A 72,089-nucleotide genomic window follows, 5' to 3' on the forward strand; every position below is an offset into this window, starting at 1 on the left:
TTACACCGCTGCATAGAGGGGGAGAAAGTTGGTGTTGACAGTAGCAAGATTGTTGATGTAGATCGTCGTCCCAATCGTTGCCCCGGCGGCACTCCGGTGCCACCGGGAGCGAGGGGGGAGAGCCCTCCTACTTCTTCTTCTTCCTTGGCCTCCCCCCTAGATGGGGAGGAGAATTCCCCCTCTGGTCCATGGTCTCCTATGGTGGCGGAGGGGCGGGAGCCCCACCGAGATTGGATCTCCCTCTCTGTTCTCTTCTGTTTTTGCGTTCCCCAGATCTGGCCGAAAACCGTTTCTTATATTCCGGGAGATTTGTAACTCCGATTGCGCTGAGATTTTAACACCTTTTTTCTGGATATAAGCTTCCTTGCGCCCGAAGTAGAGCTGCAACCGACGTTCGAGGAGGGCACAACCCACCACCACGTGCCAGGGGCCTCTGGTGCGCCCTGGTGTCTTGTGGGCTGTGTGGGCCTCTGTTTGCGGTGATTCCAACTCCCAAAAATCACACATATTCCAAAATAATTCTCCGTGAAATTTTATTGCATTTGGACTTCGTTTGATATGGATAATCTGCGATACAAAAAACATGCAGAAAACAGGAATTGACACTGGGCACTGGATCAATAGGTTAGTCCAATAAATCATATAAAAAGTTGCCAACAGTATGTAAAAGTTGTATAATATTGGCATGAAACAATCAAAAATTATAGATATGACGGAGACGTATCAATGGTCCTTGAGTAATTTGACACCCTCGATGCCAATGACGTGCTTCTTCTTCGCGAGTGTGTGTAAGTTCCTCATGCCAGCATGACCTAGTCATCGATGCCATAACCAGCCTTCTGAAGCTTTTGCAAATAGACATGTGGCAGGCTGTGGTCCTGCAGAGAAATCAACAACATACAAGTCTCCTCTCATAAAGCCTTCGAAGACTTTGGAATTGTCAGATTCCATGAGCACAATGCAACAATATTTGCCAAAGACGACAACCATATCAAGATCACAAAGCATTGAGAAAGACATGAGGTTGAAGCCTAAGGACTCGACAAGCATGACTTTGTCCATGTGTCGATACTTTGAGATCGCAACCCTACCTAGACCCACTACCTTGCTTTTGCCTTTGTCAGCATAGGTGATATGCTTCAGATGCGACGAAGATAAAATAGTGTCCATCAATAAGATCTTGTCATCGGTCATGTGATTTGTACATCCACTATCGAGGACCCACTCAGTAGCTTTGGGTTGATCATCCTACAGATAAATTAGTGCATCTTACAAACTCACATACTTCATCAGTGAAGAATATGTCATCAAATTCATCATATTGAATTTCATCAAGCAGTACAACAGAAATAGCAGTATAAGGACGTGAAAATGAGTAATTTATTTCTTCATGATTAGCTTGCGTCCTTTCAAGCATATTCGGGTCTCCAGCAAATTCATCAGACGTTCAAGTTCGTCTGGAGACCTGACCCTGCATAAGAGATTAGTGCTTTTTCTTCACCACCCACATCTGGAGGGGTGGCAAAGAGTTCACCATTCTGCGAGCTCCATAAGAGAAAGGTGGCATTGAAGCCAGTGCACTTTGTTTCATAGAAGATGGGTTAGAGTAAGCATATGAATAAGCAAAGAAATTCTTCGAGGACTTATGAACATAATGATTTGAAGAATAATGCACATATTCATAGCTCTTAGGTTTTCCCTGCGAAACAGAAGCATTAGCACGATAATGATCATATGAGGATTTGGATCCATTTGAGGAATTTGATCCACGTGAGGAATTTGGTTCATATGAGGAATTTGGTCCATATGAGGAATTTGGTCCATATGCGGACTTGGATCCATATGAAGACTTTGGTCCATATGAAGAATTTGATATGGAGTTCCTATTCTTTACAGGTGGTGTCATGAGGACATTCACCTGAAGACTTTCAAGGCGCCTTTTGGGAACCCAGATTTTCTTCATAGGGGGACCGTTCCTGCAGTTAGTTCCAACATATCTAGCAAATATTTTACCATTCTGATTTTTGAACAGTTTATAGTTGGAGTCAAATGGCTCATCAGAAGAATGTGAAGATTCACATGTAAAGCCAGATAAAGTGGATGGATCTGCAGGAGGTCCTTCTGCAGCAACCCATGAGGTTTTGGGATACCGCTCAGGTTTCTAGTAGGTCCCATCAGCATTGTGTTTCCTCTCAAAAGCAATACCCTCTTTCCTAGGGTTCCTATTGAAGATCTGCTTTTTAAGCACATCACAAAGAGCCTGATGCCCTTTGAGGCTTTTGTACATGCCTGTCACATACAATTCCTTCAACCCTGCATTGTCAGTGATACTTGTGGTATCCTCAAATGAAGAATTTGTGACCACAGAGACAGTTGAAGAATTTGCAGCAATAGAAGCATTTGAACTTTCACGTGAAGAATTAGCAGATTCATGTTCATAAGAAAGCTTCTCATGATTGGCTAAGAGAGTGTTATGATGACTCTCAAGGTTATCAAACTTAAACTGAAGTCGCTGGAGATTTTCAGTCAGAGTTTGAGTGCGATCCATTTCCTCACCCAACATGTCATCGATTTGTCTAGCAGATTTTGAACCTTTTCAAAAGCCTTTTTCTGTTTGATGGCAATCTTAGCAAGTTTGGAATAGCTAGGTTTGAGATTTTCATCAGATTCATCCTCACTTGATTCAGAGGAGGGATATTTGAGTACCTTGGCACCTTTTGCCATGAAGCAATAGGTTGGAGCATAGTCATCGTCGCCGTCCTCAGCGGTGTTGGGGAAGTCATTTTCCTCAGAGTTGAAGATGGACTTGCTAACGAAAGCAATAGCGAGGGTTAGGCTCGCCACACCTGAGTCTGACTCCTTAGATTCCTCGTCTTCCTCATTTTCCTCTGATTCAGCTTGAGAGTCCATTTCCTTGCAAATAAATGTCTGAGCCTTTTTGGAACTGCTCTTCTTGTGAGATGAAGACTTTGAAGATTTTGATGATGAGGACTTTGAAGATTTCTTCTTCTTCTTCTTCGAGTCATCTGAACTATCATCCTTGTACTTTTTCTTCTTTGATTCCTTCACCCATTGAGGACAATCAGTAATGTAGTGGCCAGGTTTCTTGCATTTGTGGCAAGTCCTCTTCTTGTAGTCGTGGGATGAGGAATGTGATCTCATGTCATCACCTCTTGAAGATTTTCCAAAGCGACCACGTCTTGAGAACTTTTGGAATTTCCTCACGAGCATTGCTAGCTCCTGGCTTAGTTCTTCAGGATCACCAAGGCTGCTATCAGAATCTTCTCCTTCAGATTCAGAAACTGCCTTGGTCTTCAGTGCGCGTGATCTTCCATAGCTGGGTCTGTAGAGGTCTCTCTTCTCAGCAAGTTGGAACTCATGAGTATTTAGCCTCTCGGGGATATCAGCAGGATCAAGTGACTTGTAGTCTCCACGTTCTTGAATCATCAGTGCAAGTGTGTCGAATGAGGAATCAAGCGATCTCAGCAATTTCTTCACCACCTCATGGTCGGTGATGTCAGTGGCACCAAGTGCTTGAAGCTCATTTGAGATGTCAGTGAGGCGATCGAAGGTTTGCTGAACATTTTCGTTGTCGTGTATTTTGAAGCGGTTGAAGAAATTGCGAAGAATGTCAACTCGAGAGTCACGTTGAGTTGAGACTCCTTCGTTGACCTTGGACAACCTATCCCAGATAAGCTTTGCTGTCTCCAAAGCACTCACTTTGTCGTACTGTCCTTTGCTCAGATGGCCACATATGATATTCTTCGCTTGAGAGTCGAGTTGCTTGAATCTCTTCACATCACCAGCGTTCACGTAAGGAGTGATGGAGGGAACGCCATTTTCAACAATGTACCAGAGATCATTGTCAATTGCCTCAAGATGCATGCACATCTTATTCTTCCAGTAGGGGTAGTCCGTCCCATCGAAGGTAGGACACCCAGCCAAGACCTTGATCATGCCTGCCACTACTGCAGGTTGCTGCTAACGCGACACTACGATTAGAGACCCTTCGACGAAACTGTGTGTGATGCATTAATCACAAACGGTGGTGTAAAAAACCGTCAAAAATGTGCAAAACGTTTGCGATGGAGGATGCATCAAACACGGTTCAGATTATAGTTGCGTGTGCGATGCTGGGCATACGGTTCAGTTCAATTAACTATTTGTGATGTGGCAGAACAAAAGAAACGGGCAGCCAGATGAAGGCATGTGCGATATACGGCTTACGATTCACTCGGATGAACTGTTTTTGATTAGGCAACACAAAAGAAACAGTCAACCATATCAAGGTGTGTGCGATATACGGCATGCGGTTCACTCGGATGAACTTTTTGCGTTGAGACAAGAGAACAGAAACGATTCAATAAATCAAGATGTGTGTGATACGCGAAAAACAGGTCTGTAATCAGAAATGTGTGCGAACACCAATAATAACACAAACGATTGCTTCTAATAAGACGTATGTGATATGCTCTGTCTACACAACATCTATTGGCCATAAGGATGCGAAGAGGCATCCTATATCAGCAAGGACTAGTTGTTCCATCAGTAGCTTATCTAAGAGAACTCTCAAGTTAAGTGTGCTCAGGCCGGAGCATCCATCAGATGGCTGACTGGATGGAAAGTTGTCATGTTGTTAAATTAACTGATGGGATGGCTCATCCCGTTCAAATTAAATTACCTTTGACCTAGATGATCCATCCCATGAGTTAATTTAACCTCGAGGTCCTTGTTTTTTGTTTTTTAACACATGTTAAAGAAGGTCTACCGCATTACTTTTTGACAATGTGCGATACGTGGCATACATTTGATCCATCCGATCTGTTTGTGATGGAATAAGCCGTGTGTGTTGTGGGCAAACGCTTGCTAGTATTCAACCGTTTGCGATTGATGAATTCATCACCGACGGGTTCCCTAGTGCGGTCCGTGTTCATCTGATTATCATCTACTTCTTGTGCTAGCTCGATGTTCCTTCTATGCTAAGTTTCCATTAATTGATGGCGTTTTATGAACACGCCACCGTTTCCTGCCATTTCCTCACCTGTTTCCGCCACCCAGCGATATTGCCAATAAACCTAGGCGGCGCGCGACGCACGGAGGCGACAAGCGTAGCCTGTAGCACATCCACATTTTCCAAGCATGCCAACCCACTAAAGCACCGCCTCTGCCATCAACGTCGTCGACGAGGAAAACGAGCAGGCACCATGGCCTGTCGAGGCGCTCCCCGGCAACGCGATCGACGACGCCGTGATGCGCTTCATCGCCAGGGTTGAGCAGACCTTTGGTGCATGGCGCTTGAGCACCGCGGATCAAGATAGGCATGTCAGCGACGACAGGCTGCAGCTCGCCGCACAACATGATCGATGCCGCGCCATAGAGCAAGCTAGGCGCGTCCGTGCCGATAGGCTGCGGCTTTCCGCACGGCGAGTCCGTTGGAACTCCGCAGAGCGAGATGCGCGGCGTGCCGCACAGCAAGAGTGGATCCATCGGTGCTTGCCTGCTGTCGACACGGCATCGCAGTTGGGTACACGTCCCGTCAGTACCCCCATTCCTCGCCAGGAGTCGGCAGAGGCCCTCAACGCCGTACTTGCACTAGAGGCCGGCCGCACCGTACTTGCACCGGACGCCTGTCGCGCCGTTCGCATGGGTGGCATCATTCGCCTTGTCCGCGGCCCGCTGGATGCCAATGCGCTGGTCCATAGGCTCGACCGCCTCCTTGGCCCAGGTGTCCACCTGGGCGCAGTAAAGGAACATGGCCGTCGCATCCTTGAGCTGGTGATCTCCAATGAAATAGCCAACTTGCAGCTCGAGATCGCGCTCCAGATGTACCGCGAGCGTGTTGACCGCTTGCACGAACGCGTGCACGAGTTCAGGCAGAGCCAAGAGCTACCGTAGACAAGGGCTGCTGGTCATGGTCTCATGGACGCGTTTTATTTTGTTGAGTCGTTTCACGCGGATAGCTATGAATACACAACAATCATAGTATTGCTCTGTTTATTCCTCCGTTTCAATGTGTGTACTCTATTTTCCGTTCTTATATGTTCTGTTTCAATGTGTGTATATACGCTTTCCATTCTCTATATGTGGATGATAACAGCTATATTCAAATTAGTATACAAAAACAGATAGAAAATGGAATTCATAATATATATATTAATTGTTCATTAGTTCACCACAGAATATATATATATATATATAATATCATCGCATATACGTGATGATACTTAACTACTAGGTACAATGCATAAAATTGAAAACGAACAATACTAAAACTAATAATCCCTCCTGGGGCCAGTATTCCGGTAGCCCCTTGCCAGCAGCTCCCTGGTGCACGGCGTCTTCCCAGTGCGGAGGCAGTACTCCGCCTCCTCCGCCTCGCAGCGCTTGACGTACCGATCTGCCTCTTGCTGGCGGACGCGTGCAAACGATCTTGCCATTTCGTTAGGCGCCCACCGGAGCTCCTCGTCGGTGGCACGTTGGAGCTTATCGGTCCACCTCCACACAGCGCCTCGGCACGACGACGTGCCCACCCCCAAAGCTCCGCCACCTCCTTTTTCCAGGCGGCATCACGGGCTTCACAGGCCGCCTGGTACCTGGCTTCCTCCTTCGCCATCTCCTTCTTGAACGCCACTTGCCTGGCTTTCTCAGCCGGCGGCAGCGACTTCCATAGACAAAGATTGTACTGGCCCCAAAACCAATCCAAAGTTGGGGGGTCCATCGCAACCTTGTCCGGTGGCGCATAGGGGTCCTTGTCGTTGCTATTCGAGTGAGCGTCCTCGGGGGGCGGCGATCGTCGGCGCGTGGGCAGACCGGCGGTGACATGAAGATTTGATCGGTGATCATTCCCCTCCTGCCGCCTCTTCTCTGGTCGCCGTCGCCCGGTAGCCATGGCCCGGCCGAAGGTAACAACATACGCCATACTCCCGCCGGAGCGGCGCTTTAATCTGGAAATTTTAGTGGTCATGCATGCATCTTTTTGTGCTAGCACTCCTATATAAGGGTTGACCGGTCGCTTCCCGCGGACGTGCACGGGTGGTGGAAGAGGAAGGAGAAGGGAAGCGGGTTGTGGAGTAACATTTTTTAACACAATTTCTTAGGAAACTGAGTGCAATAATTGAGTAGTTTTGCAAACTACCAGTACTACACCTGAAACGGTTCAAAACCTATACTCCCTTGCCAGCGCGCGCTTCCCGCGTGAAACGGTCAGCGTCGCCCTGGAGCGTCAGTGCCGCATTAATGCCCGGCCAGAGCGGAGGCGACCTCTCACTGGCGCCGGCTTTGAAGCGGCGCGACGGCCGAGAGAGCGCCACTTCCCGGTGCACGCGACTGCTCCGCGTCGAGGCTGGCCATAGGCCCTGCTTGGATCCATGGGTTAGAGTTAGTTTGAGCTAGTTGGGGCTCAAATAGCCCTAAAGTATCCAAGCATGAGGGTTTAAATTGGAGCAAGTTGCACCGAACCCACCAAAAAAATATCCCACCCAAGAGGTGCTTTTCTCTCTCCATCAAGTGCATTTATTGTCAATCTAACCCTGTCACCCAAACACCTCTTTGGCTACAGTTAGTTCAGGGTTAGTCATGAGTTAGTCTAACCTCTAGCTAAGTTAGAGTATCCAAACAGGAGCAGTATAGGACATGCAAGTTGCTCAAAGCATACAGTCAAATTCGTACGTGAAAGGATTTTTTTTTCTTTTTGAAAACGGAACGTGAAAGGAATTTTTTTAGAATGCTCTTGGCATGTCGCTAACATGTGATGAGTTAACCGACCTTAATAGACGGCAAAAACGCCAGCCCACCGCACTTTGAGAGAGACGAGGAAGGAGAAGCGATACGGGCTGCTGGATTACTAGAGATAGGTGTCGTACGGAAGCCAAGAAATATGGTGATAGCGTGGGTTAGCCATGTACTAGTATGATGTAACTACACTGGGCTGCCGTGTTTCGTACTCTTCCAGTCCACTGTGGAGATGATTGGTTGATTTTATATCGCTGAATAATATAAAATATTATGAGTGCAGACGCTCCACCACGAGGTTCCTTGCTCCTTCTCGGTCGTCAGGAATCTATGTTCTTCCACTCTATTTTTTTACGTGAGCTTTGTTCATCCTTTTGCCAACACGCGAGACATCTAGCATCAAGGTGCACGTGTCATGCAAGGATCGTTCCATCTATAGGAAGAACACGTGGGACTGGAACTACGAGACGGACATGTACCCAGTTGTGGACGTGCGAACCTGTGTAATTAGCGCAGTAAGTGAAGTAGAAAGGCACAAATAGTATGAACATGCGTGGCATATAGGCATTTGTCTCTTACTACCACTAAATGTTGTACGTGCAATGCCTGGTGATGTTATGGAGTACGTGACTAAGTACTCTACTACTACTATATTAATTGGAGGCACATATTAGGTTTTATATTTGTTTACGTGTATGCCCCGAGACCTTCCAACTAGACGTGTCTTTCTCTCCGGGTCGCACTTTGTATCGTTCATACCACTAGTATAGTAGTACTACTACGTGTGGTCTCCGACCCAGAAGTGGAGACGCTCTACCACGCTGTTCGTGTCCCACACCTTTCGCTGACGTGTTGGACATCCAGCACGTGCCGTGTGTTTGGCACTCCTTCGTCGTAAGAGTTGAAACGCTAGCATTCATTAGAAATAAAAAATAAATATAAATCACCAGTGATACTATACCACGCGGTTTCCTTGCTCCTCGATATCGGAAAGAATACTTCCGCTCGCCGACATGTGGGACGTCGACCATCCTGGTCCACTTGCCATGCCCACAGAACTCCAAGGGAGAGTCACTCCGGTCGTTGCGCCGCAGTAATTACTAATGAGCCGTCAAATCACAGGCCCAACCTTACCCACTGTGAATACTTCCGCTCGGACGAAGGAACCATCATGACTTTGTTGAATTCCGCTTCTTGAAGAAAACTACTGAACCAGCAGTACTGCTAGCTACAGTAGTTACTCCAGCAGAGGCCTCCTTTGGTTCATAGGATAGGAATTTTATAGGAATATGAAAATCATAGGAAGTGAGATGACATGCATCTCAATTCCTATAGAGAAAGAGATGCCATTTGATGTAGGAATTTTTCCATTGAGTCTAGGCTAATGTACTGGTAATTTGATCTAAAAACTACAGTAGTAACTAGTAGTACTAGTACATGCTCGTAATTAATTAAACAAGCGTGCGGGCGACACAAACACACACACTAACTACTAGTACTACTACTTCTCACATGCTGGCCAGACGCCGTCGTTCTCCTTCCCGACTATGTCGGCGACACCCCACCGTGCTTGGATCTCCGCCGACCTCTCCGCAAGAGCGCGTGCGTCCTCTTCTTTCTTGCGGCGGCGGGCCTCTCTTTTCTTGAGTGCTTTCTGACTTTTCCGCTCCGTCTGTGCGGCTTTGGCCGCCTCTTGCTCTACCGCCCATTCGGCCTTGGCAGCTTCAAATTCCGCCCACATAGGTGTGAGGTCGCGAGCGGCGATGAACTCGGCACGGCGGGATGACACCGCTTCCTTACCATTCTGTGTGCGGTCGTGGGCGGCGAGGAAGTCGGCGCGGTGGGATGCCATAGCTTCCTTACCGGTTAGTGTGCGGAGCGGTGGCATGAACGACGCTTGGTGACAGCTCTGGTGGTCGTCGAAGGCTAGTTGGCGGCAAGAGCGGTTGCATGGACGCCTAGTTGTCAATACGTGCCGCATATACTTCAAAGGCTCGTCATCCATGAGTTCACATTTTACCACCACGCCATTGTCTGACCGCCCTGGCCTACCGAAACCCCTTCCATCGCTAGCGCGCGCTTCCCGCCTGAAACGATCACCGTCTCTCCAGAACGTCAATGCCGCATTCACCGGCCTTAACTGCAGGTGCGGTTGGTGTGTCACTAACATGCGGGCCAGATGCCCGTTGGGCCCACATGTCAGTGATACAACGCACCTGCGGTTAAGTCACTAAAGCAGCGTCCACATTCACGCCCGACGCGATCTCTCACTGGCGCCGGCATTGCAGCAGCGCGACGGCCGAGAGAGCGCCACCCGCGCGGCATCCCGGTGCAAGCGACTGTTCCGCGTTAACGACACCATGGCTATCCTTCCGCCCGCCGCCCACATTAATGACACGCGGCTGCCAATGAACCTACTCCGGCGCCAGCCGTCCATCTGTCTGCCGCGGCTCATTGCCATTCGCCCGCTATATTAACTTGAGCCCCAGCTCCCAGCCATAGCCAAAGACCCACACTCATTCTCCTCTGGTCCCTTCCTTCTGTCGGCACCACTCCAACCATGGCCTCCTGGCGCTCCAAAGCTCTCTTGGACGTACTGTCACAGGAGCAGACGAAGGACATCGGCGGCCCCGCTCCGGGCGCGCTACAAAGCTCTCTTGGACGTACTACCGCAGGAGCAGACGAAGGAGATCGCCGGCTCCCCCCTGGCCGCCCTCGGCCGCCACGACCAAGAAGCTGGCGCGCGTGTGTGGGCGCAGCCGGCAGCGAGGAAGAGTAGTACATAGTAGGTCACCACCGCTCTGTTTCCAGGAAGGCCACCGCTCCTCCACTCAGTCGACGCCAAGCTTGGTAGGATAAACATCGGCGGCCGATTAGCCGCTTGACGGTGACGTGGAGGCGGAAATCTTTAGAACCTTGTGCTCCAGAGGATGAGGTTATCGAGGCGGATGAGGAGGAGGCAAAGGCAATAGCCGGCTTTCTCAGGTTCATGGCCGAACATGGTGGTCGGGCGCCAATGATCGTTTAGATTAGGTTTACATTAGGTTTTAGTATGGTTTGTGCAAAATATGTAATGAATTTCGTCCAGTTTATAGGAAAAGTTTTCGAAATGTAATGAATTTCATCTGGTTAATTTGAAATTTGCTTTGTTTGCACGAATTTCGTCCGGTTAGTTCATATAGTTGTCGAAAGGTATGCGGGCAGCATTGGATGGCATCCATCAGTGTCCTCAGACAAATGCCGGTGTAAATTTGAGGGCCAGCACTGGAGATGCCCTAAGTATCACTAAATGTTGTACGTGCAATGCACGGTGATGTTATGGAGTACGTGCCTAAGTACTCTACTACTACTATATTAGTTGGAGGCACATATTAGCTTTTATATTTGTTTACGTGTATGCCCCGAGACCTTCCAACTAGACGTGTCTTTCTCTCCAGGTCGCACTTTGTATCATTCATACCACTAGTACTACTACGTGTGGTCTCCGACCCAGAAGTGGAAGAAGTGGAGACGCTCTACCACGCTGTTTTTTTGCGCTGGGCTCTACCACGCTGTTCATGTCCCACTCCTTTCGCTGACGTGTGGGACATCCAGCACGTGCCGTGTTTGGCACTCTTCGTCGTAAGAGTTGAAACGCTAGCATTCATCAGAAATAAAAAAATAAATATAAATCAGCAGTGATACTATTTTTTTGAAAAAATTATCCTGGTCTACCCCGGTCGTATCGCAGGCCCAACCTTTCCCACTGTAAGTTGGTCGGACGAAGGAACCATCATGACTTCGTTGAATTCCGCTTCTTCAAGAAAACTTACTGTACCCGCAATACTGCTACCACACGCGAAGACTGGACGGCACTGTACCACGTCATATCACTGAAACCCACTAGGCCATCCTAAAAAAACCACTAGGCCAAACTAGCCCGCCTATAGGTCATCTATTTTGGAACGGAGGGAGTACGTCTCTGTACTGCTATGATTTTCTGTTGTACGTCTCTGTACTTTTGCTATGATTTTCCTACCCTATGAACCAAATGAGGCCTGAATGTATCCGTGTCGACTAAGCCTACAATTTTAGGAGCTTGGGCTATTGGCCGATCGACGACGGATAAGTATAAGCGTACCACGAGCTCATCAGCCCCAACGTTTCTCTTCGGTGAGTGTTTTGCAAGTACTATAGCTCGCACAGTAGCTAGCCTACTAACACCAAGAATCATCAAACAAGCCCTGCTGATATGATAAACAGTTCAAACTTACATCTAAGCATGCCATATATTACATCAAAAGCTGGTGAGGATACATCTGTTTCCATAACTCGGAGAGGGTTCGCATGATTCACTATCAAACAAAAGTAGCAAGTACCGCCCACACAAGACAGTGCACTAGCCCTAAGATGGTTTGATAACACGCATCGTTCTGGTAATTAAACACAGGGCAATGCAAACTACCCTGAAGGATTAGCGCGACCAACTATTTCTTGTCATCGATCTCTCGGGCAATGACCACAGCACGGACAGCGGCATGGGAATCGATCTCTGGGGCGATGTCCACAGGACTGACCGCGACATCGGAATCGATCTCTGGGGCGATGTCCACAGGATGGACAGCGGCATCGGAATCGATCTCCGGGGCGATGCCAACAGGACGGACCGCGACATCGAAAACGATCTCTGGGGCGTTGTCCACAGGACGGGCCGCGACATCGGAATCATCAAGGACGTCCACCGGCACCTGCACAACCCTAACATATTAGCAAGCACATTGCAAATAATCAAAAACCACAACTATGGTAATAAGCCATTATTTTTTACCTTGTGCAGCTCACCGGGGGATCCCATCCCTCCGGGGGCCATCTCCTCGTCCTCGATGGGGGCCATCACCTTGCCAGGGGAATACTGCTTCTCAACGGCGACTATCTCCTCAAACTCGGCCTTGAGCCTCGCATAGGTGGCCATCAGAGTTTCTGGGGTAGGCACGGTGGGGCCCTTGCTGTTCTTCCAACTTTCTTTGAGGAGTTCGTCCGCCAACGTCGTCAACTCTTTGGCCAGTGCTTGTTTCTTGGAGTTCTTCGTCTCCATGGGTTGGCCCGCCAACATGGTCAACTCGTTGGTCGGTGCTCGCTTCCTGGAGATCGCTGTCTCCAGTGGGTTGTCCGCCGGCAACTCTTTGCCTAGTGCTCCAGGATCCATCAATGAACTGACAAACAAAAAGCAATCGAAAGGAAACCACAATCGCAATGAAAACGGGAAAAGAATAGGCTGTGAGAATCGGTCGGTGCTTCGCAAAAAGAAGATTCTTGGAATGAAAATATAGCAGCATCACTGATTCGCCCACCTTTCCTTCGTCGGTACAGAAGAAAAATGGCAGAAGTGAGTAGCCTGGAGTGAGGTTTTCTTCAAGAAAGGGGAGAAAGGGCTTCAACGAGCGTTCGAGTGAAATGATGGTTGCTTCGTCCAGTCCAACTTCGAGGCCACTTTACCACTGCTGGTAAAGGTGTGGGTTTTGTGATATGACGGGTCATGACGGCCACACCGGGGTGACCGGTGAGTTTCGACTGTAGCACCTCGCTGTGATTTGGTGGATGGCACGCGGGCCCGGATGCTTTGATGTCCCGCATGTAGATAGAGCGGCTAGTCATATAGGAGTGCTCAATATTGTGCACCGCGACCAAGGCGGAGAGGAAAACGAGAGAACTACGTAATTAATGCATGAGTTTAATTAGGGTAGTTTTGTAAAGTACGAGATACATTCCTCCAATCGCAAAATGCCTTGGTTGATGAGATTTGAGATTTGAGCCCTATAAACCGGAAGGGAGGGAGTACTGCACGCGGTGTAGTCTAGTCACTTGTTGAAATCTCTAGAAAGGCAAATACTCCTTTCCGGTTTACAGGGCTATACTAGCAAGTACTAGTACTACAATAGTGGGCTCAAATAGCAATTTTGTCTCATGCAAGAGCCTGGCTATATGCGTGCTCCAAGGCACCGCACCACGCGAGCGTTCGCAACTGCCACGTTCGGGTTGCGCTTGGCTCTTCGCCTCTTCGAGAAGACGAACAATGATGTTACTCCTACTTCTACAGTATCGAATCCACTGCTGCATGTCCGTCCACCTCGTGCGGGAGGGATAGCGTGTAGCGAAAGCTCCTACTAGTCCTGCCAGCCACCACGCTCATGCGCGAGGGAGGGACGCAGCTTCATTGACTTACTGCTCCTGCCTTTGCGTCTATGACAGGTGGGCCCAACAGGTGGTTGGCCCACCTGTCATGCAGCCAAAGGCAGGTGCAGTTAAGGCACCGGAGCTCAGTCCGCGAGGGAGAGGGCGTTGTAGTAATCAAACTTCTCGGTCTTGTACGAGTTGACGCGACACATCAAAGCACTGCACTCGATATAAGTCTTTTTACACATTTCAAATGGACTACAACATACGGATGTATGTAGACATATTTTGCTTCGTATGTAGTCACTTGTTGCAATCTCTAAAAAGACTTATATTTGGAAACGGAGGGAGTACAACGCATGCATGCATGCCGTGACTTCCCTTTTGATACTTGCATGTGTTGATTTGATGCACCTTGCCAAATTTTGACTATAAATTTAACTAACCAAATTTTCATGCATGTCACAAAAAATTACGGGGCTGTTTGGATTGTGACTATGTTTGTCTTATGTTGCCACATTATTTTTCCCACACTTGCCACACTTGCCTAACTTGAGTTGCTCAAATTGTTAGACACACTTTGGCTTGCCTAAGGGAATCTTGCCACACTTTTTGTGTCTATGACATGTGGGGTTCACTGCTAATAAAAAAATTCTTGTCTTAGGTGTGGCTAATAAAAAAGACTTATATTTAGGAACGGAGGGAGTAGAAAATATAAATAATAATGCATGTTGGGGCAACCCACGTTTCCGATAATTTTAGCCGTGGGCTTGTTCACAATTTTTACGAGGGGGTGGTTGTTCATTTAATGGAGGGACTTGTACCAGACTTGAACGATACAAAGTGCGACCTGGCACACCGTAACACCACTTGGAACAAGCGGGTAGCTATCTCAAAAAACAATCAACAACTAAAAAAACGGCGACCTGGCACGTAGTACACAATTTTAAACGATTGTTTTGATGGAGTGAAAAAGGAAAACTACCCCACTACGTATATATAGGCCGGAGCCTCCGCGCTTGCTTGCTAGGGTTGCTCTATTCACACACTCTCATCCTCTCCAGATCTAAACAAGATAGGGGTGGTAACACTGTCTTTCTCCCTTCAAAAAACACTGTCTTTCTATCCTCACCGCTGGTTACAGATCCGGACGTATCCCCCTCCGCCGGTGAAGGGGAGGAGGGGCAGCGTTTAGGCCGTCGTCGACAGCGAGGGAGGAGACCCACTGCCGGCCGCACCGTTATCTCTGGCCGAGCGCCGGCGCGGGAGGTCCTCCGATCCCTTCGTCGTTGCCCTAGTGTGGGCGGATCCGGCCTCCCGCCGCCCACCTATCCACATCCCGACGACCTTCAGGTATATCTTCCTTCGAAACCGCCTTAGCTCTACTTCCCCAGCTCGCTACGTCGCTGCATGTGCATCATTTTCTACCTCTCAGCCCCTCTCGATCGGATGGTCCAACGTCACCTATTTTTTCTTCTATTGTTAGAGGTAAAGCTACTTCATGGAGTCGAATCTTGTACTTGGTTCAAACAAGAAATAAAGTGGGGGTGGGGGAATTTAGTATGTACATCGGACTTGGTACAAACAGGAAGGAAAGGGGGTGAAAGTAGTACAGACTGGTCATCCAACTGGTCTCTTGGTCGAAAAGGGAAATCTCGGGGTAACGCTGTACACAGTGGTATGACCAGGACTAGATTTGCTATCCACACATAGGAGTAGGTGGCTAGAGTGAACAAAAATGGGACCAACCCAGATATGTTTCTTGGATGTTTGTTTCTCGGGGCAACAAACTCTGAATCACCACTTTATGCCCCTGTTTAGGTACATGGTGCTGGACTGCTGGTGCACCCACTGTCCCATGCCCTTATACCAAATATTTAGCTGTTCTTAATCTAATGCCCCTGGTAAAATGAAGCCATGCCACTGTTATAAGCCATGACAAGTTTAGCCAAATGTTTTTGCTTGTAATTGTTTGAGACTTTGACTGTTTCCATTGTAGCTTTTTGTGCAAACAGGGATATCCATTTCACCAGGTTGCTGTTGTGACCTTTTGGTGCACTGCACAAAACACTTCTTAAAAGAAGTGACTTTTGTGCTGTTTAACTGGAATGTCAGAATGGAATAGTTGATTCATTTCGGTGGAACTGCACAAAGGGAGATATGTGTTCCAATCCTCATCATCCATATTGGCGCCATAACCTTCCTTTAGGTAAGAATGATATTTAATGCATGTGTTCATCTCTATTTTGCGACTCCCATGAGAAAATAATGCTATTGTTTACTAGTACACTTGTACTCCCTCACTGACAAAACCAATTCAGAAATAGAAGGCCAATCATGTACTTGGTTTCACCAACTGGTGAGGAGAAAGAGAAACAGAGGATGAAGAGGAAGAAGAAGAAGAATAAACAGTGCCAAGGTGATCTTGCTGAAGCCAGAGGCCTCAGTCGAGGCCATTCAAGGGCTCCGGCAACGTCTACCTTACATGTGAGACGATCCTCCAGGGAGCCCTTCCACTTCTGTGTCTCTCCTGCAAGGTCACTTAATTAATTAGGAGTACTTAAGTACCACTAATTTATTGCTGCCTAATTTTCCTGTCGGAGTTAAACAAATCTTTAGTAGCACCTTATGCTGAATCATGTACGTGTGTATGTTTGTCTATGGAGGTGAATCATGTGGTGGAGCAGGGAGGGAATATTATTAGTGTCATGACATAATAGTGCTATTGTTTTGCATGTCAATTTATTGCCATTGGTTTAATGAGGCAATGTTTTGCGTATTGTCCATCATGAATTTGATGCTACTGTTAGAGTAATATGCTAATGTCTTTCTATCCTTTCTCACCAAGCTAATGAAGGTTTCACCTTGTTCCTACTTGTGCAAACAGGGATCATGTTGTGCCAATCATACATTTTAGTGGAACTACACAAGACAATACAATGAACTGTATCCCAGCCAGTGCTTTAACTCTGCTGGAAGTTCTTGGTAATCTTTCGATATAATCTCAGCACTGGTAAACAAGAGTGATTTCAACCATACATTTGAAGTGCACAAAAATATACACTATTGAGTGATTCCAGTGAGTGCTTTATCATCTCTTATGGGACTACATGAATAAGCTTTTTTCCTCAGGTTTGTACCGGCCTAAGGCCTTCATCCATATTAGTTTGCTGTCATCTCTATTTGTATCGTGCTACTGTCATGAGAAACTCCGTTATCTTTGCACGTTAAAGTTTTGCAACCTATGATACATGGCAATGCTTTGAGTGTTGAGCTAATTGGCACTGATTAAATAAACAAATACCTCTCTTTAAGCAAGACTACTATGTTGCTAACTTTACCCATTAAGATAATGAGGGTGCTTCTATTTGTTAGTGTATGTTTCATCAACTAGTCCCACTATTACAGTAATCTCACTCTCTCAATATATGTGCCAACAGGGATGCTCGATTTTGGTGGAACTGCACAAAAACTTTGGGTGTTTCATTGCCTCGACAGCTTCCTTCCTTTCCTGTCAGTCGCTAATCTGGGCTTGCATTCTTCCTTTGCTGTCAGTCGCTTGGCTTATCTCGGCTTCCAGTCAAAGGAAATAGTAATTGATATGCTACCTCACACAGGTTGGTACTGGTCTTTATCCTGATTATTGTGCTTGTCATATGTATTGGTAATTTGGTATTGTGCTACTGTTTGCCGATTTCATAAAGGAGTAACTTGGAGCCTGAACTCGCAGGCAAATCATTACATTGGGTGATTTCAGTAGAACTGCACAAAAAGATCAGATGGACAGGTACTTATGCTGCTATGTACTCCAAAGTTCACTCAGACAAGCATCGATGTTGACAAGAAGAAGTGCCTATATTCATTCGAGTATCAACCGGCGTCAACCAGTTGTCAAACTCCAAGTATTAGGAGAGTGAACGCCAAAAATATTGCTTGGCGCATAGCCCAGAAAAACGCAGTCCAGTCTTTGGTCCCAACTTGTGCCTTTTGGTTATCGGCAGATATGGTAGCGAACTGTATGGCATGGAGTCTAAAGATTCCAGACAAGTTGGTTGACGCGTATATTCATCTGGCACTTAATCAGTCTGCACGCCAGGGATGCTCCATTTCAGTTGAACTGCACAAAAAATTTGGGTGGTTCATTTTCTCAACCGCCTCCTTTCTCGTCTGCAATGTAGAATTTTGGCGAGCTACAGGACCAAGATGAGCCAGTAAACTAGTTGGATGAAAGTAGTGGCCAAGTTGCTCAAACCTCCCTCGGCACGAGGCCACTATTTGAGGATAAACCTACAAGCAAAGTTCAGATTGTCTGTGCTGCCTCTTATGTACTCGAAAGTTTACTCGTACAAGCATTAATTTTAGCAAGAAGTACCTCCGACTGAACACCATTTACCAGTCTGCAATGTAGAATTTTGGCGAGCTACAGGACCAAGATGAGCCAGTAAACTAGTTGGATGAAAGTAGTGGCCAAGTTGCTCAAACCTCCCTCGGCACGAGGCCACTATTTGAGGATAAACCTACAAGCAAAGTTCAGATTGTCTGTGCTGCCTCTTATGTACTCGAAAGTTTACTCGTACAAGCATTAATTTTAGCAAGAAGTACCTCCGACTGAACACCATTTACCAGTCTGTACCCTAGGTAATTAAAGTTCGTCCATGGATCATATTGGCTGTGATCTCAATCATTTGGATGCATAAACATACTGAACATGTGTATATCTGAATCTTTTTGTGAATTATCTATGAATATTGTTGTGTGATCTATCAATCATTTGGATCCATAGACATGCTGAACTTGTGTATATATGAATCTTTTGAGTTGTTGATAGTGAATGTTGGCTATGAATATGAACGTGTCCTGTGAACCTGAGTTTGATACGAATGTTTACCTTTTCTGTTGTACTTGTGTGTGAACTTGTTAGTATGCCTACTGTGGGGTATGTGACGTGTGGGTGTCAACGGCACACCTTCTTCCCGAGAAGAATTGCACCTGCTTTGTTAGGGTAGCAACGGCGCATCAGCTCTTTTTAATCTTTTTGCTCTGTCTTGCCCCCTCCCCCGCTCAACCCCTGCCGTAATGTTTTCGGCCTCAAAACAAACATAGTACTGCGTTGTTTTTGGGGCTTGATGAAAAATCGAGTGCTGGTTTCTGTAGGTTGGCCCGCCCAGCAAATGGGCTGCTGGTCCACCACGGACTGGGAGGCTAAAAATACAAGTTGTATGGTGCAGAGGCAAGTAAAAAAACGCCATCGAGAGCCATCCACTGAAGAAAAAAATCGCTCCTGATGTGCTTCTTCAGTCGTGCCGCCGGCCCCCTCTTTAATCCAGTTCGCTCGGGGATCTGGTATCATTTTTTTCCAGAGGGCGAACAAGTATCAGCTAGGCCTAGGTTTTGTATTTTAACATGCGTAGCCCACGACATACGGTGACAGTGGTTTCAACTTATTTTTTGAGGTCCATACCGGCCTATGGGCTTTTTCTTAAAGATCGGCAGCCCAATGTATTTTTTAACCACATTATATATATTTATATTATTACTATTATCGTATATTTTATAGAGACTTATATATACATTATAAAAACATCCCACGTGTTATTAACTTATAAAAGTAAATGTTTAACAGAAGTTGGCAAAGAAAATCCTGGTTGTTTTTGACTCACAGGCAAGGAAAATCCTGGTGATTGCGTACAAAAGCTTGCGAAGATTTTAAGGACCAATGTAATAATAACGTGCTCATTTTTATTTTGAGCAATAACTCGCTAATTTGTTAATTATGTATATAAAAATGTGCCTCTCCGGTTTATTTTTTGATATTAATTGCTCCTTCTAACATAACATTATATATATAACGAGCCCAGCTAATTCGTGTATTTGAAGGAAGTGCAAATGGGCTGGGATTCCTTAGAAAATATAAATGGGCCGCATTGACGCGAAATTATTTGTTCACCCAGCCCAGCAAATGGACTGTACATTCTAGAAAACATGGGTTAAATATATGCCACATTTTTGCAGGCTGACATGTGGGCCAATAGGTCGAAGCCTACGCAGGGCGTTGTCAATTTGGTCAACAAATGATTATGACATCCACAGCCATTGGATTTATATCCAACGGCCGGCATGCACCTTCAATCTCTCGTCTTCTTCCTCCAGCGTCGCCGGGACCGCCTGGTCCGGCCTCCGGCGGCTAGCGGCTCTGCTTAGCATGCATCGCTGCGAAGCACTACCCCACCGCCGGCTAGGCTATCCCTCCACCCCTCCACACCTCCTGTTATTCTGCACCGACTGCAGCCGCACGCCGCACCAGAACCAGTTATAACCCTTCTCCTCCTCTCAATCTGCGACTCCACTGTCACGTCTTCCCATCTCCGAGTCGTTCCCGTTCGGGGCCTCGCCGTCGTCCACCGCCTCGCTGCGCTCGCTGCGGCGTGGTCAACAAACGAGAGTCATCGGAAGATGACTGTACGTGGAGAGCCTGACGGCTGGGACCCACGAGGTCCATGGTCGCACGCATGGAAAGTTCCTCCTTATTAAGCTGAAAAAAATGTTTCCTCCACCTGACAGCTGGGACCCACCGGCTGTATCTTCGCACGGAAGGAAGTGCCTCCTTGTTATGGAAAAAAATTATTCCTCCTGTTGACAGATGGGACCCGTCAGATTTGGTGGCTGACTTGTGGGCCTACTAAGCGGACGTGTACGCAGGGCTTTGTCAACTTAATCAACAAATGATTCTAGCAGCTGGACCGTTGGATGTTAATCCAACAGCTGTGCTCCTTCTTCAACCTCTGTTCTTGCTCCTGTCACCCGTGGGCGGCACCGCGGCTGTGCTGCCGTGCACCCGAACCAGTCAAGTTTCCCACTCCTCTCCATCTGCGACTCCACTGCCCCGTCTTCCCCATCTCCGGGTCATTCCAGTCTGGGGCCTCGCCGTCGTCCACCGGCCTTGGTGCGCTCGGCACGGTGTGGTCAATGTGGCGAACAACCAAGAGTCATCGGAAGATGACTGTACGTGAGAGGCTGACAGTGGGGACGCACGACGCCCATGGACGCATGCATGCAACGGAACGCGGCGTGGTCAACATGGTCAAGGAACAATTCCATCGGAAGTGAACTGTACGTGGAGAGGCTGACAGCTGGGTCCACGGCTGCAGCAAGGAAGTTCCTCCTTATTACGCGGAAAATAATGATTCCTCCACCTGACAGCAGGGACCCACCGGACGGGCCACCGTATTTTGTGAAAAAAAATGTTTCCCCCCTGACTGCTGGGATGCACCGGACGGGCCACCGTATTTCGCAAAAAACACGTTCCCCCCGCTGTCAGCTCGGACCCACCAGAAGTGCCTCCTTATTACGCAGAAAAAAATGAATACTCCCCTTGCTAGCTGGGACCCACCTTGGTGGGAGGCTGACTTGTGGGCCTACTAAGTTGACGGGGACGGAGGGCTTTGTCAACTTAGTCAATATGAACGATTCAAGCTCCAGTGACCGTACGATGTCCATCCAACGGCCGTAGTGCTTCTTCAACCTCTGGTCTTCTTGCTCCGGCCGCCCAAACTAGCACCGGTCGTGCCGCGTGCTCCTGCCTCCCATGGCCGGCTGTGATGCCGCGGAGGCCTCACCGCCCCTACTACTCCCATCGCTAGCCAGGCCATCCCTCTACTCACCCACACCCCCTGTTATTCTACGGCGACGACAACCTCACACCACAGCCGAAACAGTGAACCCTCATACTCCTCTAAGCGTGGGCATCCACTGCCGAGTCTTCCCCAGCTCCACGTCGTCCCCTTCCTAGGCCTCGCTGTCGTCCACCGCCCTGGTGCTCTTGGCGCGGCGTGGTTAATGTGGTTAAGGAATGGCTTCCATCGGACGTGGAGTGTACGTGGAGAGGCTGACAGTTGGGTCCACGGCCGCAGCAAGGAAGTGCCTCCTTATTACGCGGAAAATAATGATTCCTCCACCTGACAGCAAGGACCCACCGGACAGGCAACCGTATTTTGTGAAAAAAAACGTTTCCCCCTGACTGCTGGGACCTACCAGCTACATCTTCGCACGCAAGGAAGTGCATCCGGGCAAAAAAAATGATTCGCCCCCCTGACTGCTGGGACCCACCAGCTACATCTTCGCACGCAAGGAAGTGCCTGACAGTCGGGACCCACCTAGTCGAAGCGTACGTAGTGTTGTCATTCTGGTCGCGAATGTGTACGTACATACTGGTCGATGTAGAGGCGCGCACGTGTCGTAGTAGAGGCGCGCACTAGCATGTACACGTGCGTACAGCGGCCAGGGTGTAAGAAAGTAAATACGGCCATGTACATACATACGGGCGGGGTCTCGAACGCCTACTCGCGGGTACGTACGGCCAGGGCTCGTGTACAGGGCTGGGTCGGAACGGAGAAACAGCGTCGTCGTCGTGTTCATGGGGAGCCAACCGGCTGGGTCGGAACGGAATGCGTCGTCGTTTTCATCGAGAGAGCTTGGACGGAACAGCCGATGGAAACGAGGCCTGGCGTACCACACAACAGAGGAAACGGCCTTGTGTTCGACCGGCCACGGTCGAAACGGGATCCTGTTCATCGGGAGGGGTCTGGCGTACCGCAAAACGGAGGAAACGGACCTCCTACGGTCGAAACGGGGTCCTGTTGATCGGGAGGGGTGTGGCATACCGCAAAACGGAGGAAACAGACTTGTGTTGGAGCGCTACGGTTGAAACGGGGTCCTGTTCATCGGGAGGGTGTGGCGTACCGCAAAACGGGACTCCACGGGATATTGTTCATCTCCACCGTCGACCCCCTCCAGCCTCCACGGGCTACTGTTCATCGACCGTCGACCTCCTCCAGCCTCCACCTGCAATTGTTCATCCATGGGCTCCTGTTCATCCAGCCTCCACCGCGTGCTACTCCACCGGCTATTGTTCAACCAGCCCTCTCCACACGGGCTACTGTTCATCCAGCCCTGCACCGTCTACTGTTCATCCAGCCCTCCACGGGGTCCTATTCATCCAGCCCCAACCGGCTCGATCGATCGGGGTCCTGTTCATCTAGAGGCAACACCACGGGGTCCTGTTCATCCACCCCCAATGGGAACTTGTTCATCCAAACCCCCCCGCAACGCCAACTGTTCATCCAGAGGTAGCATCGATCGGCTTCAGTTAGCAGCAGTAGCGAAGGAATCGCTCGATCGGGTTCAGGTAACAGCCATCGATCGATCGCTCGGGTTCAGTGACGCGTAGCCTGCAGTGCAATCGCTCGGGTTCAGTTAGAGCCCAACACCTTGCTCAGGTTTAGTTAGAGCCCAACGCCTCGCACCCACGCGCATGCGTGTATGAGAGAAACGCGCATCGCTCGGCCCCGACCACCCACCGTAACCGGGAACACCCCGATATTTTCCTCGCCCTCGCTTCTACCACGTTTTTTTCCGTCATGGACGGCCCAAAGAATGTCACGCAGCTGCGCCTCCGGCCCGCCCAGGACGAAAAGCCCATTTTCTGTCATGATTTTTTTTTCATAGAACTAGGAGCCCAGCACATCTATGATGATACCGGGTTTTGTCACAATTATCGTCATAGAAGTGTCATAAGTATGACAGAAAAAATTCCGTTCGGCCCAAAACGTCACGGATGTGTCTTTTTTTGTAGTGGTGGAAGCGGGAGCATGCCTTGAACTTTGTTCATGCCATGGAAACTTTGTGAATCTTGAATTACAAAAACTTTTCAACAGAAATAATTATCCCCTTGTACAAATCCATTGTATTATAAAAATAATGTGCCAAGATTTGCCTTTAGGATGTTTAGATTGCTTGTTTGGTATGTGCGGTGCAAAAACAAAAACTTTGGCTGTAGTGCGTGAATTTACATTTTTTACTGGAACGTCAAAAGTTAATTTTTACACAGTACTTCTATGCAAAAATTACATTTTGTCCTAATTTTTCAGAATTTTTGGAGTTATAGAAGTATGGTCAATGTTCAGATTGCTGCAGACTGTCCCATTTTTTACAGATTCTATTTTTGATGCATTGTTTTGCTTGTTTTGATGGAACTATGGAGTGTAATGATGGTATAAGCCATGGAGAAGTTAGAAATACCGTAGGGATAGTTCAAAATAAAATATGAATGGGTTTGCAACAGTACTTAAAGTAGTGATTTGCCTTATTATACTAACAGATCTCATGAGGGTTTTGTTAAGTTTTGTGTGGATGAAGTGTTCGAGGATCGAGGAGGTCTCGATATGAGGAGCAGGGGGAGAGGCAAGGGTTCAATCTTGGGGATGCCCAAGGCACCCCAAGTAAATATTCAAGGAGACTCAAGCATCTAAGCTTGGGGATTCCCCGGAAGGCATCCCATCTTTCTTCAACAACTATCGGTATGTTTCAGTTTTTGTTTTATTCACGTGATATGTGTAAATGTTGGAACGTCGTGTGCTTTTTATTTTTTTAATAATGCACCATGCTGGTATGAGATAGTCCTTGGTTCATTTATATAATGCTCTTTGCACTTCACTTATATCTTTTGAGTATGGCTTTATAGAATGCTTCATGTGCTTCACTTATATCATTTGAAGTTTGGATTTCCTGTTTCTCTTCACAGAGAAAACCGTTATTTGTAGAATGCTCTTTATTTATTAGAGCATAGTCTTTTGTAGAAATATTTAAACTCTCATGCTTCACTTATATCTATTTAGAGAGTCAACGGGAATTGGTCATTCACATGGTTAGTCATAAAATCCTACATAAAACTTGTGGATCACTGAATATGATATGTTTGATTCCTTGCAATAGTTTTGTGATATAGAGATGATAATATGTAGGAGTTACTAGTGAATGATTGTGGTTAGTAAGAATATTGGTGTTAAGGTTTGTGATTCCCGAAGCATGCACGTATAGTCTCTCGTTATGTTAAGAAGTTGGAGCATGATTTATTATTGATTGTCTTCCTTATGAGTGGCGGTCGGGGACGAGCGATGGTCTTTTCCTACCAATCTACCCCCCTAGGGGCATGCGTAGTAGTACTTTGCTTCGAGGTCTAATAAACTTTTGCAATAAGTATGTGAGTTCTTTATGACTAATGTGAATCCATGGATTATACGCACTCTTACCTTTCCGCAATTTGCTAGTCTCCACGGTACCGTGCATTGCCCTTTCTCACCTCGAGAGTCGGTGCAAACTTCGCAGGTGCATCCAAACCCCGTGATATGATACGCTCTATCACACATAAGCATCACTATATCTTCCTCAAAACAGCCACCATATCTACCTATTATGGCATTTCCATAGCCATTCTGAGATATATTGCCATGCAACTTTCACCGTTCCGTTTTTATGACATGAGCATTCATTTTTATATTGCTTCACATGATCGTAAGATAGCTAGCATGGTATTTTCATGGCTTGTCCTTTTTTGATATCTTTGCTCGCTAGATCATTGCACATCCTGGTACACTGCCAGAGGCATTCATATAGAGTCATATTGTTCTAGGTATCGAGTTGTATTTTTATTTCTTTTATTTTGTAAGTAAATAGAAGTGTGATGATCATCACTATTCATTATTAGAGCATGTCCAACAATGAAAGGATGATGGATACTATGACTCCCCCACAAGTCGGGTTGAGACTCCGGACCAAAAAAAAGTGAGGCAAAAAGAGCCAAAGAAAAAAATAAAAAGAAAAATGAGAGAAAAAGAGAGATGGGGCAATGTTACTATCCTTTACCATACTTGTGCTTTAGAGTAGCACCATGTTTTTCATGTAGAGAGTCTCCTATGTAGTCACTTCCATATACTAGTGGGAATTTTTCATTATAGAACTTGGCTTGTATATTCTGATGATGGGCTTCCTCAAATGCCCGAGGTTTTCATGAGCAAGCAGGTTGGATACACACCCACTTAGTTTTAATGTTGAGCTTTCATACACTTATAGCTCTTAGTGCATCCGTTGCATGTCAATCCCTACTCCTCGCATTGAGATCAATTTATGGGCATCTCCATAGCCCGTTGATTAGCCGCGTTGATGTGAGATTTTTTACTTTTTTGTCTTCTCTATGTGTACCCCTATCATCATACTCTATTCCACCCATAGTGCTATGTCCATGGCTTGCACTCATGTATTGCGTGGGGGTTGAAAAAGCTTAAGCGCGTTAAAAAGTATGAACCAATTGCTCGGCTTGTCATCGGGGTTGTGCATGATAAATACTTTGTGTTAAGAAGATGGAGCATGACAAGACTATATGATTTTGTAGGGATAGCGTTCTTTAGCATTGATATTTTGAAAGACATGATTGTTGTTGGGATGCCCGAGTATTGATGTCTTTATGTCAAATTATAGACTATTGCTTTAAATCACTCGTATCTTAATATTCAAGCCATGATTAGATATAAGATCAAGATTATGCTAGGTAGCATTCCACATATTTTTTTTATCATTTACCTACTCGAGGACGAGCAGGAATTAATCTTTGAGATGCTCATACAGCTCCATCGTATCTATAATTTTTTATTGTTCCATGCCAATATTATACAACTTTCAAATACTTTTGACAATAATTTATATGATGTATTGGACTAACATATTGATCCAGTGCCAGTTCCTGTTTGTTGAATGTTTTTTGTTTCACAGAATATCCATTTCAAACGAAGTCCAAACGCGATAAAAATTTACGGAGAAATATTTTGGAACATATGTGATTTTTGGGAGGTGGAATCAACGCAAACGGAGGCCCACAACCTCCACTACCCACCAGGGCGCGACCCACCCCCTCTGGTGCGTGGTGGTGCCTAGTGGGCACACCATAAGTAGGTTGGGGCTCTTCTTCGGCCGCAAGAAACTTATATCCGTAAAAAATCGTGTTAAAATTCTAGCGCAATCGGAGTTACGGATCTCCAGATATTTAAGAAATGGTGAAAGGCCAGAAAACAGGAACGCGAAACAGAAGAGAACAGAGAGATATATCCAATCTAGGAGGGGCTCTCACCGCTCCGTCGCCATGGAGGCTATGGACCAGAGGGGAAACCTCCTCCCATCTAGGGGGGAGGTCAAGGAAGAAGAAGAAGAAGGAGGGGGCCTCTCTCCCAGTGGCGCCGGAGTGCCGCCGGGGCAAGGATCGTGACGGCAATCTACATCACAACCTTGCTACCGTCAACACAAACTTTCTTCCCCTCTATGCAGTGGTGTAACCTCTCTATTCCCGCTGCAACTCTCTACTTAAACATGGCGCTCAACACTATATATTATTATCCAATGTTATGTGGTTATCCTATGCTGTTTGAGTAGATCTGTTTTGTCCTACGGGTTGATTGCTGACCATGATTGGTTTGAGTTGTATATTTTATTTTGGTCTTGTTCTATGGTGCCCTCCGTGTCGCGCAAACGTGAGGGATCCCTGCTGTAGGGTGTTGCAATACGTACATGATTTGCTTATGGTGGGTGGCGTGAGTGGCTGAAACACATACCCGAGTAAGTGGGTTGTTGCATATGGGAGTAAAGAGGACTTGATACTCAATGCTATGGTTGGGTTTTACCTTAATGATCTTCGGTAGTTGCGGATGCTTGCTAGAGTTCCAATCATAAGTGCATATGATCCAAGTACGAAGAGTATGTTAGCTCATGCCCCTCCCTCATATAAAATTGCAATAATTATTACCGGTCTAGTTATCAATTGCCTAGGGACAAATAACATTATTGTGTGACAAAAGCTTTCTACTAAACAACTAACTTTTATTTTCTTGCAAACTATTCGTAGTTTTATTCTCGCAAAGTACTTCTAGTTTTATTCTTGTTCTAGGTAAAGCAAACATAAAGTGTGTGTAGAGTTGTATCGATGGTCGATATAACTTGAGGGAATATTTGTTCTACCTTTAGCTCCTCGTTGGGTTCGACACTCTTATTTATTGAAAAAGGCTACAAATGATCCCCTATACTTGTGGGTTATCACATACTTGTTGTAGTATCAAAGGGGTTTGAAGATGCTTCAGTATCAGGTTCTAGAATTTCAATTTCTTCATCCATAGAGGTGCTGTAGCTATCATTTCTCTCTGGTTCCTTAGGGTACTCTGAAGGATTAGCCAACTGAATTATGGGATCCATCCCTTCAGCCAAGTTTACTTCAAAGAAAGACCCAACCTCTTCTTTAGCAATTGGAGCAACATTTGCAGAAGAAGGACTAGGCACATACTACATGTCAGGAGCAGGTTGGGCCAAGTTGAGATCAAGGCCCAATAGGTTGCCATCAGCCAGCCATGTTCATGCAGCATTGGTTGGTGCTACTTGTGAGCTGCGTTGGAATTTTCCCCAAAGAGGAAGGATGAAGCAATATAGTAGCTGATAAGTATTTCCCTCAGTGAGAACCAAGGTTTTTTCAGTAGATAATGATTGTAGGAGAGTTCCTATAGTCTTTTAAATTAATAAGGAATTACAAAGGTCTTGGGTTATGGGCTAAGCATATATTTATATTAGATAGGGGATGGGGGTTAGATCAAGGAGAAAAAATAGAGTGAGAACCAAGGCTATCGAACCAATAGGAGAATCACACCAAGCCTCGTGAACAACACTTGCACACATAAGAGCAAACACTTGCACCCAAAGCGGGCAAGAGGGTTGTCAATCCCCTTGAACTCGTTACTTGCAAGGATTAAATCCGGTAGTGGTAGATATAAAAATTGCAAAACAAAAGTAAACTAAATAAATTGCAGCAAGGTATTTTTTGATTTTTGTAATATGATAAAAGTAGTCCCGTGGGCCATAGTGTTCACTATAGGCTTCTCTCTTGAAACATAGCATATGGTGGGTGAACAAATTATTGTTGGGAAATTGATAGAAAAGCGCATAATTATGATGTTATTCATGGTAATGATCATGTATATAGGCATTACGTCCGTGACAAGGACCGAAACTATTTTGCATCTACTACTATTACTCCACCAATCGACCGCTATCCAGCATGCATCTATGGTATTAAGTTCATAACAAACAGAGTAATGCATGAAGCAAGATGACATAATGTAGACAGAATAAACTTAAGAAATATGAATGAACCCCGTCGTTTTACCCTTAATGGCAACAATACAAATACGTGCCTCACTACCCCTTCTATCATGAGGTGAGTACACCGCAAGATTGAAACCATTACAAAGCACCCCACTAAAGATAAATCAATCTAGTTGGCCAAACCAAATGGATAGATCGAAGAGAAATACAGAGCTATAACAATCATGCATAATAAATTACAACAAAGACTCAATTGCTTTCAATGAATAATCCGAACGTAAACCCACAATTCATCGGATCCCAACAAACACACTGCAAAAGAAGATTACATCGGATAGAACTCTAGGCAAATCATGGAGAACTTTGTATTGAAGATAAAAGAGAGATAGAGAGTGAGATACACACACACACGCAGAGAGAGAGAGAGAGAGAGAGAGAGAGAGAGAGAGAGGAAGCCATCTTGCTACTAGCTATGGACCCGTAGGTTTGTGGTAAACTACTCACACATCATTGGAGGGCAACAAGGTTGATGTAGAAGCCCTCCGTGATCGGTTCTCCCCCCGGCAGAGTACTGAAAAAGGCCTCCAGATGGGATCATTGAAGAACATAAGCTTACGGCTCTTTGTTGGTTTCAGGATTTACGGGAATTTACGGAGTTGGAATTAGGTCAATCGGAGCTTCGTGGGTCCCACAAGCTCAGGGGGTGCCACCCTAGGGGCACGCCTGGTGAGCTTGTGGATCTCCCGTTGCTCCCCTGGTCTCCTCTCAAGGCTCCTAGGGTCCCTTATGGTCCAAAAAATTCATCATAAAGTTTTATCGTGTTTGGGCTTCGTTTGGTATTGATTTCCTGATAAACCAAAAAATAGGTAGAAAACATGAACTGACACTAGGCACTAATTTAATAGGTTAGTTCCCAAAAATGATACAAAATACATATAAAGCATCTAAAATTGATAATATAATAGCATGAAACAATAAAAAATTATAGATACGTTGGAGACCTATTAGCATCCCGAAGCTTAATTCCTGCTTGTCCTCGAGTAGGTAAATGATAAAAACAGAATATTTGATGTTGAATGCTACCTAACATGTTTATCATGTATTCTCTTTTAATATACGGCATAAATATTGAGAAACAATGAAGTAATTTATATTGACATAATAATATCCATAAATATAAGAATATAATTATTATCTCTTTTACGATGCTCAGCGAATGTTATCCCTACTCATTGAATTATGTAAGCATGGCATGACTCCGCCTTCACCGTATAAGCATAAAGCATGAGCACCCCGGTGTTAAACCAGGAAATTGTGTCATATACTTTTTAACGCGCTTCAGCATTTTCAACTCCACTCAATACATGAGCGTGAGACATGAACATTAGCATTATAGGTGGAATAGAATGCGGTGGTAGAGACATATAGGAGAAGTCAAAACAAAGAAAGTCTCGCATCAAGTCACCGGATCAACATGATATGGTGAAGCCCATCGATCGGTATCAATGCGAGGAGTAGGGATTGCCATGCAACGGATGCACTAGAGCTATAAGTGTATGAAAGCTCAACAAAATTATTTTAGACGACGTTTTTTATTCGTCACCAGGGTTTTTGTTACTGAAACGAGCAGATTTTGTAGTGGAAGAAATTGGGCGAAAGCTCTGTGCTTTGGTGTCGACAACGATGACATCGTGGGTGCCGCTTTACTCATGAGGACGTTGTCGTATCTCGCTTCCCCTGCCAGAGTTCCAGGTGAAAACCTTAGTTCGCTTTGTCGGATGCGGCACTGGCCACGCTTTGCCCTGTTTCCCCTCTTGAGGGTGTTGCCTGGGAGCCCATGTGTCGTTGGTAGTTGCTAGTGTAGTCTTAGAGCATCTCCAAAAGACGCGCATAGGCGCGGCGTGCTAAAAGTTTTTTACAGCGCCGAAATAGCGCTTTTGCGCACCGAACTAGTCAGTTGCTTCACCGGGCGCCCAAAATTTTACAGCGCCACGTGCCGCTTCAGTAGGTGCGATAAATAGAGCGCGCACGCCCAGCCGGTGCACAAACAACACATACAAGATGATCTCAAACATCCAAAATATGCAAATTTCACACAAACAGGATGACCTCAAACATCAATGAGAAATATAGCATAGTTCAAATTCATAGCATAGTTCAAAATATGCAAAGTTCGCACAAACAAGATGATCACAAGCATGTTCCTGACAAACAAGTTCACACAAACGAATTAGACATGAACAATAATTCCTCATCTTCTTCCTCCTCGTTTGCCTCTTTCGATTCCTCTGTTTCTTCTTTCGATTCTCCATCCTCTTGTTTGTCCCCCCCCCCTTCATTGGAAAGGCATCATGTGAAGGCATGTGGGGCACACCGGAAGCTCCCATGCCACCCATGCCTCCTGTAGGTGCTCCCATGCCTCCCATGAGAGACGCAAAACTCATGTCTCTCATTGGAGCTCCCATGGAAGCTGCCATGCCTCTGATGCCACCCATGGTATCTCCCAAGCCTCCCATGCCTCCCATAGGTTCTCCCATGCCACCCATGGAAGCTCCCATGCCTCCCATGCACATCATTCTTTTTTCCATCAAGATTGATCACGGCAAAGGTTGATTTACTCCTTTTGCCTCTCATTGAAGTTGGATGTGTCCATGAAGAACAAGTACTTCTCCCATTCCAATAATCTTTCTTGCTCCTCCATGGCCAATTTTTTCTCCTCCAATGCCACTTTCCTCTCCTCGGCCGCCACCCTTCTCTCCTCGGCCACCGACTCTTGGCTCCTTGCCACCCTCCTCTCCTCGTTTGCTTCCTTTCTTGCCTTCACAATAGCCTCCATAGAACTCTTTATCTCTTCATCATCATCATCTTCTTATTCTTCTTCTTCATCTTCTTCTTCTTCTTCGTCTTCTTCTTCTTCTTCGTCTTCTTCTTGTTTTCTTTTCCTAGTTTCTCTCCTTGTGGTCTTTTTGGCTTCGAGTATCTTCTTCTTCTTCGTCTTCTTCTTGTTTTCTTTTCCTAGTTTCTCTCCTTGTGGTCTTTTTGGCTTCGAGTAGGCAACCAAGTTTGGTGTAGGGCTCCTCTTGCTGCCATCACTTGATGCTCATTGTCATCATCATCTAAATCAATAGTTGCATTGTGTTTGTCTTCATGTTTTTCCATTTCTCTTCATCCTTCAACACCTCGTAGCAATGGGGTAACACAAATGCTCTCCCTTTCTTCACCTTGCCTTTCTTGGTCTTCTTCTCTTCTCCTCAAAACAAGTTTTGTGCAATGTTGAGCTACAAACAAAAGAACAAGTTATCACTAGAAACACAAAAGATGAAGCATGAACATAGAAGAAATGATGAGCATGGGATGCATGGGAGGCATGGGAAATGGCAATCACCCTATCTCTATCATTAGTGCCACTTGGGTTTGTCTTATCAACCGCCGTCATTGCCACTGCCACTTTTGACAATATTTGTTGATCGTCGACCACCGGCAGCGAAGAGATCTTTCGGTGCGCTCAATTCCACTCTTGTTGTATGTGTCAAAGAACTCCTTCATCCGAAGCCAATATGTATCTCTAGTTCGGTCCGTTCCAACGGTGGCATCCATAGACACATTCAACCATGTGTTGCAAAGCAAGACGTCTTCGGCAATGGTGTAGTTGGAAGCCCTTCCTTTTGGTGCATCGATCAAACTCTCACCCTCATCATCCACTTCATATTCATCTTCATAGACTTCATTGATTTGAGACCAATTGTTGGAGCCAACACCCATAGTCGACATATATACGTCATCATTGAAACTACAAAGTAGTATGACAAAAGAAAACTAATCAATCTATCATATGTGCACATTTGTCAACAACAACAAAAGAAAAACAAAAATTATAACTTGTGGGCATTTCATCAAGCACTATGTGTACATCGGCCGCCGGCGCAACAAATTGCGAGGTTTCCAGTGCTTCGGGCGGTGGAGGCGCGGCCGACCTCACTCCTACACTGGTGCGCGTTGGTCCTAAACAAACAGGTTTTAACCCGTTTCTGCGACGGCATTCGGAACCGTCGCCAAGTGAGTGTGGGCGATAGGGGGGTCCTTCCCACACAACCCAAAAACCGTTGGGGATATGCCCTCCTGGCACACACGCTCGGCAAAATGAGGTCGTGTGCGACCGGCGAGCACTCAAATACAGAAATACGTACAGTAGTGCTGAAAAAAAATACAATTATACAGGCAAAATCATTTCCGGTCGTAAGTACATCCCACACAGTCAGTCACCACTAAACGTTTACGTTCGTATATACAGCCCACACAGTCACTACAAGAAAACGTTTGCACAAGGTGGCGTAACGCAAAAAGTTTTGAAGAGAATGTCGTGTGTGATTGTTCATTGATCCAACACGGTTTATTCCTATAAACTGTGTGCGTTGCCTGAGGTCATCGCCCACGGTGGTTTCTCATTAACCGTTTGCAATAGGAAAACCCAATTAGCAAGCTAATTGGCCAATTAGCGGGCTAATTGCCCTATTATTAATAATCCATTTACTAATCTAATTGACATTCATATTAAGAACATAATATATTCCATTTCCATATTAAGGAAGCAGGATTTCATAATTGAAATACATCAGAGTACAACATGATATAGCTTCAGCACTCAGCTACCCCATTACACAACTGCACCAGCAGCAAGTTTCACATGCAACATCTAGAACCTTTCGAAATTAGCATCATAGACGGTACATAGAGAGATGCATCTCATCTGGAAAACTGCTGAAGCGGAAGGCGAATATTGAGCCTTCATTCATGTTGAAGGTCTTTGCAACTTTAGGCCAGTGCCTGTGGATGATTGACCGTCCATCCTTCGACCTCTTCAGGAACACTTCAATATTGAACCGTGGGTGTTGTATGAAAACTTTCCTCGCCTCCTGACCACAGAGGTGGTTTGAGAGGTAATCATCAGTGAAGCCTGAAAACAAGGATGTGCATAAATATCTTCTCTATATTGGAAATGGGGCAAAGGAATACAAAAAGGCAAGGTATAATAGTTAGTACCATCTTGTAAACCTCAGTGCTTCCCATTGTTTCCCTGCAACACATATAAGGTAGTTAGTCATCAGGTTAAGTAAGGGTTCGCATGCTATCAGTAAAATATGTTGATGATAAATAAGCACATTGCAGATTCATCAGATTAATTCAAGCCACATGGAAAACCCATTTATCCAAACCAAGCATGATTAAGAACTAGGAAATATAGCACTTGTATATGTTTCTCATGTATTAAGTGCAGCCAAATTCGATTTATTCCTCACATGGTATACAATAACAGAATGCAGCACAGCAATTGAACATCGCATTGCAGAATTGAACCAAGCAGTTAACTAAACACCACAACAAATGAACCAAACGTTAACTGAGCACCACATTGCACAATATAACATACTCCTAATAGAAGATCAGACAGTTAACCAAACCAAGCATGCTTAACAACTTGGAAATATAGCAATTGTATTTGTTTATCATGTATTTAGTACAGCCAAATTCAATTTATTCCTCACATGGTATACAATAAGAGAATGCAGCCACAACAATTGAACATCGCATTGCAGAATTGAACCAAGCAGTTAACTAAACACCACAACAAATGAATCAAACGTTAACTGAGCACCACATTGCACAATATAACATACTCCTAATAGAAGATCAGATAGTTAACCAAACCAAGCATGCTTAACAACTTGGAAATATAGCAATTGTATTTGTTTCTCATGTATTTAGTACGGCCAAATTCGATTTATTCCTCACATGGTATACAATAACAGAATGCAACCACAACAATTGAACATCGCATCGAGAATTGAACCAAGCAGTTAACTAAACACCACAACAAGTGAACCGAGCCACAACAAATGAACCAAGCAGTTAAGTAAACACCAATTGAACAATATAACATACTCCTAATAGAAGATCAGACAGTTAACCAAACCAAGCATGCTTAACAACTTGGAAATATTGCACCCTGAAGAATTGAACATCACATTTGCAGAATTGAACCAAGCAGTTAATTGAACACCACATTGCACGACATATAGAACATATACACTATAGCAGAAGATTGCATGGTGAAAGTAGATAGCACAATTCACTAGAATTTGTTAAGGAAAGGAAGTAGCTAGCAAACTGAACATGGGTCCTTATAGTGAGCTAATAAGACAAGCTACTCCTCATTGTCGGAGATATCGATGACGATTGGCTCCTTGGACATGGAAGAGGGCGAGGCCTCCGCATCGTGGGTGCCCTCGTTGTAGTGGTGAGTTGCCTGAGCCGCTCCGGGCACCAACCTTCTGGCTCTCGAGATGAGGTAAGCACGTGCATGCTGAGAAAACACCTCGTAGTCTTCGTCGAAGGCACCGACGGTGGCCTCGAGAAAATGCCACGAACTGTCCTTTAAAGCAGCCAACCGCGTCGCGGCGTCGGCGCGCGAGGCGTCAACGGTGGCCTCGACGGCGAGGTGCTCCTCTAAGATCTGGGGGTCGGCACGAATGGAAGCCATCGCGACCTCATCCGCGCGTGCGTCCGTGATTTGATTCTCCGCTGCCTAATGCTCCTTGAGGTCCTGGCTATACTGCGTGCACCATGGCTTAGGCTGGCGCTTATTTGGTGGAGGGGTCGATGATTTGGGTGGAAGGTGTCGCGCTCGCGCCGGCGGTCGGGGCATGTGGGATGTGGAAGGAGGAGGAGGATGGGGGTCGGGTGTGGATTACCTGCCTGGATAGGCGAGGCCGAGCAGCGTGAAGGAGGGTCGCCGGCGAGGAGGCGGCGGCGCTGCAAGCAAGGAGAGAAGGTTTCAACTTGGAAAGAAAGGAGGAAAGAGGGGAAATGTGGCTTTTGGTAAGGGGCAGGGGGCGGGGAGGTAGATATTTCTGCGGAAGCCGAAAATTTGGAATCGCTTCAGACAAAAAACTAGCGCGCAAAGTGTCATCAGACACGGTCCCTTATTCAGACACGGTCTGAAGATATTTTGTGCTGCATCTCACACGGTTGGTTATAATAAACTGTGTGGGATCTACTTGATTTTTGGTCTTGATTTGAATTACATTATGGGGTCACAGCGGCCATGGACGGAGTTTGAATTGCTAGACCTTTTATCTGCAGTGATCATAAAAGAATTGGAATTATTTACAGTTCGTTTGGACATTTTTATGCATTAAGTGAGTTTTCAATGCATTTATGTGCATAATTCAAATTTGAACTACATGCACATGCTCCAGTGCATATAAATTCGTTGAAAAATCAAATCTTTGTCCTTGGGTGCATGCTTAGGTCCCATGCAAGAAATGGGAATGAATTTCAAACACCATGGCACCGTTGATTGCCGGCAAAACATTGAGATGCCTGGTTTTTAAATTCTAGTAAATCCAAAACTCGTCTGAAATTCATGAAACTTGGCATGCTATCATGGAGCGGCATCAACATGCCGTGGTACAAATTTTGTCCCATTTGGGGCAGGTTTGGGTATATGCTTCTCACAAACCGGAGCTTCTCACAACAAGCATGATGGTTTTCGGTAGGGAACGTCCCACCTTTGGGGACGAAACGATATCCATTGCCTCTTATTGCTTTCAATTTTTTTCTCGTGTCAACATAGAACAACAGGAGTGTTGTGTGAATTTTTGTGATTTTTCGGGGTTCGTTTGGACATTTTTATGCATTAACTGAGTTTTCAATGCATTTATGTGCATAATTCAAATTTGAACTACATGCGCATGCTCCAGTGCATATAAATTGGTTGAAAAATCAAATCTTTGTCCTTGGGTGCATGCTTAGGTCCCATGCAAGAAATGGGAATGAATTTCAAACACCAGGCACCGTTGATTGCCGGCAAAACATTGAGATGCCTGGTTTTTAAATTCTAGTAAATCCAAAACTCGTCTGAAATTCATGAAACTTGGCATGCTATCATGGAGCGGCATCAACATGCCGTGGTACAAATTTTGTCCCATTTGGGGCAGGTTTGGGTATATGCTTCTCACAAACCGGAGCTTCTCACAACAAGCATGATGGTTTTCGGTAGGGAACGTCCCACCTTTGGGGACGAAACGATATCCATTGCCTCTTATTGCTTTCAAGTTTTTTTCTCGTGTCAACATAGAACAACAGGAGTGTTGTGTGAATTTTTGTGATTTTTCGGGGTTCGTTTGGACATTTTTATGCATTAACTGAGTTTTCAATGCATTTATGTGCATAATTCAAATTTGAACTACATGCGCATGCTCCAGTGCATATAAATTGGTTGAAAAATCAAATCTGTGTCCTTGGGTGCATGCTTAGGTCCCATGCAAGAAATGGGAATGAATTTCAAACACCAGGGCACCGTTGATTGCCGGCAAAACATTGAGATGCCTGGTTTTTAAATTCTAGTAAATCCAAAACTCGTCTGAAATTCATGAAACTTGGCATGCTATCATGGAGCGGCATCAACATGCCGTGGTACAAATTTTGTCCCATTTGGGGCAGGTTTGGGTATATGCTTCTCACAAACCGGAGCTTCTCACAACAAGCATGATGGTTTTCGGTAGGGAACGTCCCACCTTCGGGGACGAAACGATATCCATTGCCTCTTATTGCTTTCAAGTTTTTTTCTCGTGTCAACATAGAACAACAGGAGTGTTGTGTGAATTTTTGTGATTTTTCAGGGTTCGTTTGGACATTTTTATGCATTAACTGAGTTTTCAATGCATTTATGTGCATAATTCAAATTTGAACTACATGCGCATGCTCCAGTGCATATAAATTGGTTGAAAAATCAAATCTGTGTCCTTGGGTGCATGCTTAGGTCCCATGCAAGAAATGGGAATGAATTTCAAACACCAGGGCACCGTTGATTGCCGGCAAAACATTGAGATGCCTGGTTTTTAAATTCTAGTAAATCCAAAACTCGTCTGAAATTCATGAAACTTGGCATGCTATCATGGAGCGGCATCAACATGCCGTGGTACAAATTTTGTCCCATTTGGGGCAGGTTTGGGTATATGCTTCTCACAAACCGGAGCTTCTCACAACAAGCATGATGGTTTTCGGTAGGGAACGTCCCACCTTTGGGGACGAAACGATATCCATTGCCTCTTATTGCTTTCAAGTTTTTTTCTCGTGTCAACATAGAACAACAGGAGTGTTGTGTGAATTTTTGTGATTTTTCGGGGTTCGTTTGGACATTTTTATGCATTAACTGAGTTTTCAATGCATTTATGTGCATAATTCAAATTTGAACTACATGCGCATGCTCCAGTGCATATAAATTGGTTGAAAAATCAAATCTGTGTCCTTGGGTGCATGCTTAGGTCCCATGCAAGAAATGGGAATGAATTTCAAACACCAGGGCACCGTTGATTGCCGGCAAAACATTGAGATGCCTGGTTTTTAAATTCTAGTAAATCCAAAACTCGTCTGAAATTCATGAAACTTGGCATGCTATCATGGAAGGGCACCCGACATGCTGTGGTATTTTTCGTGTCCATTTTTAGAGAAGGCGCACTTGAATAATGACAGCCAACAAAGGCATTTTGAAAAAAAACTGCCACTTTAATATCTCAAACGTTTGTATCATTCAAACCGTGTGCGTTCGGTTAACCATTCACGTGATGCCACGTGTCTTGGTTTTAATGGCTATAGGAGGTGTCGTGTGGACAGCAGCTTGACTGAACGGGAGGCGTGCGAGTGCAGTCCGGTGCGCAGGCTCACCGGGAAGCATACAAGCTGTTCAACGCAGGATCTGTGCATCTCTTCAATGCAAACGGTTCAGATTACGGTATGCAAATTAAAGCCAGACTTCGGCGCTAAGCCAAGAGACACTGCGATTTGTCAAAATATGCAGCTAAAATCAATATCACTATCTATTTTTTTGCAACTAAAATTCAGTAATTAAGCATAGATTTCATTCATACTAGAGATTAAGCAGTCGTTCTCACCGGGAAGCGAGACAGCCTTGGACCGCCGCCCGCCTCGCTCCCATTGGTCTATATTAATGGCTCCGCCGAGCGGCCGCACCCCCCCATCCTCACCACACACACAATTCCTCCCTCTCTCCGCCCGCATCCTCGACGCCGCTCTGAGTCCTCAAAGCCGTCAGTGTACGAGGATGCCACCGAAGCGCCCCATCGGAAGGAGTGGTGACGCCGAGGCTGCTAAAGCACCGGAGCACGGCGTGAATATGGAGACAGAGGTTCCCGTCCCTGCCGACGAGGTGGAGAACGAGGCTGCCAACAAGCAGAGGCGGGTCGAGAAAGAACCACAAGCGACTCCAGCAGGCCTAGACTTCATCAACAACCTCCTCGATGATATGTTGATAGTCATCATATCCCTCCTCCCAATCATAAATCGGGCGAGGACAGCCGCTGTTTCCCGGCGGTGGCGCACCCTATGGCTCTGCACCCCTGTCGACCTCCTCCACGCCCACAAGATCTGCCATGGCTATCACCAAAGCTTGGATGCGTTCTCCCAGATCCTCGGCAGTCACCATGGCCCAATCAAAGGCCTTATCACGGGCAAGTTCCGTTCCAATGGTAGGGAATGAGGCAAGCTTGATGAGTGGTTCCGATCACGCGCCATAGATCAGCTCGAGAAGCTAAGTTATAATGATGGGCATATGAGCTTGCTGCCAACGTCCGCGCTCTGCTTCGCGCCCACGCTGTGCCTCGCCAAGTTCATGAACTGCCATCCCCCCTTAATGACACGCCCGCTCTTTTTCTACCACGACTGAAGCACCTCGAGCTCATCGCCGTCCGCATCCCAGAGGATGACATGGAGCGCCTGCTCCGCGGCTGTACTGCACTCGAGTTCCTTCGACTTCAGATGATGAATTGGTCGAGTACCTTGCACATCACCTCCAGGACTCTCCGCACTATTTATGTGTGTTGCTGGTGCTGCAACGAGAGATCACAAAAGGTGGAACACAATATGGTCATCCAGGACACACCTTCACTTGAGAGATTACTTGTAGTTGATCAACAAGGTCCAACAAGAATCAATGTCATTTCTGCGCCAAAATTGAAAGTGGTGGGTTACTCGTCTGTCAAATACTACGACTTTCAGGTACAACAGTCGCCTTATATACCTCTCCTTCTTGATATGAACGTTATTTCTAGTTTTGAAGATGTATGTTCGCCTGTCATCCAGCGAAGCTTCACCCAGACTCTGGGCACAGTGAAGGTCTTGGCACTAGAATCTGTCGTCACCAACCTGGACCAAGTTTTCAGTTGCCTGAGATGCTTTCCATGCCTGAAGTTGTTGTATATCAAGGTGATGGTCCTTTCCTGTTAAATATTAACCATAAGGGAGTTCAATTTTTTGCACCTTTTCCCAATTTTACAATGACTATGTACTACGATTTCTGAAGGAATTTTGGAGGATTTTAGGACATACACCCCCACCCCATATTGGTTGCTTCATTCATATGGTTACAATCGTCCATAAGCATTTCTCCTTTGGATTCATCTGTACTAGTTTTCTTAGGGAATTTTTCATCCAATCCAACCTCTTGTGAAGAAGGCTACATGTTTCTAGATTGTAATCAAATTAATGCCCATGTTAATCATGACAGATCGAAGATGGCACGTTGGTGCATTTTACAAATCCTGCAAACCAAATGGGCGTGTAGCAGTGTTCAAAACTGCATGTAGGCACTAACACGTTCTCTTCTTTTGCAGTGCATATTAGGCCCGGTGGAAGATGTTGATAACGACAATCACATCGAATGCCTGGATCTGCATCTCTCAAATATTACTTTGAACTCCTACCGAGGGACCCCACCGGAGATTACACTCGCCATGTTCTTTCTTGCCAGAGCAAAGGTGCTGAGGGTACTGAGGTTGAACACCCATTTAATTAGGAAAGATCAATGGTATGGTTATCAGAGGCGGCTGGTACTGCGGAATGGAAGTGCCTCCAAAAATGCCAAACTTTGTATTGGAAGAGCATATGGCAAAGCAATTGGAAGTTACTGTGTCAAACCCATACATGACTTGTCAGCGGCTGATCCCTTTTCAGAAATGACGCAGCAGGCAATGTTTGAATTTGGGCGTTGTAATCTTTGAATTTTAACCTTGCAATATTTATGGTATTTGTTATATTGAACTGTTTCTGTTCTCTTGTCTCAACGCAAACAGTTCATCCGGGTGAACCGCATGTCGTATATCACACACACCTTGATCTGGCTGACCGTTTCTTTTGTGTTGCCTAATCAGAAACAGTTCATCCAAGTGAACTGTATGATGTACATCGCACACACCTTGATCTGGCTGACCGTTTATTTTGTGTTGCCTAATCACAAATAGTTCATCCGAGTGAACCGTATGCTGTACATCGCACACGCCTTCATCAGGCTGCCCGTTTCTTTTGTTCCGCCTCATCGCAAACGATTCATTGGACTGAACCGTTTGCCCTAGATCGCACACGCAACTAAAATCTGAACCGTGTTTGATGCATCCTCCATTGCAAACGTTTTGCACCTTTTTTGACGGGTTTTTTACATCCCCGTTTGTGATTAATGCATCACACACTGTTTCGTGAAAGGGTCTCTGATCGTAGTGTCGCGTTAGCAGCATCCTGCAGTAGTGCTACCTTCTTCTTTATCACCGCTATGGTTCGTTTGGAGGCGGAGCTCCGTGGCTTCGCGGCGGGCGGCGGCACGAAGCCACCCTACGCGCTCGTCCGGGCGGCATGAAGAGCCCGCGCGCGATGCCGGTGTTCGGAGCCGCAGCGGTGGCGGCGGCGGCGGAGGAGGTCAAGCCCGTGCTAGGGTTTGCGGTGGCGGCGGCGGTGGCGGAGAGGTCGCGCGTGAATGGAGGGGTTAGGGGGATGTCGGTGCGCCCGTCCATCGCTGGAGGTTGCCGGCGGGGTGAAAGCGGGCGCGGCGGAGAGTTCAGCGGCGGTTGCTCGCTTCTCGCGCACGGTAGCGGACGCTCGAAAAAAGCAGCGCGCAATCAAGTTTACTTCAATGCTTGGATTGAGATATGGGGGTTGTTGGAGATTAAACTCTCTAGCAGGAAATTTACTTGGGCCAACAATCAAGTTGACCTCATCATGTCTACTATTGATAGGCTCTTCTGCAATACTGACATGGATGCCCTCTATCATTTAGCCACGTGTAGATCTCTACCTAGATGTGGCAGTGACCATACCCCACTCCTCTGGGACTCTGGGGTAGATACACAACCTAGGAAAGGTGCATATAAAATGGAAAATTGGTGGCTCCTTAGAGCTAACTTTGCTGATCTGATCCATAAAATTTAGGCTGAGCCAAATAGGGCTGCCTCTAGCTTAGAAAACTGGCAGATCAAAATTAGGAGTCTTAGAAGAGTTACCAAAGGTTGGAATTCCAATGAGGAAGCTAACCTTAGAAGGTACAAAAAAATTGTTAGAGGAATTTTATACCTTAGATGTTAAAGCTGAATCCTCTGACCTTTCTGAAGAAGAGTTTGCTAGAATGAATTTCATTCATACCGAACTTCAGAAAATCTGGCTTCAGGAAGAAACAAAAGCCAAACAGAGGTCTAGGGACAGAGATATTAAAGAAGGGGATAGGAACACTGCATACTTTCATGCAGTGGCTAACCAGAGAAGGAGGAAAACCCTCATTCACTCTTTAGATGGCCCTGATGGGCCTGTCCATGACATTAAGGATATGCTTAATGTGGCTGGGGACTTCTATAAGGACTTGCTCAAGAAAGAAAATAGTAGTGGTTTTACACTTAAACCTGATTTCTTCTCAGCAGAAGAGCTGTCACATCTGCTGAGAATGAGACCCTAGAAGCACCCTTCACTGAGGAAGAGGTTAAGAAAGCAGTCTTTGACTCATACCCTGATGGTGCCCCCGAACCAGATGGGACCCCTTTCTTCTTCTATCGGCAATTTTGGGAAGTGATAAAAGTAGACTTGATAGACATGTTTAATGATTTCCATAAAGGAAAATTAGACATTCCTAGACTTAATTTTGCCATGCTTACTCTAATCCCTAAGGAACCTGATGCTACTTCCATGAAAAAGTTTAGGCCCATCAGCCTGATCAATTGTAGCTTTAAGATTTTTATCGAAGTTCTTACTAACAGGCTGACTGGGATCCTCCAGAGATTAATAGCTAGTAACCAATCTGCCTTCCTCAAAGGCAGATATATCCTGGAGAGTGTGGTTACTGCTCATGAGGTAGTTCACTCAGTCCATTATGGGAAAAAACAAGGTTTGGTTTTGAAGCTTGATTATGAAAAAGCCTTTGACAAAGTAGACCTTAACTTTCTACTGGATCTGTTTAGGAAGAGAGGCTTTGGCAGTAAATGGATTAGCTGGATTCGCCAGATAACCCATAATGGTTCAGTGGGAGTTAAAATCAACAACACAGAGAGTGACTTCTTTTTAGCTGGGAAAGGGCTCAGGCAAGGAGACCCAATCTCCCCACTCCTCTTTAACCTAGTAGTAGATGTCCTCACTAAGATGCTGTCCAAAGCAGCCAATGGAGATTTAATTGCTGGGCTGTGCACTGAGGTGTGCCCTAGAGGGATCATTTGCCTCCAATATGCTGATGATACCCTGCTGTTTTTGGACAATGACATTGATCATGCATCTAATCTTAAGACTATTCTTACTTGCTTTGAACATGTGTCTGGAATGAGGATTAATTACTCTAAGAGTGAACTCATTCCCATCAACATGATAGATTCTGAACTTTTACCTTTCCTCTCTGTCCTGGACTATAAAGGGGGGGGTGTTTTCCTATCAAGTACCTTGGTATTCCCTTACACCATTACAAACTTAGGAAAGAGGACATCCAACCTCTGATAGATAAGATCATGAAAAGGATTGCTGGCTGGAGAGGTAAGCTCCTCTCATATAGAGGCAGACTTATCTTGATCCAGGCTTGTCTTGCCAGTATCCCCATTTACCTTCTGTCCTTCTTCAAGTTCCCTAAATGGGCTATTGAAATGATCAATTCCCAAATGGCCAACTATTTATGGAATGACTTTGAAGGACATAGGAAACTTCATCTAGCCAACTGGAGGATGGTATGTATGAAGAAAGAATTTGGAGGTTTGGATATCCCAAATCTTCAAGATGTCAATCTCTGCCTGCTAGGTTCTTGGGTGAAGAGATATTATGCGGGTGAAGGCAAGCCTTGGAAGTTGATCATTGATCACAAGTATATGGCCGGTAGAGTAAATATCTTTGCCCCTAATCTATCACCCAATGCATCTAGATTTTGGAAAGGGATAAAAACCATAATTCAAGCTCTGAAACTTGGTTATAGATGGAAGATTAGGTCAGGAACAAAGTTAGATTCTGGTAGGATACCTGGTTTGGTACCTCCCCCTTAGCTGTGCAATTCTGGCCTATCTACTCCATCTGCAATGAACAAACCAAGTCTGTTAGAGAAGTGTGGGATGGTTTTCAGCTGAAACTCACTTTTAGAAGAAACTTCAATGACAGACTTATGGAACAGTGGTATCAGTTGGTTGAGATTGCTAGTAGTTTGACCCTCAGTAATGACACTGATGCTCTTGTTTGGCAACTAGAAAACAAAGGGGTCTATTCCACAAGCTCACTCTATCATGTGACTAATTTCAGGGGGGTTCAACCAGTTTTCGTCCCCTCCGTGTGGAACCTTAAAGTACCCCCTAAAATCCACATATTTCTGTGGCTTTTTGCTAACAACAAACTGATGACTAGAGATAACCTTAGGAAAAGACAGATCTTCAAACCACTTGAGTGTGTTTTCTGTTCTGAAGCTGAAACGTGCTCACACTTATTTTTTGAATGTGTAGTGGCCAGACAGATTTGGCCATTGATTGCTAGTCATTTCAGGGTAGAGACTGGGTCTGATTTTGAATCAGTGGCTAAATTTTGGATTGCTAATAAAAAGCATTCTGTTCTCAACACTGTCAATGCTGTTGTTCTATGGTGTATCTGGAAATATAGGAACTCTATAATTTTCAATAACGCCGTGTGGACATCGATTAAGCAGGTGTTGACACTGGTCTTAAAGAGTGTCAAGAACTGGGTGATACTGTCCTCGACCGAGACTGCGGAAAGATTGAAGGCCTTCACAACGCATCTCACAACCTTCCTGAGGCGGCCGCTGTTGATCAGTGGCTGATTTGGAGGCTCCCTGAAGCCCCGCTGGTGAATCCCTGGCCAAGCTGAAGATCACGAACGACGCACGAGGCTTTGCATCCCCTTCCAAGAAGCGTGCTGAAGCTGCAACGATGTCAAGTCCAACCTCAACCCTGACGGCCGCCTGGTCTCCGCAAGCCCTGGCTGCACCACCACTGAAGTCGCACAAGGCCTCTCAGGGGGCGCTCTGCGTCTGCAATGCCGTTATGTTTGGCGAGCAGCGCGCGCGCGATTTTTGCATGTCTGCTGAAGCTGTCGATTCGGTCGCGCGCGCTAAAAATCCGGTTTTTTCAGACGCGCGGCTTATTTAGCGCCTATGTTGGAAATGCTTTTAGGTCTTCCTATTGTCCATTTTCTTGGAGCCCTGCTTTGTTTGAGGCTTTCTCACCACATATATTGTTCGGTTGTGTATTTATAATCTTTGCTTTATACATAAAGCGAAGCGAAATCTATTTCAAAAGAACAGTTGTAGAATGAGCGGGGACAGAAAAATCTGAAGAAGCCGCCCACGTACGTGGCCCCGCGAGACTCGTGGCGTCCGTGGTCCCTGCCGGCGAAGCACGAGGCTGGTCGGCCGATCATTTCCCTAGCAGTTTCTTGTGCTCAACAAAGCTTTAGCTGATTACACGGTTACGACCCGATCCGGAACTCCAGGCACGAAACCAGAAAGGGAAAAGTCGTTCCACTCGCGCACGTAATCCTGAAATTGTTGGACTCGATTCAGCACGGCACAATAGCGTGCAGAACCGTCGATGGCGACTAGTGCCACTGCTACCGGCCGGCGGCCTCGCCCCGCCGCCGCTTCGCCACCCGACCGATGACGGCCTCCAGCGCGACATCGAATGCGTCCCTGAAGCCCACGCGCCGGGACCTGGGGTCCGCGTACACCACCCTCGGGATGAGCCGGACAACCTCCTCCCGCATCCTCCTCACCTCCTCCGGCGGGATCTTCCTCAGGGTCTCCTCGATGCTCACGTTCCCCGCGGCAACGCCGGCGTGCGGGATGAGCACCGAGTACCTCCCGTGGTCCCTCGGAAAGTGCAGCGTGTACTGAGTGTACGCCGACCCGGGGTGGAAGAAGACCGGGATGCAGCCGGCGAGGATGGCGTCGAACGTTGACCGCCGCGTCGCCGTGTCCCCGCGCGGCTCCAGGCAGAAGTCCGACGTCTCGAAGACGCGCATGACGCCTGCAGGCGAGTTGCAGTCGGCCGCACCGCCGCCGATGACGCCGCCGCAGTGGAAGAGGTTGCAGAGGCTGGACGCGCGGCACTGCCTGATGATCTGCGCGCGGACGGTTTTCTTGCTGCCGGGCCGTGGGGCGCCGGCGAAGGAGAAGAGCCACCTCCGCCCCACCTTCTGAAGTCTCTCTTGCCAGGCGAGCACATCGGCGGCGGCCTCAGGGTGGAAGTACGTCGGGTACGGCACCGCGAAGTTGCTCCCTGTCAACGGGGATGTCTCCAGGACGAAGGCCGTCATGTTCTCGACGGCCGGGTACGTGAGCAGCTTGGTGCCCCACAGCTCGTCGACGTCGGCCTCCCGCCGGAAGTCCCACGTGGTCCGGCCAGCCACCAAGAAGTGGTCACGGCCCCCCATGGCCCGCCACTCGGGGCGACGCACCAGCCAGTCGATGGCGTCGAGCTGGAGCGCGTCTCGCGTCGAGATGCTGTAATTATAGAGGTACCTCCCGGATTCGAGGCCGGCGTAGAAGGGGACGAAGACCGCGGCAGCGAGGGAGGCATCCTTGGTCAGGCACTCGTAGCGCTTCATCCGCGCGTGGAAGATGAGGTCGAGCATGAACTGGTCGGTGGAGTACCAGCCGCGGCCGGGGAAGACGCCCCCGTCGTCGGCCAGCTGCTGGCCCATGCCGTCGTTGGCCACGTACGGGCACATGTCCAACCATGGGTGGAGCCTGCCCTTGCCGCAGTCTCGGATGAGGTCGTCGTTGAAGCGCGGCGGCATGTCGTACATGTAGATGTACCGCCCGTCGCAACGGTCCGTCGGCGTCGGCGCCGGCATAGCCGTGCTCCGATTGGCCTCCAGCACCGTCGCCTGAGGAGTGAGCGGTGCATGTTCCTCGGCCAGCATCACCGGCTGCTCAGCCCGTCCGGAGTTTCGGTCGATGGTGACGCTGGCCAGCGAGGGAAGGGATGAAACGGTGACGGGCGGCTTAAACAGGGCGGACGCCATGCTGCCTGGTACGCCGTAGTGCGCGTAGAAGACCAGTGCGCAGAAGGTGGCGGTGAGAAGAGCGAGATGGCGGACCCGAGATGGCCGGGGCACGCCGCCATCCGGCTTGTCGGCGGCGTCCACGGCATCTTGCTGGATCTCTACTGCGAAGGTGGTGCTAGACTTCATCGGCGATTCGGCATCTCGGACTAGCACGCAGACTTTGCCCTTAAAAGAAGCAAAATGCTACAGAAATATAATAACGGATTAGTCAGTTGATCACGAACGTCGTCGTGGGACCCTAGGTGACATACGCGCGCCATTGATTGGCTCGCACACAAATAGTAGAGCACTTTGGACCCTCCATACATACAGAAGGTAAAAGCAGTGGACCAAACAGCCGATCGGCTGCGCACAATGTTTTTTTTTTACATGTGCTGTACACAATCTTAACCGGTTCCTCCCGAAAATAAGGCCGCGCACTTCTCCCCCTCTCACTCTGGACAAGGAAACCACATAAACCGGCACCAAACGAATTATCATATCTTTCCTACTGTAAAAAGAGAGGAGAATCAGATATCTTGTAGACCGTGCTTGAAATATCTCCTGAATTTATTCCGGAAATCTCTCCAGGATATTTTTGATATGGACAGCGTTTGATATTAGAAATATTCATAAATGTCCTTCATTAATTAGTGTTTATAACAAATCATATCAATACCAATGGCAGTCATTTCAAGCTCACGGCTTCTATCCCCCCCCCCCCCCCCCCCCCCACACACACACACACCCAATCCACCCCCAAAGAAAAGAAACTAGGCTGACTGCTCGCTCCCCGGGGGAAGATGTAGCCGCTGGATCTCCGTGCGCCGTGGCGTTTTCCCTGGCCTTCCCAGGGTTTGCCACAAGGCACCGTCGATGGCAGCGGTTTGAGAGCCCTCCCAGGGTCTGTCGAGCTGCCTTCCTCGGGCTGCGACACCCGAGGTCGCATGCCCTTGACCTCAACAGACGCCGCACAATGCCCTCCCTAGGCTGCAAGCCCGACATCCTCGATCTGTGTAGGTCAGATTGCCTACTCACTCCCACACCCCCGCACCACCGTCCCTCATCAGAGGAGCACTCCTCAAGACAACCACAATACTAGAGTTGGATCCCTCTTGAAGACTAGATAGATATATCTTGGACAATCTGAAGGAAATATGCCCTAGAGGCAATAATAAAGTTGTTATTTATATTTCCTTATATGATGATAAATGTTTATTATTCATGCTAGAATTGTATTAACCGGAAACTTAGTACATGTGTGAATACATAGACAAACAGAGTGTCACTAGTATGCCTCTACTTGACTAGCTCGTTAATCAAAGATGGTTAAGTTTCCTAGCCATGGACAAAGAGTTGTCATTTGATAAATGGGATCACATCATTAGAGAATAATGTGATTGACTTGACCCATCCGTTAGCTTAGCACGATGATCGTTTAGTTTGTTGCTATTGCTTTCTTCATAACTTATACATGTTCCTATGACTATGAGATTATGCAACTCCCGAATACCGGAGAAACACTTAGTGTGCTATCAAACATCACAACGTAACTAGGTGATTATAAAGATGCTCTACAGGAGTATCCGATGGTGTTTGTTGAGTTGGCATAGATCGAGATTAGGATTTGTCACTCCAAGTATCGGAGAGGTATCTCTGGACCCTCTCGGTAATGCACATCACTATAAGCCTTGCAAGCATTGTGACTAATGAGTTAGTTGCGGGACGATTGTAGGATCGAAAGTATGTCTAGAGGGGGGGTGATTAGAGTACTTGACCAGATAAAGATCTAGCTTTTTCCCAATTTTAAGACTTGGCAGATTTTAGCAACTTAGCACAAATCAAGTAATCAACCTACACATGCAATTCTAAGAGTATAGCTGTTGGGGAACGTAGTAATTTCAAAAAAATTCCTACGCACACGCAAGATCATGGTGATGCATAGCAACGAGAGGGGAGAGTGTGTCCACGTACCCTCGTAGACCGAAAGCGGAAGCGTTAGCACAGCGCGGTTGATATAGTCGTACGTCTTCACGATCCGACCGATCAAGTACCGAACGCACGGCACCTCCGAGTTCAGCACACGTTCAACTCGATGACGTCCCTCGAACTCCGATCCAGCCGAGCTTTGAGGGAGAGTTCCGTCAGCACGATGGCGTGGTGACGATGATGATGTTCTACCGACGCAGGGCTTCGCCTAAGCACCGCTACGATATGACCGAGGTGGATTATGGTGGAGGGGGCACCGCACACGGCTAAGAGATTCAACGATCAATTGTTGTGTCCTTGGGGTGCCCCCTTGCCCCCGTATATAAAGGAGTGGAGGAGGGGGAGGGCCGGCCCTCTCTATGGCGCGCCCTTGGAGGAGTCCTACTCCCACCGGGAGTAGGATTCCCCCCCCCCCCTTCCAAGTAGTAGGAGTAGGAGTCAAGGAAAGGGGAAAGAGAAGAGAAGGAAGGAGGGGGCGCAGCCCCTCCCCCTAGTCCAATTCGGACTAGGCCTTGGGGGGCGCGTAGCCTCTCCTCTCTCTTTCTCCTAAAGCCCAATAAGGCCCATATACTCCCCGGCGAATTCCCATAACTCTCCGGTACTCCGAAAAATACCCGAATCACTCGGAACCTTTCCGATGTCCGAATATAGTCGTCCAATATATCGATCTTTACGTCTCGACCATTTAGAGACTCCTCGTCATGTCCCCGATCTCATCCGGGACTCCGAACTACCTTCAGTACATCAAATCACATAAACTCATAATATAACCGTCATCGAACTTTAAGCGTGCGGACCCTATGGGTTCGAGAACAATGTAGACATGACCGAGACACGTCTCCGGTTAATAACCAATAGCGGAACCTGGATGCTCATATTGGCTCCCACATATTCTACGAAGATCTTTATCGGTCAAACCGCATAACAACATACGTTGTTCCCTTTGTCATCGGTATGTTACTTGTCCGAGATTCGATCGTCGGTATCTCAATACCTAGTTCAATCTTGTTACCGGCAAGTCTCTTTACTCGTTCTGTAATACATCATCCCGCGCTTGCAAGGCTTATAGTGATGTGCATTACCGAGTGGGCCCAGAGATACCTCTCCGACAATCGGAGTGACAAATCCTAATCTCGAAATACGCCAACCCAACAAGTACCTTCGGAGACACCTGTAGAGCACCTTTATAATCACCCAGTTACGTTGTGACGTTTGGTAGCACACAAAGTGTTCCTCCGGTAAACGGGAGTTGCATAATCTCATAGTCATAGGAACATGTATAAGTCATGAAGAAAGCAATAGCAACATACTAAACGATCGAGTGCTAAGCTAACGGAATGGGTCAAGTCAATCACATCATTCTCCTAATGATGTGATCCCGTTAATCAAATGACAACTCATGTCTATGGCTAGGAAACATAACCATCTTTGATCAATGAGCTAGTCAAGTAGAGGCATACTAGTTAATCAAATGACAACTCATGTCTATGGCTAGGAAACATAACCATCTTTGATCAATGAGCTAGTCAAGTAGAGGCATACTAGTGACACTCTGTTTGTCTATGTATTCACACATGTATCATGTTTCCGGTTAATACAATTCTAGCATGAATAATAAACATTTATCATGATATAAGGAAATAAATAATAACTTTATTATTGGCTCTAGGGCATATTTCCTTCAGTCTCCCACTTGCACTAGAGTCAATAATCTAGTTCACATCGCCATGTGATTTAACATCAATAGTTGACATCTTTATGTGGTTAACACCCATAGTTCACATCGATATGTGACCAACACCCAAAGGGTTTACTAGAGTCAGTAATCTAGTTCACATCGCTATGTGATTAACACCCAAAGAGTACTAAGGTGTGATCATGTTTTGCTTGTGAGATAATTTTAGTCAACGGGTCTGTCACATTCAGATCCGTAAGTATTTTGCAAATTCTATGTCTACAATGCTCTGCACGGAGCTACTCTAGCTAATAGCTCCCACTTTCAATATGTATCCAGATTGAGACTTAGAGTCATCTGGATCAGTGTCAAAAACTTACATCGACGTAACCCTTTACGACGAACCTTTTTTCACCTCCATAATCGAGAAACATATCCTTATTCCACTAAGGATAATTTTGACCGCTGTCCAGTGATCTACTCCTAGATCACTATTGTACTCCCTTGCCAAACTCAGTGGTAGGGTATACAATAGATCCGGTACATAGCATGGCATACTTTATAGAACCTATGGCTGAGGCATAGGGAATGACTTTCATTCTCTTTCTATCTTCTGCCGTGGTCGGGCTTTGAGTCTTACTCAATTTCACACCTTGTAACACAGGCAAGAACTCTTTCTTTGACTGTTCCATTTTGAACTACTTTAAAATCTTGTCAAGGTATGTACTCATTGAAAAAACTTATCAAGCGTTTTGATCTATCTCTATAGATCTTGATTCTCGATATGTAAGCAGCTTCACCGAGGTCGTTCTTTGAAAAACTCCTTTATGCTTTGCAGAATAATTCTACATTATTTCCGATCAACAATATGTCATTCACATATACTTATCAGAAATGTTGTAGTGCTCCCACTCACTTTCTTGTAAATACAGGCTTCATCGCAAGTCTGTATAAAGCTATATCCTTTGATCAACTTATCAAAGCGTATATTCCAACTCCGAGATGCTTGCACCAGTCCATAGATGGATCGCTGGAGCTTGCATATTTTGTTAGCACCTTTAGGATTGACAAACCTTCTGGTTGCATCATATACAACTCTTCTTTAATAAATCCATTAAGGAATGTAGTTTTGTTTATCCATTTGCCAGATTTCATAAAATGCGGCAATTGCTAACATGATTCGGACAGACTTAAGTATAGATACGAGTGAGAAACTCTCATCGTAGTCAACACCTTGAACTTGTCGAAAACCTTTTGCAACAATTCTAGCTTTGTAGATAGTAACACTACTATCAGCGTCCGTCTTCCTCTTGAAGATCCATTTAATCTCAATGGCTCGCCGATCATTGGGAAAGTCAATCAAAGTCCATACTTTGTTCTCATACATGGATCCCATCTCAGATTTCATGGCCTCAAGCCATTTCGTGGAATCTGGGCTCATCATCGCTTCCCTATAGTTCATAGGTTCGTCATGGTCAAGTAACATGACCTCAGAACAGGATTACCGTACCACTCTGGTGCGGATCTCACTCTGGTTGACCTACGAGGTTCGGTAGTAACTTGATCTGAAGTTACATGATCATCATCATTAGCTTCCTCACTAATTGGTGTAGGAGTCACAGGAACAAATTTCTGTGATGAACTACTTTCCAATAAGGGAGCAGGTACAGTTACCTCATCAAGTTCTACTTTCCTCCCACTCACTTCTTTCGAGAGAAACTCCTTCTCTAGAAAGGATCCATTCTTAGCAACGAATATCTTGCCTTCGGATCTGTGATAGAAGGTGTACCCAGTTGTCTCCTTTGGGTATCCTATGAAGACACATTTCTCCGATTTGGGTTTGAGCTTATCAGGATGAAACTTTTTCTTATAAGCATCGCAACCCCAAACTTTAAGAAACGACAACTTTGGTTTCTTGCCAAACCACCGTTCATACGGTGTCATCTCAAACGGATTTAGATAGTACCCTTTTTTTACGTGAATGCAGCTGTCTCTAATGCATAACCCCAAAACTATAGTGGTAAATCGGTAAGAAACATCATAGATTGCACTATATCCAATAAAGTACGGTTATGACGTTCGGACACACCATTATGCCGTGGTGTTCCAGGTTGCACGAATTTGTGAAACTATTCCACATTGTTTTAATTGAAGACCAAACTCGTAACTCAAATATTTGTCTCCGCGATTAGATCGTAGAAACCTTACTTTCTTGTCACGATGATTTTCCACTTCACTCTGAAATTCTTTGAACTTTTCAAATGTTTCAGACTTATGTTTCATCAAGTAGATATACCCATATCTGCTCAAATCATCTGTGAAGGTAAGAAAATAACGATACCCGCCGCGAGCCTCATCACTCATCGGATCGCATACATCAGTATGTATTATTTCCAATAAGTCAGTTGCTTGCTCCATTGTTCCAGAGAACGGAGTCTTAGTCATCTTGCCCATAAGGCATGGTTCGCAAGCATCAAGTGATTCCAAAAGCCCATCAGCATGGAGTTTCTTCATGCGCTTTACACCAATATGACGTAAACGGCAGTGCCACAAATAAGTTGCACTATCATTATTAACTTTGCATCTTTTGGCTTCAATATTATGAATATGTGTATCACTACGATCGAGATCCAACAAACCATTTTCATTGGGTCTATGACCATTGAAGGTTCTATTCATGTAAACAGAACAACAATTATTCTCTGACTTTAAATGAATAAACGTATTGCAATAAACATGATCAAATCATATTCATGCTCAACGCAAACACCAAATAACACTTATTTAGGTTCAACACTAATCCCGAAAGTATAGGGAGTGTGCGATGATGATCATATCAATCTTCGAACCACTTCCAATACAGATCGTCACTTCATCCTTAACTAGTTTCTGTTCATTATGCAACTCCCGTTTCGAGTTACTACTCTTTAGCAACTGAACCAGTATCAAATACCGAGGGGTTGCTACGAACACTAGTAAAATACACATCAATAATCTGTATATCAAATATACCTTTGTTCACTTTGCCATCCTTCTTATCCACCAAATACTTGGGGCAGTTCCGCTTCGAGTGACCAGTCCCTTTGCAGTAGAAGCACTTAGTCTCAGGCTTAGGTCCAGACTTGGACTTCTTCACTTGAGCAGCAACTTGCTTGCCGTTCTTCTTGAAGTTCCCCTTCTATCCCTTTGCCCTTTTCTTGAAACTAGTGGTCTTGTTAACCATCAACACTTGTTGCTCTTTCTTGATTTCTACCTTCATCGATTTCAGCATCGCGAAGAGCTCGAGAATTACTTTCGTCATCCCTTGCATACTATAGTTCATCATGAAGTTCTACTAACTTGGTGATGGTGACTAGAGAATTCTGTCAATCACTATTTTATCTGGAAGATTAACTCCCACTTGATTCAAGTGATTGTAGTACCCAGACAATCTGAGCACATGCTCACTGCTTGAGCTATTCTCCTCCATCTTTTAGCTATAGAACTTGTTGGAGACTTCATATCTCTCAACTCGGGTATTTGCTTGAAATATTAACTTCAACTCCTGGAACATCTCATATGGTCCATGACGTTCAAAACGTCTTTGAAGTCCCGATTCTAAGCCGTTAAGCATGGTGCACTAAACTATCAAGTAGTCATCATATTGAGCTAGCCAAACGTTCATAACGTCTGCATCTGCTCCTGCAATAGGTCTGTCACCTAGCAGTGCATCAAGGACATAATTCTTCTATGCAGCAATGAGGATAATCCTCAGATCACGGATCCAATCCGCATCATTGCTACTAACATCTTTCAACATATTTTTCTCTAGGAACATATCAAAATAAACATAGGGAAGCAACAACGCGAGCTATTGATCTACAACATAATTTGCAAAATACTATCAGGACTAAGTTCATGATAAATTTAAGTTCAATTAATCATATTACTTAAGAACTCCCACTTAGATAGACATCCCTCTAATCTTCTAAGTGATCACGTGATCCATATCAACTAAACCATGTCTGATCATCACGTGAGATGGAGTAGTTTCAATGGTGAACATCACTATGTTGATCATATCTACTATATGATTCACGCTCGACCTTTCGGTCTCCGTGTTCCGAGGCCATATCTGTTATATGCTAGGCTCGTCAAGCTTAACCTGAGTATTCCGCGTGTGCAACTGTTTTGCACCCGTTGTATTTAAACGTAGAGCCTATCACACCCGATCATCACGTGGTGTCTCAGCACGAAGAACTTTCGCAACGGTGCATACTCAGTTAGAACACTTATACTTTGATAATTTAGTGAGGGATCATCTTATAATGCTACCGTCAATCAAAGCAAGATAAGATGCATAAAAGATAAACATCACATGCAATCAATATAAGTGATATGATATGGCCATCATCATCTTGTGCTTGTGATCTCCATCTCCGAAGCACCGTCATGATCACCATCGTCACCGGTGCGACACCTTGATCTCCATCGTAGCATCGTTGTCGTCTCGCCAATCTTATGCTTCTACAACTATCGCTACCGCTTGGTGATAAAGTAAAGCACTACAGGGCGATTTGCATTGCATACAATAAAGCGACAACCATATGGCTCCTGCCAATTGTCGATAATTCGGTTACAAAACATGATCATCTCATACAATAAAATTTAGCATCATGTCTTGACCATATCATATCACAACATGCCCTCCAAAAACAAGTTAGACGTCCTCTACTTTGTTGTTGCAAGTTTTACGTGGCTGCTACGGGCTTAGCAAGAACCGTTCTTACCTACGCATCAAAACCACAATGATAGTTTGTCAAGTTGGTGCTGTTTTAACCTTCGCAAGGACCGGGCGTAGCCACACTCGGTTCAACTAAAGTTGGAGAAACTGACACCCGCCAGCCACCTATGTGCAAAGCACGTCGGTAGAACTAGTCTCGCATAAGCGTACGCGTAATATCGGTCCGGGCCGCTTCATCCAACAATACCGCCGAACCAAAGTATGACATGCTGGTAAGCAGTATAACTTATATCGCCCACAACTCAGTTGTGTTCTACTCGTGCATATAACATCAACGCATAAAACCAGGCTCGGATGCCACTGTTGGGGAACGCAGTAATTTCAAAAAAAATCCTACGCACACGCAAGATCATGGTGATGCATAGCAACGAGAGGGGAGAGTGTGTCCACGTACCCTCGTAGACCGAAAGCGGAAGCATTAGCACAATGCGGTTGATGTAGTTGTACGTCTTCACGATCCGACCGATCAAGTACCGAACGCACGGCACCTCCGAGTTCAGCACACGTTCAACTCGATGACGTCCCTCGAACTCCGATCCAGCCGAGCTTTCAGGGAGAGTTCCGTGAGCACGATGGCATGGTGACGATGATGATGTTCTACCGACGCAGGGCTTCGCCTAAGCACCGCTATGATATGACCGAGGTGGATTATGGTGGAGGGGGGCACCGCACACGACTAAGAGATCCAACGATCAATTGTTGTGTCCTTGGGGTGCCCCCTTGCCCCCGTATATAAAGGAGTGGAGGAGGGGGAGGGCCGGCCCTCTCTATGGCGCGCCCTTGGAGGAGTCCTACTCCCACCGGGAGTAGGACTCCCCCCTTCCAAGTAGTAGGAGTAGGAGTCAAGGAAAGGGGAAAGAGAAGAGAAGGAAGGAGGGGGCGCAGCCCCTCCCCCTAGTCCAATTCGGACTAGGCCTTGGGGGGCGCGCAGCCTCTCCTCTCTCTTTCCCCTAAAGCCCAATAAGGCCCATATACTCCCCGGCGAATTCCCGGAACTCTCCGGTACTCCGAAAAATACCCGAATCACTAGGAACCTTTCCGATGTCCGAATATAGTCGTCCAATATATCGATCTTTACGTCTCGACCATTTAGAGACTCCTCGTCATGTCCCCGATCTCATCCGGGACTCCGAACTACCTTCGGTACATCAAATCACATAAACTCATAATATAACCGTCATCGAACTTTAAGCGTGCGAACCCTACGGGTTCGAGAACAATGTAGACATGACCGAGACACGTCTCTGGTCAATAACCAATAGCGGAACCTGGATGCTCATATTGGCTCCCACATATTCTACGAAGATCTTTATCGGTCAAACCGCATAACAACATACGTTGTTCCCTTTGTCATCGGTATGTTACTTGCCCGAGATTCGATCGTCGGTATCTCAATACCTAGTTCAATCTCGTTACCGGCAAGTCTCTTTACTCGTTCTGTAATACATCATCCCGCAACTAACTCATTAGTTGCAATGCTTGCAAGGCTTATAGTGATGTGCATTACCGAGTGGGCCCAGAGATACCTCTTTGACAATCGGAGTGACAAATCCTAATCTCGAAATACGCCAACCCAACAAGTACCTTCGGAGACACCTGTAGAGCACCTTTATAATCAGCTAGTTATGTTGTGACGTTTGGTAGCACACAAAGTGTTCCTCCGGTAAACGGGAGTTGCATAATCTCATAGTCATAGGAACAGGTATAAGTCATGAAGAAAGCAATAGCAACATACTAAACGATCGAGTGCTAAGCTAACAGAATGGGTCAAGTCAATCACATCATTCTCCTAATGATGTGATCCCGTTAATCAAATGACAACTCATGTCTATGGCTAGGAAACATAACCATCTTTGATCAACGAGCTAGTCAAGTAGAGGCATACTAGTGACACTCTGTTTGCCTATGTATTCACACATGTATCATGTTTCCGGTTAATACAATTCTAGCATGAATAATAAACATTTATCATGATATAAGGAAATAAATAATAACTTTATTATTACCTCTAGGGCATATTTCCTTCAATAGCAGCGGAATGTAAAACAATTGCATATGAAGGTAAACGGAGGAGTTTGGAGGGAGCAAACACAATGTAGACACGGAGATCTTTTATCCGTGGTTCCGATAGGTGGTGCTATCGTACATCCACGTTGATGGTGACTTCAACCCATGAAGGGTAACGGTTGCGCGAGTCCACGGAGGGCTCCACCCACGAAGGGTCCACGAAGAAGCAACCTTGTCTATCCCACCATGGCCATCGCCCACGAAGGACTTGCCTCACTAGGGTAGATCTTCACGAAGTAGGCGATCTCCTTGCGCTTACAAACTCCTTGGTTCAACTCCACAATCTTGACGGAGGCTCCCAAGTGACACCTAGCCAATCTAGGAGACACCACTCTCCAAAAGGTAATAGATGGTGTGTTGATGATGAACTCCTTGCTCTTGTGCTTCAAATGATAGTCTCCCCAACACTCAACTCTCTCTCATAGGATTGGATTTGGTAGAAAGATGATTTGAGTGGAAAGCAACTTGGGGAAGGCTAGAGATCAAGATTTATGTGGTTGGAATGGAATATCTTGACCTCAACACAAGTGTAGGTGGTTCTCTCTCAGAAAATGTATGTTGGAAGTTTAGGCATGTTCTGATGGCTCTCTCCATGAATGAAGAGTGGGTGGAGGGGTATATATAGCCTCCACACAAAATCTAACCGTTACACACAAATCACCAAACTCGGTGGGACCGAATTAGGAAACTCGGTCGGACCGATTTGGTTCATAATGTGACCGTTAGGCATTTCGGTGGGACCGACATGTCAACTTGGTGGGACCGATTTCATTAGGGTTAGGGCATAACGTAATCTCGGTTGGACCGATTATTCAAACTCGGTTAGACCGATTTTGGTAATAAGCAAACAGAGAGTTGGTCAGGCAAACTCGGTGGGACCGATTCGCTCGTCTCGGTGGGACCGAAGCGTTACGAAAAGGAAACATAGAGTTTGCATTGCAGACTCGGTGGGGCCGATCGCTCATCTCGGTTAGACCGAAACATTACGAAGGGAAACAGAGAGTTTGCAATCCCATCTCGGTGAGACCGAGATCCCTATCGGTGAGACCGAAGTGACTAGGGTTTGTGGCAGTGGCTATGTCAAGAGAATTCAGTGGCGCTGGATAGAAAGTTTCGGTGGGGCCGAGTTTGACTTTTGGTTTGGGACATATGTGGATATGAGAAAGTAGTTGAGGGTTTTTGGAGCATATCACTAAGCATTTTGAGCAAGTAACTCATTAAGGAACACCTCACCCCCTTTTGATAGTATTGGTTTTTCCTATGGACTCAATGTGATCTTGGATCACTAAAAATAAAATATAGAGTCTTGGACTTTAAACTTGAGCCAATCTTTTGTCCTTAGCATTTTGAGGGGTCCACTTTCTAATCCATGCCATGCCAATCATTGAGCTTTCCTGAAATATATATCTTGAAATAGTATTAGCTCAATGAGCTATATGTTGTTAATCATTACCAAAACCACCCAGGGATAGTTGCACTTTCAATCTCCCCCTTTTTGGTAATTGATGACAACATATAGATCAAAGCTTCAACAAATGATAATAAGATTGAAATATATTGTCGCTTTGAGAAGTATGTGATAAGCAAGAGCTCCCCCTAAATTTGTGCATTATTTAAAATTTGCTTTGGACTGCAAATGCACAATGTGTTAGGATCATGGGTCACTCTTCCATGTCACATACATCTTGGTGGAGCGCTCAAAATGATAATAATTAAAGACAATGCACTCATCACCAAGCAAAGTGAATGATCATATATAAGATATAAAAGATAGTATCATCCAAACAAGCATTAAGGTTGCAAATGATCAATCACATGATCATCCAAGTATCTCACAAAGGACATAATGTAGCAAGCAAACACACAGTAAGGTTCAAACAAGTAAAATGCAAAGAGAGGCAAAACAACACTCTCTCTCTCTCTCTCGAAGACTATGATCTATACATATTTCTCCCCCTTTGGCAACAAGTACCAAAAAGTCAAAAATATGCATAGTGCTATGCGTCTCTCAAGCTTGGCCTTCATGAGGTGGTGTAGAGATGACTCCAAGGACGAAAGCTTCTGTCGATGTAGCTGGAGCTGGTGGAGTGGCTGCTGGAGCTGGTGGCACTGAGGCTGTGGCTACTGGTGCAGATGTAGTAGCTGTAGCGACCAGACCTCAAACAGTCTAGTCTCTGTGCATCAGTGTCATCCCTGGATCGGTAATGCTGACATGCACAGTACTTGAAGGATTTATAACACAGTAGCAATCACACACTTATTACATCGAATGTCTCAAAAGAGAACTTATTACAATAAATATGGCTTAAGGCCATCTAATTATGATAACAGCGGAAGGCTTGGAAGATAAAGTGAGTCCATCAACTCCAACGGCATCACTGAGTATAAGACCATGACCTAAGGCTCCTTACTCGTCGTCTGAAAAGTCTGCAACATGATATGTTGCAGCCCGAAAACGGGTCAGCACATGGAATATGCTGGCAAAATAACACATAGAGAGTAATGAACAGAATAATGCTATCACTACATGCATATTTGGCTGGTGGAAAGCTCTATGGTTACAGTTTTGCGAAAAGCCAATTTTTTCCTACTGCAATGGAATATATTTTATTTAACTACAAGGTTGGTTGAAAAATATTGAGAAGGTAAACCCCCTCTCAATCCCAATTAAAAGTAATCATTAACAACCCAACAAATTATTTAAGTAACATGATGAGATCCACATGATAATCCAAGAACTAGATACTCAAGTTGTCCATAACCGAGGACACGGCTAACCATGATTAGATTGTACACTCTGCAGAGGTTTGTGCACTTTTCCCCACAAGACTCGATCCCCTCCGTTGGATTTCTCGCACTACATGGTGTTTGAGAAACGGATGACCGAGACACAGTCTTTCAGAAGCGTTAGCACCTTACGATGGGTAGACAGTTACACCTACTTTCCCCTACATCTGCTAGTCTACCACTGTAAGAGTTCACATGACTTACTCAACTATGCTAGAGCCCATAATAGCATGTGGCTGCACACGGAAGTTTCTAGCATGATGTAACGCCCCAGAACCGACGCTTCAGAAGACTTCCATATTTTCGTGATCACCGTGTGTTTCTTTTGTGCTTGCTCTTTTATTTTTCATTGCATCATGTCATTTAATTTTTAAAACTCAACTAAATAAATTGCATGGATCTTTGATCCATTTAAATTGAGGGAACTCACATGGTGGTTTCTCTTTAAAACATATCCTCCTAATATTTAGGGAGCTATATTAAACCATTCCATTGGCTGGGAATCACTCATAACATATTTGCATTATTCTTCAACTCTTCTTTTATCCGACTCAACTTCCTATCCTTCCTTTTCTTCCTTTTAGTAAAATGGAGTTGCAATTTTACTTCTCCATAAATGTTCCAAATCTGCCCATAAATCACATCTGGTGTGTAGGGGCAGCTCCTTTAATCTCAACCCATTTGGAGCTTATTTGAGTGGGTTTCGAAATTCAAACTTGCCAAGTTAAATCCAACGCGTGTGGATTTTACTTCCTCTAAAAATCCTCAGGCCATGTTTGTCAAATTCTGCGTATTTTTGTGAGTCCGGGAAAATAATCCCCATGCCCAATTCTTTGTCCACCCATTTCTTTTCTCTCCCCTTCTTTCTTTGCTTTTCTGTTTATGGAAGAGGGTTGAAGGAGGGAATTGAAGAGAGACCAGCCAGGCCTCTGGCCACTTCTTTCTCTACTGGGCCGGCCTCTAAGGCCCAGCCGTGCCCCGCTGTTAACCCTAGCCTCACCCCGATCCATCTCCTCCTCCTCCTCATTCCCACGCACGCCGTCATGCCTCTCTCGCTCACGCCCGATCCCCTCTCCCCATCGTCCTCCTCCTGCGCTGCGACACGCAGAGAGGAGCAGAGCCCCGCGCCGTCCTCTGCCCGATGGTGTGCCCGCGAGTTCCCGACCACCAGCAGGCCGCCGCCCTGTGCGCGCGCCCATGCAGGCCCCTCCTTCCTCGCGCCTCCCCCTCCTGCACCGCATTGCTGGATCGCCGCCGCCGCCAGCGAGCAGCTTCGCCGGAGCCATGCCCCTTCGTCGTCGCGTCGCCTTGCCTTCCTCCACTGACCGCGGCCCTGACCTTCGTCCCCGTGCCCGAACCTCCATGAAGCCGCCGCCGCCAAGTTCTTCTGGGCGCACCGCTGCCTGGACCCGCCGCCGTCGGTGACCATCGACGCGCCGCCGTGGCCCTCCTCTGCTTCAGTCACTGCCCCGACGTGCCCCCCCATCGCCTCCTTGCTGCTGGCATCCCGAGGCCCCTTGTGTTGTTTTGTGTTGGACGCCAAGGGCACACCAGGACCGCCAAGCATCGTCTCCGATATTTTTCCCCAAGTACCACTACGGTCGTCATTCGCCGAGTACCCCTTCGGATCACCAAGTTCGACTACCATCGTCGTGAACCGCTTCCGAGATGTGTATCACTACGCCGGAGACCTCGGACCCGTCAAGTACCTCTCCAAAAACGAACGTGTGCCACTACTTCCACTACCGTCGCCGAAGACTCGTGTAACGGAACCGTCAAGTTCGACTACCTTCGTGTGTACCACTACTTCCCTCGACGATTTTGAACCGCCCCGAAATACACGCTTCAAAGGTATAACCGCCGAGAACGACCGCCCGTGAACGAATGCATGTGTTGTATGAGTTGCTTGCGTTTGCACCGTGCCCGACTTTTTCGTCGCACGCTGTCACTCGTTTCCTTGCCACCGTCTTGTGGGACACCCGGTAACCGGGATCACCCCACCCTTGCATGGCACGCTCACGCCCACTTCTTTTGCACCGGTATCTCCATGAGCTACCGAAACTGATATGTTGCCATGGCATCATTTTCGGATTCGTTGCCGTGGCACCCCTTTCTTCCACCACGGTGACAAATGCTTCATAAAACATGCTCATGTCAACATTTTCATAAAAATTGCTAAAAACTTGCATATGTCATATGCATCATGATAAAAACATTTAAAATGTTTATATTTGTTGCTTCCATTAAATTGCTAAATTTGCATATGGGGATTTTCCGGAATTGTTGTTTGTTGTTCCGGCCTTATTTAAACTTGCCTAGCTAGGTAGTTTTCATATGCCTCACCTCTTGCCATGTTTAATAACATTTAATATTGTTGGGTACATAAACGAGAGAGAACTAAATAATTGATGTGGTGTTTCTTCAATATGCAACTCATTGCATATTGAGCTCCACTTAATTTGTAGTATTGTTTGTTGCATTTTGCCATGCCATGCCTCATTAAATTGGACATGCATCATACTTGTGTGTGCGTCATGCCATGTGTATGTGGTGGTTGTTTACTATGTTGTTTGTTTTTTTCCGGGTTGCTTCTCTCGTTAGCTTCGGTTTCGTTCTGGAGTTGTGAGGATTCGTTCGACTACGTCCGTTTGTATTCTTCGTGGACTCGTTCTTCTTCCTAGCGGGATTTCAGGCAAGATGACCATACCCTCGAAATCACTTCTATCTTTGCTTGCTAGTTGTTCTCTCTATTGCTATGTCGCGCTACCTACCACTTGTTATATCATGCCTCCCATATTGCCATGTCAAGCCTCTAACCCACCTTCCTAGCAAACCATTGTTTGGCTATGTTACCGCTTTTGCTCAGCCCCTCTGATAGCGTTGCTAGTTGCAGGTGAAGATGAAGTTTGTTCCATGTTGGAACATGGATATGTTGGGATATCACAATATCTCTTATTTAATTAATGCATCTATATACTTGGCAAAGGGTGGAAGGCTTCGGCCTTATGCCTGGTGTTTTGTTCCACTCTTGCCGCCCTAGTTTCCGTCATACCGGTGTTATGTTCCTTGATTTTGCGTTCCTTACGCGGTTGGGTGATTTATGGGACCCCCTTGATAGTTCGCTTTGAATAAAACTCCTCCAGCAAGGCCCAACCTTGGTTTTAACATTTGCCACCTAAGCCTTTTTCCCTTGGGTTCTGCAGACTCAAGGGTCATCTTTATTTTAGACCCCCCCCGAGCCAGTGCTCCTTCGAGCGTTGGTCCGAACCGAGCAGCCTGCGGGGACACCTCGGGGAAACTCGAGGCCTGGTTTTACTCGTAGCTTGACTTATCCGGTGTGCCCTGAGAACAAGATATGTGCAGCTCCTATCGGGATTTGTCGGCACATCGGGCGGCTTTGCTGGTCTTGTTTTACCATTGTCGAAATGTCTTGTAAACCAGGATTCCGAGACTGATCGGGTCTTCCTGGGAGAAGGTTTATCCTTCGCTGACCGTGAGAGCTTATAATGGGCTAAGTTGGGACACCCCTGCAGGGTATTATCTTTCGAAAGTCGTGCCCGCGGTTATGTGGTAGATGGGAATTTGTTAATGTCCGGTTGTAGAGAACTTGACACGACTTAATTAAAACGCATCAACCGCGTGTGTAGCCGTGATGGTCTCTTTTTGGCGGAGTCCGGGAAGTGAACACGGTTTTTGGGTTATGTCTGACGTAAGTAGGAGTTCAGGATCACTTCTTGATCATTACTAGTTGACGACCGTTCCGTTGCTCCTCTTCTCGCTCTCATTTGCGTATGTTAGCCACCATATATGCTAGTGCTTGCTGCAGCTCCACCTCACTACACCATCCTTTCCTATAAGCTTAAATAGTCTTGATCTCGCGGGTGTGAGATTGCTGAGCCCTCGTGACTCACAGATACTTCCAAAACAGTTGCAGGTGTCGATGATACCAGTGTAGATGACGCAACTGAGCTCAAGTGGGAGCTCGATGAAGATCTTGTTCGTTGTGTTGTTTCTTTTCATGTTGATCAGTAGTGGTGCCCAGTTGGGACGATCAGGGATCTAGCAGTTGGGTTATCTTTTCTTTTGGCTTTGACCGTAGTCGGTCTATGTGTGTACTCTGATTGATGTATGATTTATTTATGTATTGGGTGAAGTGGCGATTGTAAGCCAACTCTTTATCCCATTCTTGTTCATTACATGGGATTGTGGGAAGATGACCCTTCTTGCGACAAACCACAATGCGGTTATGCCTCTAAGTCGTGCCTCGACACGTGGGAGATATAGCCACATCGTGGGCGTTACACATGAATAATCTTATGATCCCTTTGAGCCTGGGTGGCGGTCCATAAAAAAACAGGCAATCACTGGAATACCCAGGTGCCTCAATCCACCCAGATGTGTGTTTAAGTTGCCACCTTAAGTAAAACATTAATTAACAATCTCACATCTGTCATGGATACACTCACCCAATCCACGTCTACTAGCATAGCATAGCAATAAGCAAACGTAGAAGTAACTCCCAAAGGTTGATAATAAAACAGGTAATAGGTACTACCTCATCTACTTCCCGATACCCACAATTTAATCAGATCCTAATCATGCAATTGTTTGAGGATTGATCTAATGCAATAAAACTGGGTATGAGAAGAGGTATGATCAAAGTGTTACTTGCCTTGCTGATGATCTGTGAAACCTAGAGATTCGAAGTAGCAAGCGGCGCACTCCGGGTACTCTATCGCAAACAAACAAGCATACAATAAGCACTCATCTAATGCATAGGTAAAACTCAAATAAAAGATATAACCAGAAAGTTCAACTTAAGAACTCCGGTTTGCAAAAAGAATCAAATCAAACGAAGCAACGAAAGTCAAACTGCGAAAGAAACAAGCTTCGTTTGCTAATCTGGACCTAAGTCAAATTTTACAGTAGCAAAAACTTGTTTGAGTTGGTTAAACGGAAAGAGGGTTTCGAGATGAAACTCTAGGCGCTTGAATCGCCTGATTCCGATAAACGAGCGAAAAGTTATACTAAAACGAAAAACAGATCAGAAATCACGATCAGAAATAATCGCGGAAAATCCGAGATAAAGAAAAATGGATGAACAGGCTAACGAACGAACGTTCGCTGTCTGCAAAAAAAACGAAAACCGTTCGTTAAAACGAATGAACGAACGAGTGTTCGCTAAATAAACTAAACCGAAAAATAAACAGATGTAGGGTTTTTTTTAAACCGAACGAAAAACCAGACGGAAAACCGGACGGTTTTCTCGAGGAAAACCGCCGGCGGCGGGGCAGTGGTCAACCTTGGCGGGGCGACGGGCGGCTCCGGCGAGCGGCGGGGTCAGCGGCGGCGAGGTCGGCGGGGTCGGGGTCGGCGGCGGGGCTCCGGCGTTGGGCGGCGGAACGGCGGGCAGCGGCGGCGTCGGGCGGCGGCGGCGGCGGATCGGGCTAGGGTTAGGGTTTCGGCGCGGGGTGGGCTGGGGTGGGCCGGCGGTTCGGCGGGGCGGCTTATAAGGCCGGGCGTGGCAGTGTCCGGGTCGCCTACGGCGGCCCGAGTCGGTTCGTGTTTTTTTAATAAATAATTTTGCGCAGAAAAATAAATAAAAGAAATACTAAACGAACTCCAAAAATCCCGAAATAAATTTTTCCCGACTTCTAAAATCAAGCCGGACAAGATAAACATTTATTTGGGGCCTAAATGCAATTTTAAAAAATGCGTATTTTCCCTAATTCAAATAAAATCCAAATAAAATCAAATATTTGTTTTTAATATTTTTCCTCCAATATTTCATTATTTGTGGAGATGTCATTTTATCCCCTCTCATATATTTTGATATGAAATATTTTTGGAGAGAAAATAATTAAAACAAATGATCCTATTTCCAAAATTTGAGAAAACCCAAATATGAGAATAACTAAATTCCCAACTCTCTCCGTGGGTCCTTGAGTTGCGTAGAATTTCTAGGATCGCAAAACAAAATGCAATAAAATATGCTATGCAAGATGATCTAATGTATAACATTCCAAATTGAAAATTTGGGATGTTACAGTAGCTCTAGTGTCTGGGATAGGCAGTGCAGCAGATCTCTGGCTTCTGGGCACTCTAGCAAAAGTATCTAAAGTAGACTTGCCCTTCTGATCCTCCACTTCCTCCTGAAGTTGCTCAACCACTGACTGAATCTCAGTTACCTTGACATCAAGATCATAGAATTTCTGCTCAATGATCCTCTCCAAGCTCTCCTGGTTTTGAGTCAGGGTGGCCAAGCCTTTCTTAATCCTCAGTGTAGACTGGATCAGATATCCAAGCTGATCTTGCTTGCTCTTCAGGAAAACTTGAGATGCCTCTTCAACACTTGGCATCCTTGCAGCTTTCTCTGACCTTGCCTTCTCTCTCTTCTCATGTGCTTGAATAGATGTGGGGTCTTCCTCATTCATCACAACAGTATTGTCTTCAAAGTCTGGATGCAGAGGAAGGTGCTCCTTGTCCAACAAGTATGTACCTGTGCCCATCTTGGAGTTGATGAGCTCCTAAATGTGTGGAGCATACCCACAACTTCTCTTCTGATCTGCAGCTGTCCTCTTGATTGTCTCTACAATTTAACTCATGACCTTGAACTTCTGAGGCACATCAAACAAATGTAGCAAATTGATAGCATGTCCTCTGATCATCTTGTGATCTCCAGACTTGGGTAGAAATGTGTGCCTAAGGATCCAGTTGATGGTAGGCAGACCAGACAACAGGTAATGTATTGATCCAAGCTTATGAGTCTCCAAAGCCTTATCTGGGATCTCCTTGTACATGTTTGCCATTGAGTTGTGATCCTTAATCTTGGTGGCATACACATCCAAGTCATCTTCATGTTCTTTAGGGGCATTTATCAGATTGGCCCACTCCTCAACTGTGGACTGGTACCTTGTACCCTCAGACATCCATACTATCCTCCCATCTGGATAAAAATGGGCACTGGAGTAAAACTGCATGATCAGCTCATCATTCCATTTGGTGAGCTTCTGTCCAACAAACTTATCTACTCCACAAGCCTTGAAGCTGTCATAAACTCCTGGATAGTGATCTTCATTTTCCTTGATGTACTCCCAAACCACCCATCTCATGTCACACACTATGGGCTTCTTGTCAAGCAGGATAGTCTCATAGAAATCTTGTTGTTCCTTTGTGTGGAACCTATAATCAACTGTTGTTCTCCTCCTCACAGCATAAGGATCTGATTGTCTCCACAATCTGAGTCATGCATCCTTCCTGATCCTCATATCTTCTGCAACAGGATGTGCATCATTATGATCAGGGATCTTTGGCTTCAACTTCCTCAAAACAAGTGAATCATCATCTTCTTCTTCTTCTTCAGCATTAGGCACTGGGGCCTTGTTCTTATCCTCGGCTGGAATACTTCTGGTGTTCCTCTTGGGTTTTGGGGGCTTCTAAGCTTGAGCTTTGGGAGCAGACCTGGGCTTTGATGGAGCATCCCCTGCCTTTATAGCATCTCCCATAAGCTTCTGAGCCTTAGGTGCTGGAGCAGCATCCTCTTCCTCTTCATCATCTGGTCTCACCATTGAGTACATTCCAAGAACTTTAGCTGTTGTAGTTCTTGTCCTCTTCTTCTTCTTGTCCTCACCAGCTGCTTCTTCTTAAGATTCAATGGTGAACTTCATAGTTTCTCCTGTTGCAACCTTCCTTGGCTTTGACATTGGCATCCTCCTTGCAGGTGCCTTCTTGTTCAGACCTGGCTTTGTTGCAGCAGCTGTGCCATACTCCTTCTTTAGCACCTTATTTTTGGAGCTTACTTCCTCTTCAGTGGCCACATAGTCCTCATCCTCTGATTCTAAGGTTCTCTTCTTCCTAGATCTGGTGGCTGCCTTTGGCAAGTTGCTTGGAGTGCTCCTGCTGCCATCATCAGAAGTGCTAGAGGGATTTGAGCCCTTACTCATCTGCACATGTTCCTCTGACATGTTCTGGCTGTCACTTTGATCAGACATCTTGCAGGCAAACTGTCAGCAGACCCCTGTGAATAGGTTGTAGATGAGGTAGAGTAGATGAGCATCACAAAGTACAGAGGTTTTGCAAAACAAATTGAGTCAAAAATCTTAGTTTTAGTTCTCTACAGAAGTGATCTCGGAGCTACCGAATTGACAAACTCGGTGATACCGAAGCAACATTTGGAACCTAAACTAGTGAACTCGGTTGGGCCGAGTCACAGTTCGGTGGCACCGAGGTTGCTAGGGTTTCACAGAATCTTGAACTCGGTCACACCGATTTGCACGTTTCGGTCAGACCGAAAAGCGCATGTGCAATGGCCTAAGCCGAATCGGTGAGACCGATTTCTACATTTCGGTCGGTCCGAGATGAGTTCTGCGGAGAGCTAACCCTAAAATTTTCGAATCAATCTAGACCTAAGGAAGTTTTAGCTGGATAGATTAATCTCATTCGTGGCAAGAAACATGGCATTGTCCTTGTGCTAGGAATCGGAGTGAAAAAGACAGCACAAGGGGTCAAACACTTACCCTAGAACGGCGAGTGTTCGCTACGGCGGTGACGGCGGAGCAGATTCCGTCGACGGCGGCAGAATACAACGGCAGGAGGTCGTTGGCGGCGAGGAGACAATCCGGAGACCCGAGGAGGCAGAGCAGGACACGCGCGGGCTGAGAGAATTTGAAGAAATTTCCAAAGTCTCACCCGTGGGTATTTATATCCCGACCCTGTCGGTGTGACCGAGTGGAACAACTCGGTGGCACCGAGATTGCAGAATCGCAAGCGGTTGCTGCAACTCGGTGTGACCGAAGTGTTCAAATCGGTTGCACCGAGATGAAAACCTAGATCAACTTAGTGAACTCGGTATGACCGAAATGGATTTCTCGGTCAGACCGAAATGCACAAAGAGGTTCTGGAAGTTTAAGTCTATGACGAATCGGGGACTCCGAGTGCTCCTCACACAGAGTGGTTCGAATCTGACTTGATCAAACTTTGTGATGTAGCATGAATAGAGTTTGAGACGAGAAAAGCATAGATAGCTAGAGGGAGTTCTTAGGCATTCTTGTCCATCCATTTGGCAAAAGAAAAGCCAAACAAGCAAAACAACAAATGGATGTCCTCGAATGAGTAAAATATGCATCCAACATGCTCACATAATAAAATGACAAATGAAATATGTAACAAAGCATGCACAATCACTCTAGCATCTATCAAGCAATTTGGCGATGACTAGGTCATCTATATATGAGTATATTGACTTAGGAGTCAAATGAGAACATTTGATCATAGGTCATACTCATCGTTTAAGCACAAGTGGGGTTGCCACTTTTACATAAAGCATTGTTGTGTTCACATCATTAGAGTTGCTTTAGCTCAATTGATTAGAGTAAAGCTCCCCCTAGATGTGATATCCCCCCTAAGAGGGATGAACTAACCTTGGGTTTTGTCGATGATGACTTCATGTAGGTGTTGAAGATGTAGATGCTCAATGTTGATGTAGATCATTCGGAGCAATCCTTTGGAGTGAGTTGCACTTTCAATACCTACACGGGTTAGTCCCACAAGGAACAAACAAGGATATCCATAGACATAGAGTGATATTCACATGAGATGATGTCCATGAATGCATTAGGTTACCTTGTCCCTTGTCTTACCAACAAGAGGGTTTGTGACTCCTTGAACTAGTGCAAGATATGGAAGTTGTTTGCACTTGTCCTTGCCAAAATGATAAGAGTGAAGTATGTTGGCGGAGTCACCCTCAAGAACTCTCTAGTTCTTCTTCTTAGGGATCCACACCATCTTGATGGGAATCCTTGGAGTTGTAGTCGTACTTGATGAAGTGGAACTTGATGTAGTCTTGGGAACCCACTTGACCAAGGCTTTAGGTGCTTCTTCAAATGCATCAATTTCCTCTTGAAGCTTGTCCTTGCCTTTTAGCTTGTGGTCTTGTGGTGGAAGATCATCTTGAGCTTGTGTTCCTTGGAAAGAAGTAGGATCATACTTCTCTTGTTGAGGAACGAACTTTGTCTTGGGATATTGATCTTCTTCCCACTCAACTCCATTGGCATTGAACTTTCGTTCAAAACCAACACCTTGATTCTTCCGGTGTCTTCCTTGCTTGCGTATAATTTCCTCAAATTGCTTACTTCCGGCAAGACTCTTGTAAACTCCTTTCTCTATAATTCCCTTCAATAAGCTATTTTCTTGCTCAACTGTAACTTGGCTAAGAGAGTCATTAGTGGAATCAAGAGAACTACTAGAAGCAACAACATTGGATTTAGCATGATTGTTGTTACTACTAGAAGAAGAATCTTTCTTGTTCTTATTGCTAGATTTAACTTGTGGCATGTAAGTAGACAAGAGTAAACGCTTGGCAATGTAAGAAGAAGTTTTCTTGCGAAGATCATCATTGATTGCTTTTAAGAACTCATGCTCTTGCTCAAGGTTGAGCTTTTCAAAGCGTAGATTCTCATGAGTCTTTAAAAGTTCTCGATGATCTTCCAAGGTAGTTTCATGAGCTAACTTAAGAGTGTTTAGTTCTTTAGTTAGATGCTCAATCTTCTTCTTATCATCGTCATTCGTTTTATCTTGATTATCATGATTAATAGCAAGTTCATCATAGTTCTCATAACTAGAGTTGTCAACAAGTAAATCATCATCTCCTAGCAAATCATCTTCATCACTATTAAAATCAACATACTCGGGGTGTGTTACCTTTGGACCTTTAGCCATGAAGCATCTTCCAATTCCTTCATTTGGTGAGTCAAATATGTCGTAGGAGTTGGTTGACACAAGTGCTAGACCGGCAACACCTTCATCTTGAGTATATTCGGAGTCGGAGTGATAACTTCTTTCGGAGTGATGGTCGGAGTCGGAGCCGGATACCCATTCACCAACATGAGCTTGATGTCTTCTTTTTTGTGTAGCTCCTTGATGATTTGTCCTTCCTCTCCGAATCCTTGCTTCTCCGAGAGGGTCTTCGTTCATATCGATCATCTCTACTCCTTCTTTCTCTTGGTGGTGATTCTTATCTTCTACTTCTTCTCTTGGGAGAATCTTCTCTTCTTTTGTAGGGAGCCGTACACTCATTGGAGTAGTGTCCGGGTCTTCCACAATTGTAGCAATTTCGTTCACGACTAGAAGATCTTTTGTCATTGTAGGACCCTGACTTGGAACTTCTTTCCTTGCTTCTACTCTTGTAGAACTTGTTGAAGTTCTTCACCATTAGGCTCAATTCTTCATTGAAGGTTTGTTTCTCACTTGATGATGTGGGAGCATCACATGAGGCTTTGTAAGCACCACTTGACTTGTTGTGAAGCTCTTCCTTATCCTTAAGTGACATCTCATGAGCAACAATTCTTCCAATGACTTCCGTTGGCTTGAGATCTTTGTAGTTGGGCATCATTTGGATAAATGTGCACCCGGTATCATATTTTTCATCCAAGGATCTTAGGATCTTCTTGATGATGAATCTATCGGTCATCTCTTCACTTCCTAAGCCAGCAATCTCATTTGTGATGAGAGCAAGCCTAGAGTACATTTCAGCGACACCTTCACCATCCTTCATTTTGAACTTGTCAAGTTGACTTTGAAGCACAT

At 45.8% G+C, this 72,089-nt stretch overlaps 1 protein-coding gene across 1 annotated transcript; it reads right to left on the reverse strand.

Annotated features, from left to right (window-relative positions):
• Positions 1–45,401: 45,401 nt before the first annotated feature.
• LOC123180967 (xyloglucan galactosyltransferase KATAMARI1 homolog) lies at positions 45,402–47,462 on the reverse strand. The gene has a single exon (XM_044593169.1). It carries the CDS (start codon positions 47,350–47,352, stop codon positions 45,769–45,771), a length of 1,584 nt encoding a protein of 527 aa, XP_044449104.1. The 5' UTR covers positions 47,353–47,462; the 3' UTR covers positions 45,402–45,768.
• Positions 47,463–72,089: the final 24,627 nt, after the last annotated feature.

The sequence above is a fragment of the Triticum aestivum genome, chromosome 1D (genome assembly GCF_018294505.1).
Source record: "Triticum aestivum cultivar Chinese Spring chromosome 1D, IWGSC CS RefSeq v2.1, whole genome shotgun sequence".
NCBI lineage: Eukaryota > Viridiplantae > Streptophyta > Magnoliopsida > Poales > Poaceae > Triticum > Triticum aestivum.

Excerpts from the sequence above, each read along its gene's own strand:
- LOC123180967 (XM_044593169.1), bottom strand. The coding sequence starts at position 47,352 with ATGAAGTCTAGCACCACCTTCGCAGTAGAGATCCAGCAAGATGCCGTG.